The sequence below is a fragment of the Manis javanica genome, chromosome 1 (genome assembly GCF_040802235.1).
Source record: "Manis javanica isolate MJ-LG chromosome 1, MJ_LKY, whole genome shotgun sequence".
NCBI classification, from domain to species: Eukaryota; Metazoa; Chordata; class Mammalia; order Pholidota; family Manidae; genus Manis; species Manis javanica.
Genome location: NC_133156.1, coordinates 56,141,907 through 56,193,379, shown reverse-complemented (window position 1 = coordinate 56,193,379; position 51,473 = coordinate 56,141,907). Strand labels below are relative to the sequence as shown.

Below are 51,473 nucleotides of genomic sequence, written 5' to 3'. Positions count from 1 at the left end.
GGCACATCTGTGTCCAATTTCTACTCTGGAAACAACAAAGCCATGAATTACAGGCTGTCCGGAGCATTGTAGTGGAGTCAGGGAGTCTGGTGTTAATGTTGGTAGCCTGGGAGAGGTCTTCAGGAGGCCCCTCAGACTAAGCCATTTGGAGCAGAATGGGCTAGGAGGGATCCCCATGCTTTCCAGAGTCACAGCAGCACCCTTGGGCTCCTTGTCCACTAGTCCCAGATACTGTGGACCGATGTCTTGGCTTGCGAGGATGGGGTGGGGATGGAGCTTGAGGGCTTTCAGGGTTTGCCAGACGCAGCTCTTTGTAGACTTGGGCCTACAAACCTAATTTCCACTGGGTCTTGGCATGGACATTTGTTTGGAGGAGAGAGGGCCAGGCCAGCTGCGAAGTGGCAAAGGCTGGGCAGGAAAGACTAGAGGGTTGGTGGTGTGAAGGGAATCAGGAAACAAAATGCAGAGGGGCCCTTACCCTTTTCCACCATGCCTGTTGCCCATCTGGACCATGCAGGATTTTGAGCACAAGTAACAGAAAACCTAAATGATAAGGGCTTAAACCAAACAGGGGTTTAGTCATCTGTTACTTAGTCCCAGTTTTGGAGATGAGTAAAGGTGGGTCTGAAGTCACATTTGGGATCTATCAATTCTCTAGACTTTTCCCTCATGGTTGCAAAATGGTGATTTCAGCTCCTGCCATCACACTAGTGGTCAGGCAGGAGGAAGAGAAAAGCCACAAAGTACTGAATCTGTACTAAGCACCCTTTGATTTTATCTCCTTGACCAGACTAATACATGGCCACCCCTCACTTCAAAGGAGGCTGGGACACATATTTATCCTGTGGAATACATTTTCTCCCCTAACAAAACCAGGGTCTGTTAAAAAGAAGGGGTGACTGAGCATTGGGCAGGCACCTAATAGTGTCTGCATCACCAATCTCCCCATCAGCTCCCAGATGGCTTCTTAAAAACACAGATCTAATCAACTCATTCCTCAGCTTTTAACTACTTTCTCCCCTCCATCCACTGGTATCCCTAGCTCCTAACACTGGCAATTAAGGCTTTGTAAGACAGCCTCTGCTGCTCTTCCCTGTCCTATCTGTCCCCTCCCCAGACACCCATTCTGAGTTCCAGCCGCTCTGAGTTCCAGTGGCACTGAGCTGCAGCACCTCCTGAATGGGCCTGGTTGGTTCACATGGGGTCTTTGCACTTGCCGCTCTTATGCTGGGAAGTCCTTCCTCAGTCCTGCTGGCCTCCCCTTTCCTCCCTCCAGCCATCCTACCAGATGCCTGCCATTCAGATTTCTGACTTCCTCTCAGGTATTCCCCCTTCTCTGAGACCTTTCCAACCACTCTGAACTGGACATCTAGACCCTTTTCCTCTCTCTGGAAATAGCCCTTTAATTTTCTTTGAGGTTCTAGCCCTTCTCTATTTCCAGTCCATGGGTTTGGGTGGATCCAACACTTCCCCAGGTTCCTGTGATGGACATGTGCCCCTGGACCTGGAAGAGGTCTTTGGGAGGCCCCTTATTCTAATGAGAATATTCCATCCCCAAGGCTATTGTGATAAGGTCAGGGATGAGCATGTGACCCAAGTTTGTTAATGAAGACAGTTTGGATCTTTTATTGGAACTAATGAGAAACTAAACACTCTTAGAGGTCCCTGAGGTATGTTAATGGAAGCCTAGACCTGTGTAAAAGAGGCTACCTGTGAATGAAGCCAACACAGGAAATGAGAGGACCAAGAGATGAAGTGTGCCTAGATACAGCCATGTCTGAAGTCAACTACTTTTTTGAACATTTCATTTACGTGAGCCAAGTATTTTTTTCTTAAGCTCATTTGCCTTTTTTTCTTTCTATTCTATATTTACCAAAAAAGGTTCCTAATAAATGTCCTCCCCAGTAGAAATTACTCCTTTATCTTTATGTCTCCACTACCACCTGTTGGCTTCTAGGCCACAGTAATCATCTGTTCACATGTCAACAAATTCATCATGGCTTCTATTTGTTTAAAAGCTTTCAAAGTCTTCCCATTGCTTTTAGGATAAAGACCTATATTAGTTATCTATTGCATTTGGGGTAGCAAATTACCCCCAAATGTAATGGCTTAAAATAGCAAACATTGGTTTGCTGTTGGAAGGAGACTTCCATTTCTCTCCACGTGAGCCTCTCTACAGGGCTGCTTGAGTGTCCACAGGACATGTCAGCTGTTTTTCAACAGAGCTGGTGAGCCAAGACAGAAAGACTGAAACTGCAAAAGACCGACATTGTTTTTTATGACTTGAAGGGCCCCCACCAGTAAGATGGCGAACTTCCAGCTTCTCTTCGGGGTCCTCGGTTCCCGCCGGCGCCACCTGAAGCCCAATCACCTCTCGCCCCCCTCCCAATCCCAGCACCTAGCCAATAGTCACCAGCCCTGTAGAAGTAACACCACAATCACCCCATGCTCCTTCCTATATAACCCAGCACCTTTCCCTAATACAGCGGAATTCTCCAGTGAATTGCTGCTGTGTGTCGCTCCTTTCCTTTCATGACTTATCCTCAGAAGTCTCACTTAATCATTTCTGCTTTAACCTATTTGTCAAAAGTGAATCTCTAATTATATCCCTCAAGGTGGGGTAAAGGGGGAGGAGATTAAACGTGACCACTTGAGAAGAGGAATATAAAAAGGTCTGTGGACTTTAGAACCACCACAAGACCAAATCATCTTATTTATTTGTCATCTGAATCTTTTTTTAGGTTTGAGGAATACCTAGGAAATGGGGGCATACCCCCATTTTATGTGACAGAGTTCAACTCTCAAGAAGGAAGCTGAAAATGCTAGGTACCTTAGTTTCTCTTTCAGCTAAAGCCCAGCTTCTGCCAATTCATGGTGTCTCCTCCAGAGAACCAGTGATGCCCAGGAGTGGGGCCTGGGAGGCCCAGGAGGAGTGTTCCCTGATGGGGGCTGTGGAAAGAGGACTGAGTTCCTGGGCCGGGAGCAGTGCGATCCAGGGTCCAGGATGGCTGGCGAGTGACAAAGTCAGCAGTGTTTAGTGCTTAATGTTGGTGGAGATAGTGGTGACCTTCCTGCCCTTCATGTGATACAGGCAGAATGCTTGTCATGTAATATCTTTTGTGTGCTTGGTAGTTCCATGACCTTAAACTAGGTGAACTTTATTTCTGTTGCTTTCTGGTTAAAATTTTGATATGCCCTGAGGGACCTGGCTCCTGGGAGTTACGCTCCTCATATGGGGACACACTCTTCTCCTTCAAGGTGACAAACAGCATCTTGCCCCAGGACCTGGGCACTGGTGCTGTTCGCCTAGCCTTGAACATTCCTGTCACCCACAGGCTAATTCCTATTCAGCCTTCAAGTCTCAGCTTGAATGTCACTTCCTCCAGAGACCTTCTTGCCCTACCCCGGCCTAGGCTCAGTCCTATTTCATGTTCTGGCTGCACTGGCATTTTCCTTTGCAGCACTTCATTGCAATTGTTATGAGTCATTTGCACCCATGAGATCCTCTAGGACAGAGACTGTATCTCATCCCATGGTCCTACAGTAGGGGTGGAGGAAAATAAATTCCTTTTCTCACACTAGGGGCCTCTATTCTATTCTAACAGTTTTCTGTCAGAACTGCTCAGCCCCTGTCAAACTTCCTGACTCTCAGGGAACATTTTCATTTAGGTGCAAGTAACAGATATTCCAACTTGAATGGGCTTAAGCAAAATAGTGAATTTATTAGTTTATGCAAATTTAAAGTCCAGGAGTAGATCGGGCTTTAAGAATAGCTGGATCTACCAAAGAAGACATACAGATGGTCAAGAGATACATGAAAAGATGCTTCACCATCACGAATCATCAGGGAAATGCAAACCAAAACCACAATGAGATATCACCTCATATCAGTCAGAGTGGCTAATATGGACAAGATAAGAAATGACAAATGTTGGAGAGGATGTAGAGGAAAGGGAACCCTCCTACACTGCTGGTGGGATTGTAAATGGTGCAGCCACTATGTAAAGCAGTATGGAGGTTTCTCAAAGAACTAAAAATAGAAATACCATGACCTAGCAATTCCAATTCTGGTAATTTACCTGAAGAAATAAAATCACCAATTCAAAAAGATATACTCATTCCTATGTTTATCACAGCATTATTTACAATAGCCAAGATATAGAAGCAAATTAAGTATCCATCAATAGATGAATGGATAAGGAAGATGTGGTACATATACACAATGGAATGTTACTCAGCCATAAAAAAAGAATGAGATCCTGCCATTTGTGACAACATGGATGGACCTAAGAGGGTATTATGCTAAGTGAAATTAAGTCAAACAGAAGGACAAATACTATATGGTTTCACTTATATGTGGAATCTGGAATCTAAAAAAAACAAAAAAACAAGAAATAGAAATAGTAAAAATAGAATAGAAAAGAAATAGACTCAGACACAAAGAACAGACTGGTGGTTGCCATAGGGGAAAACAGTGGGAGTATGAGTGAGATCGGTGAAAGGGGAAAATCAGTGAGACTGTTTGATGTTTTGATCTGGGTGATGGTTACATGAGTGTATATACATATGTCATAACTCATTGAGCTATACACTAAGATTTGTGCATTTTATTGTGTATACCTCAATAAAAATAAACAAATAAAAAGTAAATACAAGTAGTGAAATAAAATAGTAATAATTTTTTTTTGAGAGGGCGTCTCTCATTTATTGATCAAATGGTTGTTAACAACAATAAAATTCTGTATAGGGGAGTCAATGCTCAATGCACAATCATTAATCCACCCCCAGCCTAATTCTCATCAGTCTCCAATCTTCTGAAGCATAACGAACAAGTTCTTACATGGTGAACAGGTTCGTACATAGTGAATAAGTTCTTACATGGTGAACAGTACAAGGGCAGTCATCACAGGAACTTTCGGTTTTGATCACGCATTATGAACTATAAACAATCAGGTCAAATATGAATATTCGTTTGATTTTTATACTTGATTTATATGTGAATCCCACATTTTAAAATAGTAATAATTTTAAAAAATTCCATAAAAATAAAGTCCAGGGGTGGGTCAAGCTTCAGGAATAGCTAGATCAAGACTCACTTTCTCTTCTACTTTCTTCCCTATGGCTTCATTCTTGGCAGATGCTCCCCAAGAGGTAACAAAGAAGGTTACCAACACCTGTATGCTGAAGACCTTCCCATTTAGCAATTTTTTCCCAATCATTCTAGCAAAAGCCAAGAAGGTGGTGGTTATCCCCACCCAGAGCACATAGCTGAGGGTGGGGTTCCTCAAGGAAAATTCTATTATAGGAAGAAGGTAAATAGATACCAGGAGGCCAAAATAAGATATAATTAGTATACTTGGTGATTCTGTGAGCCTTCACTACATAAGACACCATCCCCAAATGTAGTGACTTAAAACAATTTATTATTCCTCATGATTCTGTGGATTAGCTAGGCTCACCTTGGCAGCTCTTCTGGTCTTGCTTAAGATTGCTTATGCTGGTGGCTCTGCTGTGTGAAGGTCTAAGATGGCCTCCTTCACATGTGTGGAGCTGGCTGCTGGCCTCTCTCCACATGGTCTCTCATCTCCACACAGTAGCCCAGACTTCTTTTCACAGTGACAGGAGTAGAAGCTTCAAGGTCTCAGTCCTAGCCTTGGAAGTTACACAATGTCACATCATTGCATTCTCTGATCAAAGCAAGTCTCAAGGCCAGCCAAGATTCAAGGGGTTGGGAAGTGGACTCCCCATCTTGATGGTCGGAATGACAAAGCTACATTGCAAAAGGGCATGGACACAGAGGGAAGGCAAACATTCATGAGACGCCACTATTGAAATACCTATTATACCCCACACCCTCTGCTAGGTCCTTTCACTAACTCTCCTCCCACCCCAGCAACCTGATTCCCTTGGTCTTGATAACCACTAGAGGCTCAGCTACCTCAAAAAAGTCTTTCTGTGACATCTCAGCAATGGTCCCAAACCTACTTTTATTCATTATCCATGGATTTACTCAATCATCAAGCAGTTATTAAAACAATCATAGTCTTATGATGGGCTCCAGGTACCCTGTATGATAAATAAGTTCCAGTTCCTGCCCTCAAATAGTTTCTAATTTAAAAGAGATGGGGAATTAAACAGATCATAACATAGTACATTAAGGGCAATGCTAGAGGGGGCACAGAGCATACGGGAGCACAGAAGGGAAGCTAATCAGCCTTGGGGATCAATGATCTCAGGATTAGTGGAGGTCTCCAGGTTGACAGGGGAGCTGGAACATGTATTAGGCCACACTGTTGGTTGTAACAGAGACTTGACTTAAACTGACCTAAAGAAAAAGGGAATTTATTGACACATAATTAAAAAAGTCCTGAGAGTATTAGATTCAGGTGTGGTTGGATCCAGGTGTTCATCAGAAATCAGTCTCTTCTTATCTCTAAGCTCTGTTTTCCTCTGGTGGTGTTGGCTTAATTCTCAGACGGATTGTCCTTCTGAGTGGCAAAGATAGCTACTAACAGCTACAGACTTAGGATTCTGATTTCCCAAGCCTGCGTCACCCTCAACCCAGGGAGTGGGGCCAGTCTCTCAGAACCACAGGTCTAAGAGTGGAGCCAGAGATGTCCAAGGGAAAAGTGAAAAAGAAAGGCTGATGAGCAGGCCAGACATCAGATATTCTCCCAGGAAGGTGACTGAATTAAAAGCCTCAAACAGGGATGTCCTCCCTCCCAAGGTCCTCCCTCCCAAGAGAAATGACCCGAGGGAAAGGCAAGGCGGCCTTAGTAAGTAGAAAGAGCTGGCTGCTAACAAAGGTTTGGCAGCACGGAGGCAGGGTGGAGGGGGCATCAAATCTCTTTGTAGCTACTGCTTGGATTCATTCAACAGACTGCAAAACTTTGCTTCTGAGTTTCTTTCAGAAATCGAGTCTTTTCAAGTTGTCTTGAGGACTGTATGAAATATCAAATAAAGGGGCTCAAGAAAAGACATTCTATTCTCTTAGGCATGCAAACAATAAGGTTCTTGGGCTGGTCTACTTTGCTGAGCAGAAATGGAGGGGCCTAGTGGCCATTGGGGTCACTGCCCTGTAGCACGGACCCATTTACAGAGCCATACGTTTCTTCTGCATATTGGAACTCCTGGACAGGTGAAGCAGCATTTATGGAGGACAGTGAGACCGGGATTGCCAAAACAGGACCATATCTGCCCTTTCTGTAATGCAGGCTTGGCTCAGGGCAGAGTAGGGGAGGTTGTTAGGTGGACAGTTGGTCAAAGGGAAGAATTGTTTTTCCTTCTGTATTGACACTAGTGATCACTCATCAGAAGGTCTGGTTAGGCAGTGTGAACAGTTCATCTGGCGGAGGCTGCTGTGAGGGAAGGGCTTTCTTCCTAACCTACTGAGAACCCCTAACTGCCCATTATTACCTCTTCAGGACTTGGGCCGGGAACTATGATTTCTTCCAACCTTCACAGAAAACTGCAAAGCCTCAGGTTACATGAAGATGACGATAAAGCTCAGACCAAGACCAGGGACTCTGAATACCAGACCAGTGTCTCCCATGACATGGCCTCATGGTTGCTGTACAGTTACATACACAGCTCTGTGTCTGCACTAAGGGGTTGTTACATTCCAACACTTACTTTGCATCTAGCTCTGGGCTAAGAGTTTTACAAGCATGAGTCCATTTTGTCTTCACCTGAGCTGTCATTGGCTGTAGAGCCTGGGGTACTTGGGATAAACTGAAGTTCCCTATTAATGGAAGGTGACTTATTGCTGGAGCTCAGGGAGGAATCACCTCTGGCTAGCATACTGCCTGCACCCTGCCACCCAGCCCCATCAGTCTGAATTAGCTTTCTGGCATTTCATAAGTCACTGAGTCTTTAATACAGGGGGCTTTGCCACACCCATCTGCCCGTGGCCTCATCTCACCAGGGAGACCCTGAGATTACTTCAGGTCAATAATAGAAACAGCAGCAGTCATCATTTACATAGCATCTATCATGTGCCAGGTACTATAATTGTTTCATATATATCTATTCTTTTAATTCCCACAATAACCCTACAAGGTAGGTACTAGTATTTCACTTTGAGGTACAAGTCAATTAACCAAGATCACACAGTCCTGCTGTGGCAGAGCTGAGATCTGAACCCTGGTTGCCAATTCCAGAGCCCGAGTTCTTTGCTACATCACTAGACTGCCACTCCAGGGCTGATGCCTCTGCCACTGTGAGAGCTTCCCTGGGCCCCAGAGCCATGGGCAGGAGCTCCCTCTGGTGTTTACCTGCTGGATTGTGTATTGTGGGTCCTGAGTATTGACATTGGAGATCTTTCTAGACTAGAGAAATTCAAACCTGATCTCAGGGGTGCTGAGAGTAAAAGGGGCCCTGATATGAAGTCAGGACTTGGGTTCAAATTCCTGGGTGCTACAGAAACAGCCAAAATTAGAAAAACTTACATTACCAAGTGCTGACAAGTTGGTAAATTGGTAGAACCACTTTGGAAAATCATTTGGCACTATCTAGACAAGTTAAATATACACCTACCCTGTAATGCAGTAATTCCACTTGTGTGCATACACATACAAAAAATTTCATGATAGCTTTATTTATGATAGTTCAAACCTAGAAACAACCCAACTGTCTATCAATAGAATGGCTAACTTGTGGTGTATTCATATAATGGACTACTACACAGCATGGGAAAAAAACTTCTGACACAATAACATGGTTGAATTTCACAGACATAATACTGAGCTAAAGAGGATGTGATTCTATTTTTATAAAATTTAAGAGCAAGCAAACGAATCTATGGTGATAGAGGTCAAAATAGTGCTTATTTCTGGGGGATACTGACTAGGAAGTGTAACAAGGGAAATTTCTGGGGAGCTGGCAATTTCTGTATCTTGATCTGGAGGGTCACTGCTCTCCCAGATATTTAAGTACTTTAAAAATTGGTTCACAATACTAAGCGTATGCTGTAACTCAAAAAGGGAAAAAATGGTTAAAGTGTTTCTAGGTATGGCTGACAACAGTTATTTTTGTCTGCACACATCTGTTCTTCTCCCTTAATCTGGAAGGAGCCCCACACTTACTTTTAAGGATACATCTTTCAGTTAATGTGTTTTAGGTGGAGCTCCCTCTTTCTCAGGCCCCAAATCAGAGTACCATTTTCCTTTACTGCAGTGATTACTTTAGGGATGGGAATAGGACCAAGTTGGCTAATGAGTCAATTCGAATTTTTTTGTTGGAACTAGTAGACAAAGATGTTCTTTCCACTGTAGTTGTCAATCTATTAGGATATGAATAGCCAGTGGCTATCCTGCCACCTTCTGAATAGAGTCTGTATGAGGCCATACACAGGAAAGCAGAGTGAGATTAAGTTCTTCCTGATGACACAGTAAGAACCCGACCTAGCCATCTTTGTATCAGGATTTTTAATCGAATGAATCAATTAATTTCCTTTTCTGGCTAGCCAGTTATAGGTAAGTTCCTTATAGTTATAACTAGTCTAATACAATGGGAATCTTGGGTAAAATTATGAGAGGTAAGGGGGGGCTTGGAATATAAATAACCATTGAGCCTTGTCTGGTGTCTTGCCATCCTACCCCCAGTGGCTCTCACTCTGAGACCATGGCCCTGCCAGGAGATGGGTCAGGCAGGCCCAGGGGGCATGTGGTGAGGACTCTGGTCCTTGTTGGAAAGAGTTCTGGATTAGGAAGCTACAGAATCAAATTCTACAATCCATTTTGCTGCTTCTTAGTGGCAAGACTTTGGGCAAATTGCTGCACCTCTTCAAGCCTTGTTCCTTTTCTGTAAAATGGAATACCATCACTTAGCTCAAAAGGTTGTAATGCAGGTCAAATGCTAGTTTCCCAGCTTCTCCAGCTTTTTCAGTTAGTGCCTGAATCCTGGGCATTCCATTGTGCCTGTACAACCTCTAACCATGGCCATAATGATGTTTGTGTGTGAGTTCCCCAAGGGCAAGAAGTGTTCATCCCTGTGTCCCGATGCCAAAGGGCACACAGGTTGGCAGGGACTTCTGAGTCCAGACTATGAGGTCTTGCAGGCCAAGGGCACATGCATGATATGGCAGCCCTCCCACCCTCCGTCCTTCAATTCCTTGCTAAGATGCGGTGAATGCAGTTGACTCTGACATCCAGGGTGAGGTAGGACTCTGGGGAAATTGATGAGGTAGCCTGGATTTTGGAAGCTGAGAACCCACCTTGAGGACCAGGTAGGGCCTTTTCCAGCTGGCCAAGAGCAGGCGCCCAAGAAGTTTGCTGAGTGAAGAATGGGAACTGAGGCTGCCTGGGTATCTTCCTCAGAACTGGCTATATGAAACAAAGGTTGGACAAAGGGCTTCTGAGGCTGTCATACACACTCCTTTCCCAGATTATTTCTGGGTCATGGAAAAGGTTTTTTTTAAGAATCACCAGGCCTACAATAGGTTTCATGGAACAACTCTATCACTATGAAGGAGCTGTGCAGGAAAAGGCCATCTCTCCCTATGCACTCTCACTCTTATTCAACAAATAGTTCATGACACCCCACACTGTACATTAGGTAAGTAGTGATTAACAAAACTATGTCTCTGCCTTGAAGGGGAGAGCTGTATTGGACACAGCCTCTATTTTGGCCCCCTGTCTCCTTTCCTGTGTTCATTATTTTTTCACATAGCAGCCAGAATGGTCCTCTCAAACAAAGTAGATTCCCAGCTTTAGCCTTCTAAAGTACCTCCATGAGGCCATCTATGACAGGGGGAGGTGGAAGAGTGGATGACATTGTATTGAGTTTAGGGCTCCTAGGAAGACTTCCACATGGTTGCCAAGCAATTAGGATATCTGTCTCCATCCCAACTCCTATTAGTATTTGGGCCCTGGGAATCTGAGTAGGGAGAAGGGTCAGGACACACATACTAGAACCAATGGCAGTATGGCCCCAAATCCCAGGTCTGTTAAGTTGCAGTCTGGCTCGTGGGAGAAATTCTTTATTTAGATGCTTCAGTGATCAAGAGACAAGAGCATAAGCACACACACATATACCTACACACAATGCAAAAAGGCATTTCACAGGCAAAGGGATAGAGAGTGGGGAGAAGAGGCCACAAGAGCAGCTAGGGGCTTCTTTGAACCAATGAAGAGGGGCCTCTAGTAGTGACACTCCCTGGAATTCCTGCTCAAAAGCTATGAGGAAAAGTACATTCCAAGCAAGTTCTGTGCCACAGAACAATAGAGTTGGAGAAATACAGGTTTGGGGCCTGAAATTTGTTTCCTCACTGCAGAAAACTGCACCCACTCTCTTTTCTTTCCTTGGGGGCCCCATCCTGTTGCCTGGCACCCAGGAATCTCCTGATGGATGATGGAGGAGGGCTAGCACCATAGCAACCTCGGCAGGTCATCAGATGCACAAGGAGTAGAGGACTAGTAGGGCTGAAGGGCAACAGTGAACCTCTGAGCTGGCTGGCACCAGATGGTTTGCCTTTAAGGATACAAAACCATCAGTGAAACTTGTATGTGGGGAGTTTTCCATGTGATCCTGGGTCAGAGCACTTCTGATGGAGGAGGGAAAGGCCCTCAGTGGAGCTTTCCATGACCCCACTGGGTGGGTACTGGGGCCTCCTCCAAACTCTAGCTTGTCCCCTGCTGCAGATCCTTAGCACCATTCAGGAACTGAGGAGAAGGGGCAGGAGGAACAGCAATGCTCTGCCCGAACCGTGTCATTGTTCCAGGAGACTTCACAGTGGGCAAAAACCTGTATAACTGACCAGAATCTGGTCCAAGGCTCAGGAAAGCCTGCGCTCTTTGGGGGAAGGGGAGTATCACATTAGCTCCAAGCTTCCATGCAGCAGCCACTTCCATCTGTCCTTTCCATCTAGGCCAAGGTCTGGTATTAAAGCTCTAGGTTTCACTGGAGGTGCCTAGAACTCAGGGAAAGCTCAGTTCTTTAGCTGCAGTGACTGGTTCAAAACTTACCTGCAGAAGAAAGGCAGGCATGGGGCCTCATGATATATGGCCCTGGGGCTGGGGAAGGGGAAAGGCCATTCTCCCAAGTATCACCCTGTAAGACCCAAAGTCCTCTCAGTATCCCTGCTTCCCTTGTCTTGACCAACAGGGCCCATTCCAAAGGGGAGGAGTAGGAGTGGATTTGCCTGGACCAATCAGAGGCTGTCTGTGGCCTACTCCTGACTCAGGCCTAGGTATTCTCCAGGTGTAAGAAAGAAGGAAGAGGGAGCCAAGGGCGACCACAGTCACAGGAAGCTGGCTCATGGCTGGTTCAACCTGGGGTGCTAAACAGAAACACCTCTAGTCTTCCAAGGCAGCTGAGTCTTTCTGAATGGACTGCCTTTGCACTGGAATCTGGCCCAGGGGTGATGCCGTTGTTTTTGGTGACCTGTAATTTGGGAAGGAATGAAGGCACATGGTCAGTCTGTGGTGGTTGTGATGATGTTCCAGGTAGTTTATTCTAATGATAGCATAGCTCTTCCATGGCATTGGAGTAGTAAGTAGGGAGTATTTCCTTTACTGAGGGCCACTGCATGCAGGCACAATGCTGGGTGCTTTGTTTCCAGCATCTAATCTCATCCTCATGGCAATTCTGCAAGGGGGGGAATAGCACTCCCATTTTACGTACAAGGAAACTAAAGTTCAGGAAGTCTAAGTGATCTGACCACAGTAAGTTTTTTAAAAGCGTGGTAGATTCAGGACTGCAGCCGTGTCTTTCCACTGCACAAAACCATTTATTCTGCCTGTGGGGCCCTACATGACCCTGGTGGTACAAAATGACTATTCCCTTCCCTTTACACCAAATCTAAAGTGGCTCTCCTGTCACTCTATATCCCACTCTCTGGGCACCTGGCACGGCCTGATGTTGTCTTGTTTGTTATGGATTTGTTTAGGGTCTGTTTCTTTGGATTAGGGTACAGCACTGGTCTGGGTTTCCATTGTAGCCCAGTGCCCAAAACAGGGTTGGCATGTGATAGGTGCTCAATAAACATTTGTTATATGAATGAAAGCTTCTATAATAGCTCCCCTTATTGGTCCTAGCACTTAACATATATTATCTCTAATTCTTACATCATCCCATTTGGAAGTAGCAGAACAAAATAAATAGACTTTGGAGTCAAAGAAGTTTGAGTTCTGGGTCTAACTCCAAGTAACTATGTGATTTTGAGTAAATCACTTAACCTGTTATTAGATTTACTTGAGTTGTAAATTAAATGAGACTGAATTAGGAGTTAAATTGTAGCAATAATCTTTCAGAAGAAGAACTAGGCACAGAGAGGTTGACTGACCCCAGGTCAGTCACAGGGCTGGAAAGTGTAGAAGAAAACAGTAAGTAATGCTAGCATTTTAGGTCTGGGTAGCCCCAGGGCAGGGCCCTGGCTGGCTCCAGGGTGTCTGCTGAAACTGTCACCAGTCAAACTGCTAGGGAGGTATGCTGTATCTGCAGTGAGACTCTGGCTGGGCTGCTGGGCTTGTGGCAAGTCCTTGTCTAGAAGAAGCCTCAAGATTCTCCCAATTAAAGACACATCTACAAATAAAGAAGATGACCTCCTGCAGTGTGGGAGAAGAGACTTCCAGCAGAGAAGAGAACCAAGGACATCTTCTACTTTATACCCTGTTTCCAACACCTTTATTTCATTCATCTCTGAGAGTAACACAGAATGAACCACCATAGTCTAAGCAAGCATTTCACCAGACTTGCCTGCCTGAAACTCAGTTTCCTCATCTATGAAAAAGGGATGATAATTCCTATCTCAGAAGGTGATGTGGCATACTGTCCATACTACACAGTTCCCTTTAGAGAGGAAGGGACAGAACTATATGGTCCTTCCCCTGCTGAGGCCTCAGCTTTTTCATATCACATGGTGCTATAGCCTCCCAGTCAGTATGATACCCTGGAGGAGCATGCTGTGGGCCAGACAAGCCTGTTTGGATTATGGCTCTGACTCATAGTATCACTTTGAGAGGTGGTTGCCTGTATCTATAAAATCAGAATAATAACTCCTTCTTTGTAGGATATTGTTGGGATTACCCAAGAGAATATGTTTGGCAATGGCCTAAAAGAGAACAGGGCTCAAAAAATGTTAATCTTTTCAAGATGACTCTCTATTTACCTCTTCCCTACAGAGCACTTCTTGCAGTTTGTAACTACTGGTTATTTACTGGCTTATTCAGAATGTAAGGTCACGACAGTAGGGACTGGCCATCTCTCAGAGGGTGTTCAATAAGTATTTGATCAATGAATGAAAAGAACATCCTCATATTTGATAATGACCTGTAGAGGGAGCACTTGCCACAAAATTGATGGTGAACGATAGGGATTTCAGGTCAGTGGTGGAAAAAAAAAAAAGGGGCTTCCCTAGTCAGACTGCTAAAGGCCAAGAAATTCAAGTACTTTCAGGAGACCTCCATGGAAATTGTCTATGTTTCTATACTAAAACCTTCAGCCCAGCAAGTCCAAAGACTGAGGAGAAGCTGGTGGGAGAGAAACTTACAGAGGAAACACTTCTTTTTCTTAAATCATTCATCTTTTGTTGACTGAAAAAAGGTTGCCAGGATTCCATTTAGCCAAGGAGTATCTGGCTTTGTTGTGATTTAGAAGTCCTGAGCTCCTGCTGCATGCCCTTGAATTTCAAAGGATGATTACTCACTGGTTCTTGTGTTTGAAGCCGCTGACATGAGCTTGGTACTGTTCTATGGAGTTCAGCACTATCTTACATGTCTTGCAGGGGTAGCCCTTCCCGGCTGAAACACATATAAAAAGTCAAGAAGCTTAGTTATCCAGTAAGAAGGGAACTGGGGGATGCTGCTTTTGACAGTATGTGCAAATGTCCTTCTGAGGATGGATGGATGGGGTGAGGTTAGGTGGCTGGCTCTGATGAGAATCCCAGAGGCCTCAATGCTCAGGGGGTACATGGTGTGTGCCTGTGTGTTCCCTGGGGTTGAGAATATCTTCATTCTCCTCTGTGCCCCCAGTCCCAGCATTGAGCCTGGTCAGAGTAGCTGTCTGTTGAGTAAATAAAAGACTCACAGAACAAAGAGGTGACATTTGGTATAACTGTCTTTCCACCTTGATGCGGTAAGTCGCCTCATTAAAGATGCCCTTCACTGAGAGATCTCTGGGAAGGTGTCACTCTCTTCCAGCTTGCGATAACAGTAATTAATGAGAACACCTATTATACATATCAATCTTTCTTTCTACCTTGGGGCTCACAGACACTCTGTCTCACTACCAGGACTACTCCAAAGACAAAGTGGTCTTTTTTCCACATGGTCTAGCAGAGTGAGCATAGGTCAGATGCCAAGGTAAGGGGCTATACTCTTGGCTCTGCCTTCATGTGACCTTGGCTAAATCCTTTCCCCTTTTCGATCCTCAGCTTTCCTCAACTATAAACCAATTATACAACTTATAACCATAGCACAGTAAAAAGCAGCTATTATTTACTAAATGCTTGATATAGGTCATGCACTTCACATAATTTTGTCTGGCCCTCACAATGATCCTGAGGATCATTATTACCATTATTCTACAGATGAAGAAAGTAAGGCATAGTCACAAAGACAAGGACACAGAGTTAGTAGGTGGCAGTTTGAGGTCTGGCTGACTACAACGCCTGTACTTACTCTAGCATGCCAGGTGCGAGCTGTACAAGAAAAGCAGCCATCACCTGACTTCAAAGTCTTCCTGGGCTGACATCTTTAGAATCATCTGCCATCCTAAAGTCTCACAGCTTTGGAGCTGAATCGCCTAAGCTCAAATTCCAGCTCTATCATTTCTTACCTGTAGGACCACTGGCCAGGTACTTAACCTCTCTGAGATTTGGTTTCCTCATTTGTAAAAGTGGGGCTTCACTGAGACTCAGGGTCCTTACCTATAAAATGAGGTTAATATTACTATCAACCTCATAAAGTTATTATTGTAATGATTCAGATAAAAGCATTTGGTACATAATAAGTGCTCAACAAATGTGAGCTTTTATCACTATTATTATTTTACTCTTATGGATTCCATGTGCCATGCTGGCAAAGAGGTAGAGAGCAACTTTAACCAACCTTCCATGGCAGCTGCAGCTACTGAGAACAACAACAATCTCCTGTACTCCAATAAGCTAGCTATTGTTCCCAGCTATGTTTGTTTCCCTCGTATCTAGGGAAGACACAACCATTTAAAGCATTTAAGGGGAAAATTATTGCTATCAGAATTCAGGTCCTACATTTAAGGCCAGATTTTGTGGTTCAGCACTAACATGGAAAGGAAGCATAATGGACTAGCAGAACCACCCTCCCCCCAAGGTCAAGAGTGGGACCTGGGCTGTGTGGGGGTGAAAACCACAAATGATTAAGTCATTGATGTCCAAATTACAAGAGCCCACTCTTAGTATCTGTTAAGCACCAGGTACCATACCAAGATTTTGGATATTTATGTCCTTCACTTCTTACAACAATCCTGCAAGAGAGGTAGTTATCTCCATTTTTCAGAGCAGGAAACAAGCTCAGAGAGGTTAAGTGGTTGACCTGGGGTCAGATCTGGGATTGGCTCTGTGGTGCGTGAAGCCTTTGTTCTTCCCTCTGTATCACAGGTCTCTGGACATGTCCCCTCTGAGGAACAAGATCTCAGCATACTATTTGCTGATCTGTAAGTCAGATTCAAGTTGTCATTTGGGGCACCTGTAGAATTCACTGGAGCTTCTAAAAGAACAGGTTTGTCCAGTACCCACACACATGAATTTTCATCTGTTTTTGTTTTACATGTTTGATATTCTCATTTACCCACGTGATTTTATGAAGCATAAGTCATTAGAGCTGATTTTTACACATCTGGCTTATTTGGAAGAAGACCTGAATCTCTTTTTACTGCCAAGCCTTTTGAAAAACCTAACACAGGCTTCTCCATTTCCTTGCCTCTCAATTACTTTGCAACCTATCCCACTATACTATACACACACACACACACACACACTCTGTCTCTCTCTCTTTCTGAGGCCATTAATGGCTTCCCTGTATCTAAATTTAATGGACAAAATGGATGCTTATGAGGTCTCATCATATTTGACCACTCAACAGCACCTGACGGAACTGGTAACTCTTCCCTCCTTCGGTCTTCCTGCCCTTGGCTTTCAGCAGGCCACACTTGAGTTTTCTCCTCTGGTGGCTCCTTCTCTATCTCTTTTGCTGTCTCCTATTTGGCCTCCACTGTTTAATAAAGGCATTCCAGAGGCTCAAGTTTTTTTTTTTACTTTCTTTTTCTTATTTTATTTTTAATTGTGGCCAAATACATGTAACAGAAAATTTACCACCATTTTAAGTATACATTTCAGTAATATCAAAGGAAAGATCTGGGTTAGAGAAACTGTGTTTCCATCATTTAAATATATTCACATTGTTGGGCAAGCAATCTCCAGAAATTTTTTATCTTCTAAAACTGAAAATCTACACCCATTAAACAATTCCCCATTCCCCTCTTCCCATAACCCTTGGCAATCACCATTCTACTCTGCTTTTATGAGTTTGATTATTCTAGATCTCTCATTTGAGTGGAATCATACAAGATTTGTCTTTTGTGACTGGCTTAGTTCACTTAGCATAATTCAAGCTTCATTCATGTTGTAGTGTGTGACAGAATTTCTATAAGGCTCAATTTCAGACCCTCAGCTCTTCCCTCTCTTAACTCTGTAAGGGATTTCATTCACATATCTGACTTCAATTACCACTTATTAGGTTAAAGCATAAGAAACTACCAATATGTAACAGTTTCTGACCTGCCAAAATGGCAATATCTCTAACACAGACCTCTATTTTGAAATCTAGACCTACATATCTAACTGCCTCTTTAACATCTCTATTTGAGTATCTCATGGGCATCTTAAACTGTAGCTGACAAAATCTGGTTATCTACCTAATTGCTTAAGATTACATTTGGGTACCATCCTTGACTGTTCCCTTTCCTTCATCTCCCACATCTGATGGCCAAGTACTGATAATTCTACTTCCTACATACCTCTTGAATCCATTTACTTCTGTTTACCTGCTCCACTTCTACTTTAATCCAGGCTCCCATCTTCTCCAGCATGAATTACTATAATAGTCCCATTGCTAGTCTCTCTCCACAACCTTTCCTCCCGATTCCAAGCCATTCTTTATTTGTCACCAGAATGATCTGATAATGCTTCAGCTGTCAATAACTTACTAATGATCTTAGGAGAAAGGCCCAAATCCTTAACATGACCTACAATGCTGTGACTGGATGCTTGTTCATCACTCCAGCATTATTTTGCCCCACACTATCCCCTTGCCTTTGGAAAGCCTTCCTTAATCCCTGCTCCTCCATCCTGTTATCTCCATAATATCTCATTTCCTTTCCTAAAGCTTGTAACACTTTTAGTTCTTTACTCAATACCTGTCTTTTCTACTAGACTCTAAGCTCCATGAGAACATGGATAATACTTTTTTTATTTACTATCATATCTACAATCCCTAGCATATATTAGGAAAGAAATCAACAAATATTTCTTGATTATATATGAATTCAACAAGATCTGAAAACCTACCCTATGTACAGGGGTTGAAGAAATTGGGGATCAATTGGGGCAGAGAAAGCAGACCTATCCTGCATAGGAGGGAAGTCCCTAAGTAGGGAGAGAACATGATAGGGTGAAGCAGAGGAAGATTCCGGTAACCTGAGGGGATGCTAAGTGCTCTGATGTCTGGAAGGATTTGGCTACCTGAATGATATGCAGGATTTAAGTTTGGCATTCTTGGATAAATAAGAGAAATGTGAGCCTCGAGTATAAAGAAGTAATGAGGGAATGACCAGGGCAGGGCTGAGTAAAGGATGGACATGCTAGCTGGAAGCTATGTTGTTTCTATTAGTCACAGGTCAAAATAGGAGGGCTTCATGAGGTAGGATTGTGAGGAGCTTGGTTCTGAAATTTCTAGATTTCTTAGCATATGAAATTGATCCTGTTAAAGGGGAAGGCATTGCCTTCTAAAGGGATCTCCCCCTTGCTTCAAAGCCACTGCTTTGCATGGGTCCTATCTGTGTCAGTCTTGCCCAAGGACTGCTTGTCTTGTATGGCTGCTTTAGGGTTTGGGGGCTGTTGGAGAGGTATGATCCCTCCCCTTGCCCACGTGTGGTCTGGAACATCTATGGCATCTGGGTTCACCTGTCTAGGATTGTGGAAAAAGCAGAGATAACTGAGCAGCAGGTTCCCTGAGGCCAAGTTGTTTACACCTGGATTCCACAGGGGCTTCAAATATTGACTGGTGCTACATATCCAGAGAATGGGGAGGAAGCCCTAAGGACCAACACCAATGCTCACATGGGGCCCATGAGATAGGAACTGTGTCAGTCTTGGTCACTACTACACCTTGATGAGGTATATATAGTATTTACTGACTGAAAGAGAAAACAATAATCTCCCCCTCTCCCACCATTATCACAGGCAATGAGTAACTTCTGTGATGGGACGGGCTCCTAACTTTTTGTGACTCATGAGATGCTGACTGGCATCTTGAGGTCAGGGAAGTACCTAATATTAGGAGTCAGAGCGGTCTCCTTCACTGTGCTCTCCCAGATACATAGGCAGGCCTCAGCTGCGGAGAGAGGAGGGGTCCTGAGGACTCTAAAACCCGGCAGAGGCTGCTAAGGCCTTCATACAAGGAATGTGGATGATGGGCAGTTTAAATTGGAGGTTGCAAACTGGTGGCCCATAGCCCAAATGTGGCTTGTAAACATGGTTGACTCACACAGGGTTTAAAAATTTTTTAATTTAGTTACAATTAAAAATTAGGGGAATTCTTATACAAATTCTGCTTTTCTTTTGAAAAACTGGAAGATATAGTAGCAACTACCTAGAGCTGCCTAGGTGAGGCATGCACTCTACAGCTGACCATATCCTCCCTGTTTTTCTTCCTGTCTGGTTTCTGCAGGCATTTGAGTTTGCAAAGCCTGTTTTAGAAGACAGAAGGAACAATAAGCACAACCTTGGTGGCCTGGGAGCCCTAGTAATCCAGCCCTGACTCAGCTGTGAGCAGGTCCCCTTACCTGATGAGTCAGTGACAGCAGGGTCTGCAAGCCGGCCATAGTGTGCCATGAGTTTGAGCTTGGTCTCCTGTTTTCTGTGTTTCTTGCCCACATAATGCTGTTGAGCCATGGCAGGATCGTTGAAAGTTGCATGGCAGAGGCTGCAGAACTTGTCTGGGTCTATCATCTCTCTGTTCTGGTGCAAGGCTAAGGTGGAGGCCACAAGGAAAGGGTTTGTAAGGCGTTTCGACAGAGCTGCGGTGAGAGAGTTCAAACAGAAACAATGAAAAAACCCAGAAGGTGACAGGTTTTCAAGTATGCTGACTGGAAAGAAAGACTGGGTCACTAATCACACTTGCAGATATGGCACTACCTGTGAAAGCATTCTCTAGTTGGGAAAACTGGGAAGAGTTGGGGGATCCCAAAGACCTGATACTTTTTGCTCAGCACCTTTAACATTAGGTACATGAATCCTGATTTTCTCACCTTCTGAGGAGGCTCTGCACTTCTGCTATCAAGTTGCCAAATTATTACAAACTAGAAATGTACACGCTTGCAGTTTTTTTATCCCTCAGAATTCCCTGCAACTTTTCGACAAGTGGGACAAAAAGTTTGGGTGTTTCATTTCCACCCTCAAAGTATCCAGTTGCAGAGCTGGGAGCCAATGCACAGATGTAGAAATTGAGGGTCTGAGGACCTGGAGGGTCATTTAGAAAAGGCTACACTGCCTTCTAGGCTGAGTAAGGGAGAGAAGAGGATGACACTGACATTTTGTTATATGCGGGCCTCAGAGCTACTCCAATAGGTAGGTATTTTGTTACATTATAGAGAGAAACTGAGGCTCAGATGGGTGAAGTGACTTGTGCAAGATCACCCAGCTAGGGTCTGGTGACCCTAAGTAGCATGCCCTCTTTGCTATGCCAGGCTGCCAAAGTGTGACAAGGCGATTTGAAGGCTACAGCTCATGCTTTCACTTTCAGAAAATATCCCTGGCTCTGGGCAATGTACTGAGTTAATCAGAGTCTAGTATGGGCATATGTGTAAGCCTATGTGTAAACAAATGTACTGATGCTGACTGCAGGCCACACAGCTGCCTTGTAAAGTGGATGACATAACTCACAAGTCCCTGTGGCTGCAATGGTGTTAACCTCATAACCACTGCATTAAAAAAGTGGCCCAGAACCCCCACAGATGGTGGAGGAGGGCGAGGCTTAGCAGCACTCAGACAGATGGCTCAGATGCTTTTTCATCCCTGCAGGACTTCAATGGGGGAAGTTTTGACAATTTTTAGCAAGCCAGAAGGAACTTACTGGCTTTCCTACAGTGGTTTTCCAGCATAGGAATCTTAATTTCCCTGGCCATTGTTTTATCAAGTTACCTGAAAAATAATGTACATATTGTAGAATGTTTAATAATATGAGAAAATATTCAGTATGTAGTAAAAAAAAAAAAAAGCAGGTTATACAGCAGTCTGTTCCTCACGTCCTCAATTCTGCAAAACAAAAACATACTGGTGATGCATGGAAAAGAGACCAAAAACAGAATAAATGTGTGCTTTTCAGTATTTTCAACTTTTCTACAATGAAAGTAGATTTCTGACATCAGAAAGGAGATTATAATGGCCTTTAACATAAACGTTATCTTTAAAAGATACTGAAAAGAAGTATGAGAGGTGAATGGTTATGTAAAGTTGGAGGAACTGCTTAATGGACAGTTTCAAAAACAATAACATCTATGGGAGCCTTCTCTCAGGAAACAGGTTGAAATATGGAAGGAGTATTCTACAGGGCTGTTCATTCTAGTGTTATTTATAAATACCAAAAAGGGGAGGAAAACTAGAATCATTAGAGGAATGGTTAAATGTGATACGATAGGATAGTACACAGTTATTAAAAATGTTTATGAAAAAAAGGTTTTTAATAACATGGAGAAATACAAATCTGATATTAAATGAAAAGTACATAAAAGAAAAGTACACATACAATATGATCACATCATTGTTAAAAATACATACACAATCTATATGTGTGTATTGGTATTTTGAAATGTCACCAATACAGTAACAGAGTTCCTCCCTTTGTGGGAGGACTTAGGTGATATTTCACTTTATTCTTTGTACCTTTTGCATTGTTTGAACTAAATTTATTCTTAATTTTATGCATTGCTTTTATAAAAACAATTAAGGTTAAAGTATTCTATGTTAATATGCACATACACATGAGTTTAATCTAGATATACAAAAAACAAATATACACACAGATATACACACATGCACTTAACAACAGATTATAGGAGAAACAGTATTCCAAAATGTTAACAGTGGTTATCTCTGAATGGTAAAATTATGGGTACTTTATCTTTCCATTTATCTATATTTTCTATATTTTCTACAACATGCTTGGATTACTTTTACATTAGAAAAATGTTTAATTTCAGAAAGTTCTAAACTCATAATAACATGGAAATGTGCTTAAACTTCAAAATTAAACGTTAAAGTGTGATACAAATGGTACATGAGCTATGATTAAAACTATATAAAACATATCTGCACATGGCAAGGATTTAAAGTGAATATGGAAAAAACTTTTAAATATGGAACCGTTAGGACCTGGCATATTCCAGGGAGTTTTCTCACTTATAGAAAGGTTAAGTCCATAAAAAGATAAATGACCTTATAAAGCTCTGTTCTTAAGTTAGTTTCCTTTGGTCTAACATTTTTCCTTTTGGTATCATGAATGGTACCAACACTGACTTGAAACAGAAGCAGTTAGTACTAGTATAACTTAATTATCAAGAAACCATATGCAAGGCCAATAACATGCTTCAGGTGGTAGATGCCTGACCAACTACTGAATTTTATAAGGGGATTCTACTCAATGGCTATGATAATGATAATACTAACAATAGCAGCAGAGATTGGTAATACTAACAATAGGTATTTACTGAGCATCTATTATGTCCTAGGTTTCTTATATACACTATTTCATCCTCACAATTTATAAAGTAGATAGTATTATCAGCATTTTACAGGTGAGGAAGCTCAGGCATGAAGAAATCATATCATCTAGATGGTAAAGGCAGCACCAGGATTTAAACCTGGGCATCTTGACTTCAAAGTCCATATTTTGTTGTTTTGTAGCATTAATAACAAGATTTGGGTGTGTTAAAAGGGTATAATTATGAGTAATTATAATTATGATTTTTTACCCTATCTGCAAAGCCTTCTAAAACACTGTTTTTGTTTTCATAATACAGTAACACAAACAGGGATAAGTATTATATATAGTGTAGTCTACTTCTTGGTCCAAAATAAAGAGAGAAGCAAAAATTATCAAGAGAAAATGAAATAGAGATCAAAGAACTTCCATTCTTTCATTCTTGACAAGCCGCAGTCAGCAGAGGTTAAAAATCTCAGACAGTCAGGAGTTAATGAGATGAAACTGAGGGCTGAGCAGCAGTGGTGACAAGATACAGGGGGCTATTTTAGAAGTCACTGCACTGGGAATGAGTTCATGGCAGCTGCAAACACAGCTTGCTGGGTAGTAGTGGCAGCACTGCTGTATTCAGCTTTGAAAGGCAAGTCCCTTCTTGTGGAAAACAGGCAGCTTTGGGGATTAAAGGAAGCAGGGTATAACCTAAGCACATGAAAAAGGTGAGAATTTAGCTTTTAATTTGGAACACATCGTAGTAAGTGCAGGTGGATGCTGAGAGGGAAAAATCTAAGTGGAAGAGGTTGTAGATAGAATGCTCTCACAGTGTGCATGGCCTGGAGGATCTCAGCACTCCTAAGTTATAATTATTCATCAGAACAAAAGCTAGGGTTAAGAAGCTTCTATAGAGAGAAATTGATGTAACTAAAGAAAGGAAGGTTAGGTGAGCACTACTCTAAGGCTGCATTTCAATGAAGCTGGGTCTACTTTGGTATTTTTAAGGGTTCTCAAAATCAGTTCAACCTCTCCAAGTCTGCAGCCCCAGTGAGCATTTCTGGGAGCACCTGGCTTTGGTGCCCTGAGGATGGGAGGGTTCCCAATATAGCACTACTCAGGAAAACCAGTACCTTCCACCTTAGTGGATTGCTGCTTCAGCTTTAAGTTCTTTGCGTGGGTCTTCCCCAGGTAGTGCGACTGGGCCACGACAGGGGAGGAAAAGGTCATGTTACAGATGGGGCAGCACTGGTTCTTGTCTTTGCTTCTGCTGCTCTTCTGGTTGGGAGAAAGAACACAGGTCTGATCATGCCACTGCCCAGCCAGAAAATCTTCAATGGTTCCCCACTGCCCATAGAACGGGTTTTCAAGGTCCACTTCACACACTAACCCCAACCTACCTTTCTGGATTCTTCTCCAGCTACTTTGTCCCAGGCTCTACTCAAAATTCCTCACTTTATTCTCTATTGCTTCCTTGCTTTACTTGGGCCCTTCCTGCTGCCTAAAATGATCTTCCTTTCTTTCCTGCCTGACATGTCTGCTTAGCTTTCAAGGACCAGTTTACATACCACCTCTTCTGGGAAATGTTTACTCAAGAAAATAATTCAGTGAGTAATTATCAAGGCACTTTGTGTGAGTATCCAGGAAAACTTAATCTTGTTCCTCCTCTGTACTCCTCCAATGCATTAAATAGATGTCTATCATACCACTTGTCACCCTAAACTGACAGTGTTATAGCGAAGGAGGCTTTTCTGTGAACTAAAGTGCAACATTTGGTCATGGACTGTTGGACTCATCTTTGTTTCCTATTCTTTGTACCCTGCTGGAAGCTAGCACACAGCAGATGCTCAGGTCTGTTGAATAAGCAGATCACTGGGTCTTACTTGTTGATTGCAATTAGCTAGAAAACAATGCATTTCAAGCCTATATTAAGGGCTCCAGCCTTTCTATGATGCCTGATCTATGAAATCTGAATAAAGTATTCATTCTAAGACAGCATTTTTCAGCTTTGGCTCTATCAACATTTTTGGGCAGGAAAATCTTTGTTGTTGGTGGTGGTCGGGGGTGGGGAAGAGGGGCCTGTGATTTCATTTGAACTACTAGGCCAACCTGAGAGCTGAAGGAACAAAGATACAAAGAGGTGAAGTGACTTGCCCAGAGTCACAGCTGATCCTGTCTTTCTGAATTCTAAATCATAAGAAGAAGGGTGGTCATAAGAAGTCTGGTGAATTTGGAGAAGGAATGAGTAAGCCCCTTCCAAACATCTGACCAATACAAATAGGAGACAGTTTGTAAATTCTTATTCATTGAGCATCTAGTAGGAATTGGAATTTTACCTCAAAATACCCTTGAGGTAGGAATTATCATCTCCATTTTATGGGTGAAATACAGAGAGGTTAAGTGATTTGCCCAAAGTCACCTAACCAGTAAGCTTCAGAGTTAGTACTGGGCCCTGATCTGCTAACTTCTCATCCCATGACTTTTGATCAGCTTCCCATGGAACAAAAATAATGGTACCCCTGATGGACTGAGATTGTTTCAGCACAATTTTCATATATTTCTAAGCCAAAAAGCACATGCATTTACATCTTAATCAGAGCAGGCATTTGGAGAGGTGTTTGTTCCACTTGTTTATTCAAAACATTCAAGTGCTGAACTCAGCCCTTTTCACCAGATTTCAAGAAATCAAGCAATCTGGCCTCCTTCCACTTCCTCTCCTTGAGTAGCAAATGGAGGACTTCTTGTCTGGCTCCAACAAACCACCTGTGGGTGGTAATGCATAACAATGGTTCTATTTCCTGAGCCCCTACTAGATGCCAGGTTCTGTGTTGGGTGCTTTTTTATAAACCTTCTCTCTTTTTAGTTTGGAAAAATCCTAAAAGGTAGTTGGTATTTGCATGTTCATTTATTTATGGAAGAAGAAATCAAGGCTCAGAGAAGTAGTAAGACTTGCTGAGGTAGAAAACAGGCCCTGGATTTGAAGGCAAGTCAGTCTGACTCGAAGCCCACACCCTTTCCACCACACCAACCTGCCTGCTGGCTTCATCAGGAAGCGAGCGGTCTCAGTGTGGCAGCTGGATTACCTGATCTGAGTCTAGCTTCTTCGTTTCCCCCTTTAATGTCTCCATTCCATGGATTGCTAGGTATCTCTTCACTTTGTTGGCATGTTTTTTGCTCTGCAAGAACCCAGGAAAAAGATCAAAGATAGCCAAATGCCATTTCATATCTAAGGCACTAAAAAACACTAGATTTTCATCTGATTCATCCTCACAGAAACTTCTGAGGAGGAAGGGTGTGAGAAGAAACCTATTTTACTGAATTCCTACTTTGTTCAAGGCACTTTGCATGCTGTCAAATCTAGACTTTATAATTTATGGGAAAATTATTATCATCTTTATCTTCTAGACAAGGAAACTGAGGCTGAAGATGGTGAAGTTTCTTGCCCAAGATGAGTAGCAGAGTTGTTTTTTTTGAACTCAGGTCTTTTTAAAGCTAAAGTGCAAACTTTCTCCTATCCTAAAATGCAAGGGAAGATAACATGATCCTGATTTGGATGGGAAAGATGAAACTCAGAAAAACTAAGTCAATCTTCAAGTCACAGTCAACACACATGGAGGAACGTTTGGGTGTGAGGAAGAAATTACACTTTACTGTGCAAGCCAGGGAGAAGTGGTGGCTTGGCACTAAGTCTGGAAAGTAAAGCAGTTCTAAAGGTACAATGGCATACCTGGTAGTGTGCCAGCTTCTGGGATTCAGAAATGAGCAAGGCGCAGCAAACCTTACACTGGGTATTGGTAAAGAGACACTGGTTCTTCTGGATCATGTGCTCCACTACAGAAAGGAAAATAAAAAATATCTGAGTTAAAAACCTGCCTTAGCAGCACTGTCTCTGAACCCTTGTAGTAGGCACAGACTAGTGGCCATACTATTATATCTTGGCAAACCTCTGTCACTCCTCCCCTATGACTTCCATGACTCACACTATGTCCTCACACTGCCTATACTATTACTTACTTTATAATTTTATGTAAGCCAACTTTATTATGGAAAATAAAATCTTTTTTCTGAGATATAATTGACATTTAACATTATATTACTTTCAGGTGTACAACAATGATTTGATATTTGTGTAAATTGTGAAATGATCACCACAAGAAGTCTAGGTAACATCCTTCGCCACAGTTGCAAATATTTTTTCTTGTGGTGAGAACTTTTCAGATTTACTCTCTTAGCAACTTTCAAATATACAATATAACATTATTAACTACAGCCATCATGCTGTACAAGTAAATTCTATTAAAAAGGAATCTTTAGACCATAAACTTAAGCAGATACCAAAAAAAATAAACATAATAAAAATGAAACAATTCTCGCTGGACACTTGTGCCAGAAGCTTAGAGCTCTCCCTTAAAAGAACAATAAGAGAGCAGCAACTGCGGGGACCAGTGTTAAGACATGGTAGCATCCGAATGAGACTTCTTCCCATAGAGAATCAGAAGGATTGAAAGACTTGAAAAAGGAATCCGTTTTTTACTTTTTGTTTGTAATAATAAATTCTGTATCTTTTTATTATTTGTGCAACATTTTCTGCGGAATTAAAAATAACTTCCAAATTTACTCCGCTAAAAGATCAAGAGCACTTCCTAATTATTTAAATTTATACTGGTACAACTATATACACAGAATTGGCTAGAAAATTCTATTTGGGTTTAGTTATTAAAAGACTAGAACAGTCTTTTTGTATGGAAAGAATGTGAGCTTCTGTTTATTAACGGAACCCTGAAAATTGGTTTTTGTTTGAATGAAAAGATTTGAAAATTTGGAGGATAAGTATCAATTAGACAATTTGAAGACGCTGCTAGATGATCTTTTATTTTCATGAAGAAAGGTAAATGAATCGTATCCTTACACAGTAAACATAAATTATCTATTACCAGTTAAACATGTGTGGTACCATTCATGGTTAGAAACTTGGATTCAAGTCCTGCTGCTGTTACTAGCTGTGTGATTTTACAGAAATTACTTAATCTCCATCCTGCAGTTTTCCTTTGTATAAAATGTGGGCACACCAGTCCCCCACTTATCTATGGTTTTGTTTTCTGCAGTTTCAGTTACCTGCAGTCAACTGTGTCTGAAAGCAGATGATCTTCCTTCTGACATATTGTCAGAAGGTAAATAGTAACCTGATGTTACATCACAGTGCCTACATCATTCACCTCACTTTATCTCATCACCAAGGTGATTTATCACCTCATATCATCACAAGAAGGGTGAGTACAGTAAATTAATATATTTTAAGAAAGATCATATTCACATACCCTTTATTACAGTACATTGTTATAACTGTTCCATATTATTATTGTTGTTAATCTCTTACTATGCCTGATTTATAAATTAAATTTTATCATAGTTATGTATGTATAGGAAAAAAGAGTATATTTAGAGTTTGGTACTATCCATCATTTTGGGCATTCACTGGGGGTCTTGGAACGTATTCCCCATGGATAAGGAAGGACTACTGTACTTGTAACATATACTCACAGAATGGATTCTCCTTGTGGTCTTCCACATAAAGTAACTTAGCACAGTGCCTGGCCTAGTACATGCTCAATCGCAATGTCATACATCAAATTTTTTTCTGGGCCCTGTGGTTCTGAGCAAATTAATTATTTTCTGTATTGTACCTATGGTGCTATTTCTTATTCTAGAACTTGGTAACTGTTAAATTTCCTCTCCCTGTCCTTGATCTGACTTTGAAACATCTAAAATCACATAACACATACAAGTTCCACATTGTAGGAAACCATGGTATTGACCTGTTCTTAATTACTGGACCCAGAGAACAAAACCTTGTCATTGGGGAAGGAGTAAAATCTTACCACAGCATGAGTTCTATAATGACACCAGTAATCTGAGGCAGGTCTAGAGTCCAGAAAACTGTGAGGGAATAGCAAGCCCATGTTTTTTATCTTGTACTCCGGACCAATAAGTGGTCAAGATTCCTTGGAGGAAGGTTCTTGGTGGGAAACTTTTAAGGTGCTTCTCTCTACTCCACAACATTCAAAGCTTATCTATGCCAGCTACTTTGGGCCAAGGCTATCTGGCTACATGTTTGCCCCTTAGGGTCTCTTTTATTTCCCTATTTTTCTCCTACAGTGCTTGGTAAATTTTTGTGAAAGCCCTTGTCTGCCTCAGCTGTGCTCAGAGAAACCAAGGGTAGGTGGTCTATGAACACATTTGAGCCAGAGCTATTTAAAGAGAGAATGAGAGGCTCCTCAGAAGGAGAAGCCCACAAGGGGAAGATGGTACCCAGGTGTCAGAGTCTGGCCATTTTCTCCACACCCAGAGGTGCTAGATTTTGTTTTATTAAAGGAGATGGAGTTCCTTTTCAAGGATATTCAGAATCTGACTCCCAAAGACCAAGCAGGGCAGGGACCATGTTATTTATGCCTTTGCATCCCAACTATCTAGTACAATACCTGACCCACAGCTGGGGGTTGGTAAATACTTGCTGAATGAATGAAATACACCTCTCTTACCTCAGAGAGTACACTCACACAGTTCATAAACATAAACATATATTCAGAATGCCTTCTATGTGCCAGCACTGGGCTTAGTGCTAGGGCCATATCAACAAGTAAGACAGAATAAGAAGTAAATAAAAAAGTAGGATAGTGACAGGGAGTGAGAAATGCTATGAAAACAAAGTAAGTGGCAGGGAATGATGGGAGCATTACAGTCAATGAAGACCATCTTAGGAGGCATCAACCATAAGAAGGTCTGTGGGAGAGTATTCCAGCCTGAAGACAGTGCCAAGTCTCTGAGGCAGGGATGAGTTTGACATGTTCAAGGAATGAAGGGAAGGCCAGTATGGCTAAGAATATGGTGAATGAGGGCAACGTGGTAGGGCAAAGTTGGAGAGACAGCATGAGGCCTACCAGATCATGTTGAATGAATATAATGCCTCATAAGCCATGATACGAACTATGGATTTTATTCTTAGTGCAATGAGAGGCAACAGGAACTGGCGTATGTTTTGAAAAGATTACTCTGATCATTGTGTCAGCAGACTCTATGGGGATAGAATGAAAGTAGGGAGAAAAGGGAGGAGGCTGTTGAAGTCTTCTAGACAATAGATGATGCCTAAGCATCATCTTTGGATTAGGCAGGTGGCAATGTAGGCAAAGAAAAGTGGATGAGGTTGGAATTATATTTTGGAAGTAGATCTGACATCCAATTTCTTAGACTGGATGTGGGGGAGTGAAGAAAATATTCTAAGATAACTGCTAGGTTTTGAACTTGAGCAACTCAACAGATGAGATGAGAACTGGAGGAAGACAGCCTTGGAGAATTTAAGACTTTTCTTTTTTTTTTTTTCCTTTAATTTTGTTTTGTTTTCTACTTTTTTTTTTTTGAGACAGCATCTCTCATATTTATTGATCAAATGGTTGTTAACAACAATAAAATTCTGTATAGGGGAGTCAATGCTCAATGCACAATCATTAATCCATCTCAAGCCTAATTCTTGTCAGTCTCCAATCTTCTGAAGTATAACGAACAAGTTCTTACATGGTGAACAAATTCTTACATAGTGAATAAGTTCTTACATGGTGAACAGTACAAGGGCAGTCATCACAGAAACTTTTGGTTTTGATCACGCATTATGAACTATAAACAATCAGGTCAAATATGAATATTTGTTTGATTTTTATACTTGATTTATATGTGGATCCCACATTTCTCCCTTTATTATTATTATTATTTTTATTTTTAATAAAATGCTGAAGTGGTAGGTAGATGCAAGATAAAGGTAGAAAACATAGTTTAGTGTTGTAAGAGAGCAATTGTAGATGATCAGGTGTGTGCCTGTAGACTATATGTTAATCCAAGCTAGACAAGGGCATTAAAACATCCACGGATGCAGAAGATTTCTCTCTAAACAGGGGGGGGGATGTTCTAAGCTTCACCACTGTTGATCCCCAATTTCTCACCTGATGGCCCCCCTGCGACTGTGCCTGTCTTAGGTTGTTCCTCCCTTGAGGAATCTTACCCGTCTCTGGCTAACCAGTCATCTTCTGGGGCCATACAGGGAGATGTAAAGTTGGTAAGTGAGAGAAAAGCCATATTGTTTGAAAAGGTTAGCTTTTTACTTCTTTGCAGATTTATGCCCTGTGGCTTCTATGCCCAGCATTTGTCTTGAGGTATCTTTACCACTTGGAGGAATTATGATACTTGGTAAATTCGATATGAGGCATGAATTCTATTTAAGGGTTGTAATTAGGAAGGAAGAAAAAAAGCTATAGAGGTAGCAGACAGAAGAAAACATGGGAGGATTGATTATTTCTTTGACATATCTTCTTGTAGAGTAACTTAAGCATGTATAGGTTTTAAACTACTAATTAAATTGTGCACACGCATTAACATAATAGGAATACAGTTACATAACCAAAGCAGATCTATAATTACCAGCCATCCCCGGTGAAGCCAAGAAAACCAGTTAGGCACCCTAGGCATTTGTGAAAATTTGTCTATGATATGATTATTGTCCAACTGCACCTGAACAGTCTGAGAGAAATCAGACAAATTAAAGTAACCCATTCCTGGGAACTGTTCACATCCCATGTTCTTTTAACAGTAGATAGTCTGTAGTTGTAAGATTTTGGAGCGCTACAACTTGCACTTCTCCTAATTCTTGGTTGAGTTCCAACAGTATAGATCCAGTCAAATTTGTTGTTTTACTGAAAGCACAGGCCAGCTTAGATATCTCCTTCATTCCAATGGCAAGTCCAGGAACTGGTGGGATGGATGCAGCTACAACTGCAGCATCGCCTGGATCTTTGTGGAGGCTTTTTGATGATCATCTTCTGGTATGACTCTTCCAGAGAGTGCTGATGTTGGAAGTTCTTCTTCATATCATATCTTAGTTCATTTTCTGGGTAGCCAAATTAGGCTTTGATCCTCTGTATAAACACAAACAGACCCTTTGCCACACTTTGATATGCCCTTTATGCCATTGTGTAGAACTCATTGGAAGTCACCACACAGGAAGTGAATTTTTTTTTTTTAAAGAGAAAGGAATATTATCAGTTAAGTGTACCTCCATAGCCAATCATCTGACACCCTTTAAGTGATCAAAATTAAGGATATTTAAAGCATGCATTAATCGTTGATTTACAGTTAGTTTTATCCTATCAAGGAGTAATCCCCCTTTTCTTTCTTTCTTTCTTTTTTTTTATCTTTAATCTACACTTACATGAAGAATATTATGTTTACTAGGCTCTCTCCTATACCAGGTCCCCCCTATAAACCACTTTACAGTCACTGTCCATCAGCATAGCAAAATGTTGTAGAATCACTACTTGTCTTCTCTGTATTGTACAGCCCTCCCCTTTCTCCATCCCCCCCATGCATGCTAATCTTAATACCCCCTTTTTTCTTCCCCCCCTTATCCCTCCCTACCCACCCATCCTCCCCAGTCCCTTTCCCTTTGGTACCTGTTAGTCTATTTTTGGGTTCTGTAATTCCGCTGCTGTTTTGTTCCTTCAGTTTTTCCTTTGTTCTTATACTCCACAGATGAGTGAAATCATTTAGTATTTCTCTTTCTCCTCTTGGCTTATTTCACTGAGCATAATACCCTCCAGCTCCATCCATGTTGCTGCAAATGGTAGGATTTGCCCTCTTCTTATGGCTGAGTAGTATTCCATTGTGTATATGTACCACATCTTCTTTATCCATTCATCTACCGATGGACATTTAGGTTGCTTCCAATTCTTGGCTATTGTAAATAGTGCTGCGATAAACATAGGGGTGCATCTGTCTTTCTCAAACTTGATTGCTGTGTTCTTAGGGTAAATTCCTAGGAGTGGAATTCCTGGGTCAAATGGTAGGTCTGTTTTGAGCATTTTGATGCACCTCCATACTGCTTTCCACAATGGTTGAACTAATTTACATTCCCACCAGCAGTGTAGGAGGGTTCCCCTTTCTCCACAGCCTCGCCAACATTTGTTGTTGTTTGTCTTTTGGATGGCAGCCATCCTTACTGGTGAGGTGATATCTTATTGTAGTTTTAATTTGCACTTCTCTGCTAACTAGCGATGTGGAGCATCTTTTCATGTGTCTGTTGGCCATCTGTATTTCTTTTTTGGAGAACTGTCTGTTCAGTTCCTCTGCCCATTTTTTAACTGGATTATTTGTTTTTTGTTTGTTGAGGCATGTGAGCTCTTTATATATTTTGGACGTCAAAGACTTTTCTTTTGGCTACATTAAATGTGAGTGGTCTATCAGACATATGTTTAAAGATGGCAAGTATAGCAGTCAAAGATTCAGGTCTGAGCTCAAGGGAGAGGTCACAGCTGGAATTATAAATTGGGAATCATCAGTGTATATCAATCATACTTAAAGCTGTGGATGGAAAGAGAATGCCTAGTGTAGATGGAAAAGGAAAGAAGTCCTGTGAATAAGTCTTAGGACCCTCCAAATTCCGAAGTGAAGTTGAATATAAAACAAGGTGAACACAGGATGGAACTTCTAACTCTGACAGAGTGAGGAGATTCTCTGCCCAAAAACCAATGATAAAACTGGACAAAACTGACAACAACTCAGCACTCTGGAAATAGACCAAAGGCACTTAACATTCTGGATAGTATTTGTATTTGCACACCTACTCTATTCTGGGTAAGAACAGTGGGAACCTGGGGCTGCTCTCATCCCTTCCCACATTCAGTGCACAGGTTCTGCTAGGAAGTGGCAGCATGTAAGGACTGACAGCTTCCCTTTGGAAGGAGAAATGGTGGCCCACTTAATTTGGAGTAGTGGGCAAAGCCCATACTTAGTGATATTACTAGTGGAAGTGATGAATCTTAGAGGCAGGTAAGCAGGAAGGGCCAAAGGGTTTTCTAGCCTGAAGATGTAGTCATGGTTGGGGAAAGACATACCTGGCTGAGACCATGTGGCAGTGGAGACCTGAGAGGGCCCAAGTTAGCCACATAGTCCTAGCTACCTCTGAGGCTGTGCACATGTGCAGAAGAGATGCAAAAGCACCCTATAGAAAGTAAAAGCTGGGGTAGACTTTAAACTGGCCTGAACTTTGAATGTGCTTCCCTACCTACACACAGATCTGAAAGCAGAGGACTGAGGCCTTACTGGCTCCAGGTATTTGAGAACAAGCTCTGTTGAATCACTGGCTAACCACTAAACAACCTAGATAGATATATGGAAATAGAAGTTATAAAAAAGAACAACATTGGGAATATATTTGCTCTTAAAATCTTCAGCACCCAGGTAAGCAGTTTTCATCCAAAGTATGAGGGAGCTCAAACTATTCCATGTATGAAACCACATGGAGAGACCCTCAAACCAACTGAAAAGAGAGATGCCTGGCTAGCTTCCAGAAGCTCCATCCCACTGCCCTTTTAGTTCTAGTCACCATCTGACTACAATTATATAGAACTGGGCAGCCAAGCCTTTCCTGAATTCCTGCTACAAAAACTGAGAGAGGTTCATGAGGGTGGAGGAAGATACGGTCCACAGAGGGTAAAAGAACATAGATGAATTATCAGAATTTTGAGAATGTGGCCTAAATGTAAATCTCTATTGCCCTGACATTCACATATAACTCTAACTCAACTACTATCTCTCTAGAGTGGGACACCTAATAAGAAATTAGTTACTTAGAAAGTAATTGGAAAGGTTGGTGTCATTAAGCCTGTATCTCAACTTATGAAGCTGGAGAATGGATGCTAAAACACTAATGTAGGAAGGTCTCATAGTTCCATGGCCTTTCTTGACAGCAACAATTAGTCAATAACCATAGGAATATGGTCTTCACTGCATTTCTACCTTCCAAATCTAATGAGAAGACATCTGATTGGCAGATTTAATTTGTATCTAAATTGTAGCCAACCAGAAGATATATGGAGAAAAGGTGGAGAGATCAAGATTATGAAGCACATGGGCTGATATTCACAGGTCAATGAAGTAAAGACAGAGAGAGCTAGTGTGGAAAAGCAAGATAATTCATAAATTAAAGTAATTTACTGGTAGTATCTGGAGACAAAATGTTCATAACACTTCAATCCAAGTTAAAACCGTCTTTGGGTGAATAACATGACTTAAGTTTTCTTAGGATGACTTAGAGCCAGGATGGCTGGTCACAGAATGCCTAAACCACCTCCTATGTTCAACTAATGGTGAATACTGGTATCTATAATAATTTGCTATTCCTTGGGCCTAGATGTTATTAGAATATTCAACTCAGTTCTATAAAAATTCATCAGTTGACTAGAGTTGGTCCTTAGAAAGATATTTATTTCTATTTATCACCCTGCTTATTATGACTTATTAGGAGGTGGTGAGTTTCTAGTTATAGCTATAGTTAAAAAGATCCTAGGAAAGGGAGGTTGGCTATAATCTGCCAGTGGATCAACTGGTTAGACAGTGTAGCCTAACAGGCAGGGTGGCCTATGAGAATGAACTGGACAGTTAACATCTTTAAGATCATTAGCCTCAGTATCTCTATTTTGTGAACTCATTATTGTTTATGGTCTACAGAAGCTCAACTTTTTATCATATGAAAGAGGCATGAAGAAAGCAAATAATAATGTGCCCAAAAGTTTAATACTTAAAATACGTATAAGACAGAATTACACTGAAAGTACAATAAATGCAACAAGAAATTTACTAGAGGAAATCAATATCATATTCTAAATAGCACAAAGAATCAGTGTGAAGACAGATCATAGACATATTCAATCTGAAGAACAGAGAAAAAGAAAATAGAAGAATAATGAACACAGCCTTAGAGACCTGTGGGATACATCAAGCATACCAACATATATATAAGGGGAATCTAAGGAGAGAAGAGGGAGAAAAGGACAGAAAAAATATTTAAAGAAATAATGTCTGAAAACTCCCTACATTTGATCAAAGAAAACATTAACCTTGTTTTCCAAAATTTCAAGACACCCAGGCTTAAACAAGATGGTGGCATGAGAAGTGAGGCAGATACCTCGTCCCCAAATCACATATAACATGAAAATACAACAAATACAATTAATCCTGAAAGAGCGACCAGAAAGAAGACTGCAATAGACAGCCTACATCTGGGGAAAAGAGAAGATCTCGTGGAAAAGGGTAAAGTAGCAAAACCATGATCCAGTGGGACACAGCCCTCTGCCCACCACAGCTCACAGGAGGAAGTGAAATGGAGTGGGGAGGAAATAGAAGCCTAGGACTGCTAAACACCTACCCCTGGAGATCTGCTCTGGGAGCATGAACCCACACTAAATAGTGCTCTGGAGATTAGAGGGGTTGGAAAGCAAAGACAGGCAGAATACTCAGAGAGACTGAGATTCCAGCCACTTGTGCAGAACAGGTAGGTACCCACAACTGGCCACTCTGGAACAAAAGAAAGGTGGGCACTTTGAAAGACTTCCCAACAGTGAGAGGGCTGCTAAAGGGGCAAAGATGACACACCGCTTGCTGCTCAGGAGAAAGGACAGGTAGACAAAATTGTCCCAGCATATTCAGCCCAGCAGGTTGAAAACTTAAAGGAGCTTCACATGCTCCATACCCCTGGCTAGTAATGCAGCGTTGGGCACCCTCCTGTGATACTCAGTCTGCTGCTCCATCCTCCTGGTAGGCACCAGGTCTGCACACCTGCTGTCCCTGCCATTATGCCAGGCCAGATGGAGGGTAGACCTGCATATGGCAGCTACAGGGGTGTAGCATAGAAGCTCCTCCCTGCATGCTTGGCCTACTGGGCCTGGCAGTGGAGGCAGGCACTGCAGCCAGGAAGTTGGAAAGAGCTCTTTCCTCCTGGCAGGCACTGGGCTGTATGCCTGCAACCCCCACCATTGCTCCAGGGGCTGGGGAGCTCCAGAGAGTACTGTTTCTGAGCACTAGAGGGTGTGGCCTACACAAATATTCCATAGAAATCATTAGAAATATGGAACAGCAAAAGAATCTGGTACAAACCAAAATTCCTCAAATACCAGAAAGAGGGCTAAGGGAAACTGAAATCACCAATCCTCTTGATAAAGATTTCAAAATAAAAATCATAAACATGCTCACAGAGCTACAGAAAAATATTCAAGACCTCAGAGAGGAATTCAAGAAAGAGACATAAATTTTGAAAAGTACAGTATCTGAAATGAAACATGCAATGGAGGGATATAAAAGTGGATTAGATGAGGTAGAGGAGGTGGTTAGTGAAAGAGAAATTAGAGAATAAGAATACAAAGAAGCTGAGGCACAAAGAGGAAAAAGGATCTCTATGAATGAAAGAATAGTAAGAGAATTATGCGACCAATACAAATGGAAAAATACTCACGATTTAGGGTATCAGAAGGAGAAGAGAAAGAAAAAGGGATAGAAAGTCTCTTTGAGGAAATAATTGCTGAAAAATTCCCCAATCTGAGAAAGGAAATAGTCTCTCAGGCTATAGAAGGGTACAGATCTCCCATCACAAGGAGCCCAAGGAAGACAACACCAAGACATATGGTAATTAAAATGGCAAAGATCAAGGTCAAGGACAGAGTATTAAAGACAGCCAGAGAAAAAAGATCACATACAAAGGAAAACCCCTCAGGCTATCATCAGACTTCTCAACAGAAATGTTACAGGACAGAAAGGAGTATGGCATGATATATTTAATGCAATGAATAGAACCAGGAAAACTCTACCCGGCAAGATTATCATTTAAATTTAAGGCAGGGATTAAACAATTTCCAGGTAAGCAAGAGTTGAGATAATTTACCTCCCACAAACCATCTCTACAGTGTATTTTGGAGGGATTGCTATAGATGGAAGTGTTCTTAAGAATAAATAGTTGTCACCTGAGAAAATAAAACCATAGTAAAGGAAGTAGATCAATTAATTACTAAGCAGATTAGTAAAGGGGTACAAGAAGAGTAGAGAATATGACACCTAATATATAAAGAGTGGAAGAGGAAGAAAAAAAAAGAACCTTTAGATTGTGTTTGAAATAGCACAATAAGTGAATTAAGTTAGACTGCTGGATAGTAAAGAAGCTGCTCTTAAACCTTTGGTATTCATGAATCTAAAGACAGCAATGGCAGTAAGTACATATCTATTGATAATCAACCTAAATATAAATGGAATTAATGCACCTATCAAAAGATAGAGGTCCAGAATGGATAAAAAAACAAGACCCATTATATGCTACCTACAAGAGATTCACTTCAAACCCAAGACATACACAGACTAAAAGTGAAGGGATGGAAAAAGATATTTCATGCAAATAATAGGGAGAAAAAGTAGGAGTTGTAGTACTTGTATCAGACAAAATAGACTTCAAAACAAAGAAAGTCACAAGAGACAAAGAAGGACATTACATAATGATAAAGGGATCAGTCCAACAAGAGGATACAATGATTATACATATCTATGCACCCAACATAGGAGCACCCAAGTATGTGAAACAAATACTAACAGAATCAAAGGGGAAAACAGAATGCAATGCATTCATTCTAGACAACTTCAACACAACACTCACTCCAAAGGACAGCTCAACCAGACAGAAAATAAATAAACAGAAAGAAGTAATGAACAATGCATTAGAACAGATGAACCTAATAGCATCAACAGAACTCCACCCAAAAGCATCAGGATACACATTCTTCTCAAGTGCATGTGGAACATTTTCAAGAATAGATCATAACTAGGCCACAAACAGTGCCTCAGTAAATTAAAAAAGATTGAAGTTTTGCTAACCAGCTTCCCAGACCACAAAGGTATGAAACTAGAAATAAGTTATGCAAAGAAAACACAAAAGCTCACAAGCACATGGATGTTTAACAACATGCTCCTAAATTATTAATGGACCAATTACCTAATTAAAATAGAGATCAAGCTATATATGGAGACAAATGAAAACAACAACTCAATATCCCAAAATCTGTGGGATGCAGCAAAGGCAGTTCTAAGAGGAAAGTATATAGCAATACAGGCTTACCTCAAGAAAGAAGAACAATCCCAAATGAACAGTCTAAACTCACAATTAATGAAACTAGAAAAAGAACAACAAATGAGGCCCAAAGTCAGTAGAAGGAGGGACATAATAAAGATCAGAACAGAAATAAATAAGATTGAGAAGAATAAAGCAATAGAAAGAATCAATGAAAGGAGCTGGTTCTTTGAAAAAATAAACAAAACAGATAAACCCCTACACAGACTTATCAAGAAAAAAAAGAGATTCTACACACATAAACAAAATCAGAAATGAGAAAGAAAAAAACACTATGGACACCACAGAAATACAAAGAATTATTAGAGAATACTATGAAAAATTATATGCTAACAAATTGGATAACCTAGAAGAAATGGACAACTTTCTAGAGAACTACAACCTTCCAAGGTTGACCCAGGAAGAAACAGAAAATCTGAATAGATAATTACCAGCAATGAAATTGAATTGGTAATCAAAAAGCTAGTTAAGTACCAAAGCTCTGGACCAGATGGCTTCACTGCTGAGTTTCAGCAAACATTTAGTTTAGAGCTAATACCCATCCTCCTTAAAGTTTTCCAAAATGTAGAAGAGAAGGGACTACTTCCAAACTCATTCTATGAGGCCTGCATCACTCTAATACCAAAACCAGGCAAAGAGACGACAAAAAAAGAAAATTAAAGACTAATATCTCTGATGAACATACATGCAAAAATACTCAACAAAATATTAGGACACTGAATTAAAAAACATATCAAAAAGATCATTCATCACAATCAAGTGGGATTTATTCCAGGTATGAAAGGATGGTACAATATCCATCCATCAACATGATGCACCAGATCAACAAAAACAAGGACAAAAATCACATGATCATCTCAATAGATGCTGAAAAAGCATTTGACAAAATTCAACATCCATACATAATAAAAACTCTCAACAAAATGGATATAGAGGTCAAGTACCTCAACATAATACAGGACATATACATGCCAAACCCACAGCCAACATCATACTTAACAGCAAAAAGCTGAAAGCTTTTCCTCTAAGATTGGGCACGAGACAAGGATGCCCACTCTCCCAACTTTTATTCAACATAGTACTATAAGTCCTAGCCAGGGCAATTAGACAACACAAAGAAATAAAAGGCATCCAGAATGGCAAGAAGGGAGTTAAACTGTCACTGTTTGTAGATGACATGATATTGTACATAAAAAACCCTAAAGGAAAATAGAAATACCACTGGACCCAGGAATTCCACTTCTAGGAATTTACCCTAAGAATGCAGCACTCCAGTTTGAAAAAGACAGATGCACCCCTATGTTTATCACAGCACTATTTACAGAAGCCAAGAATTGGAAGCCACCTAAGTGTCCATGAGTAGATGAATGGATAAAGAAGATGTGGTACATATACATAATGGAATATTACGCAGCCATAAGAAAAAAACAGATCCTACCATTTGCAACATGGATGGAGCTAGAGGGTATTATGCTCAGTGAAATAAGCCAGGCGGAGAAAGACAAGTACCAAATGATTTCACTCATATGTGGAGTATAAGAACAAAGGAAAACTGAAGGAACAAAACAGCAGCAGAATCACAGAACCCAAGAATAGACTAACAGTTACCAAAGGGAAAGGGACTGAGGAGGATGGGTGGAAAGGGAGGGATAAGGGCGGGGAAAAAGAAAGGGGACATTACAATCAGCATGTGTAATGTGGTGGTGGGGTGCACGGGGAGGGCTGTGTAACACAGAGAAGACAAGTAGTGATTCTACAGCATCTTATTACACTGATGGACAGTGACTGTAATGGGGTTTGTGGGGGGGACTTGCTTAAGGGGGAGGCCCTAGTAAACATAATGTTCTTCATTTAATTGTAGATTAATATTAACAACAACAAAAACCCTAAAGGATCCACCCCAAAACTACTAGAACTAAAAACTCAATTCAGCAAAGTTGTCGGATATAAAATTAATACACAGAAACCTGTTGCATTCCTATATATTAATGATGAAGTAGCAGAAAGAGAAATCAGGAAAACAATTCCACTCACAATTATATCAAAAAGAATAAAATACCTAGGAATAAACCTAACCAAGGAAGTGAAAGACCTATACTTGAAAACTATAAGACATTCATGAGAAAAATTAAAGAAGACACCAATAACTGGAAATCTATCCTGTGCTCATGGATATGAAGAATTAATACTGTCAAAATGGCTATTCTGCCTAAAGCAATCTATAGAGTCAATGCAATCCTCAGCATTGTTCAACAAACTGGAACAAATAGTTCTAAAATTCATACAGAACCACAAAAGACTGTGAATAGCCAAAGCAATCCTGTGAAGGAAGAATAAAGCTGGGGGGATCACGCTCCCCAACTTCAAGTTCTACAACAAAGCCACAGTAATCAAGACAATTTGGTACTGGCACAAGAATAGACCCATAGATCAATAGAACAGAATGGGGAGCCCAAATATAAATTCAAGCATATACGGTCAATTAATATACAATAAAGGAGCCTTGGATATACAATGGGGAAATGGCAGCCTGTTCAACTGGTGTTGGAGAAGCTGGACAGCTACATGCAAGAGAACGGAACTGGATTACTCTCTAACTCCACACACAAAAGTAAACTTGAAATGAATCAAAGACCTGAACATAAATCACAAAACCATAAAACTCTTAGAAGAAAACTAAGGCAAAAATCTCTTCAATATAAACTTTTTCCTGAACACATCTCCTCTGGCAAGGGAAACAAAAGCAAAAATGAACAAATGGGACTTCATAAAACTAGAAAGCTTCTGTACAGCAAAGGATACCATCAATAGAACAAAAAGGCATCCTACAGTATGGGAAAATATATTTGTAAATGATATATCCAATAAGGGGTTAACATCCAAAATGTATCAAGAACTCATACACTTCAACAGCCAAAAAACAAATAACCTGATTAAAAAATGGGTGGAGAATCTGAACAGACAGTTCTCCAAAGAAGAAATTCATATGGTCAACAGGCACATGAAAAGATGTCTCACATTGCTAATTAGCAGGGAAATGCAAATTAAAACCACAATGAGATATCGCCTCACACTAGGTAGGATGGCCAACATCCAAAAGACAAGGAACAACAAATGCTGGCGAGGATGCAGAGAAAGGGGAACCTTCCTACACTGCTGGTGGGAATGTAAACTAGTTCAACCCTTGTGGAAAGCAATATGGAAGTTCCTCAAAAAACTAAAAATAGGGGGGGGGGTAAAAAAAAAAAAAAAAAAAAAAAAAAAAAAAAAAACTAAAAATAGAAATAATATCTGACCCAGGAATTCCACTTCTAGTAATTTACCCAAAGAAAACAACTTCTCAGATTCAAAAAGACATATGCTCCCCTCAAAGCACTATTTACATTAGCCAAGATATGGAAGCAACCTAAATGTCCATCAGTAGACGAATGGATAAAGAAGATGTGGTACATATACACAATGGAATATTATTCAGCCATAAGAAGGAAACAAATCCTACCATTTGCAACAACATGGATGTAGCTGGAGGACATTATGCTCAGTGAAATAAGCCAGGCAGATAAAGACAAATGCCAAATTATGTCCCTCATTTGTGGAGTATAACAGTGAAGCAAAACTGAAGGAACAAAATGGCAGCAGACTCAGAGACTCCAAGAAGGAAGTAGTGGTTTTCAAAGGGGAGGGGTGTGGGAGGGCGGGTGGTGAGGGAGGGAGAAGGCGATTGAGCAGTATAGTGTTTAGTACACAGGTGTGGGGGATCACGGGGAGAACAGTGTAGCACACAGAAGGTACATAGTGAATTTGTGGCATCTTGCTGCACTGATGGACAGTGACTGCATTGGGGTATGGGTGGGGACTTGATAATATCAGTAAATGTAGTAACTACATTGTTTTTTCATGTGAAACCTTCATAAGAGTGTATATCAATCATACCTTAATAAAAAAAAAGATATGGAAGCAACCTAAGTGTCCATCAGTAGATGAATGGATAAAGAATATGTGGTACATATACACAATGGAATATTATTCGGCCATAAGAAGAAAACAAATCCTACCATTTGCAACAACGTGGATGGAGCTAGAGGGTATTATGTTCAGTGAAATAAGCCAGGTGGAGAAAGACAAGTTCCAAATGATTTCACTCATTTGTGGAGTATAACAAAGCAAAACTGAAGGAACAAAACAGCAGAAGACTCAAAGACTCCAAGAATGGACTAGTGGTTACCAAAGGGAAGGGGTAGGGGAGGGTTGTTAGGGAGGGAGAAGTGGATTATGGGGCAGTATGATTAGCACATAATGTAGGAGGGCCACAGGGAAGGCAGTATAGCGTAGAGAAGACCAGTAGTGGCTCTATAGCATCTTACTATACTGTTGGACTGTGACTACAATGGGGTGTGTGTGTGGGACCTGATAATGTAGGTAAATTTAATAACCACAATGTTGCTCATGTGGAACCTTCATAAGATTGTATATCAATGATACCTTAATAAAAAAAGATTTCAAGACACCCAAAGTAGGACAAATGCCAAGAAATCTTCAGGTAGACATATCACAATCAAACTACTGAAAGATAAAGACAGGAAATCTTGAAAGCAGCATGAGAAAAATGACTCCTCATGTACAATGGAATAGTTCAATTAATGACTCAACTTCTCGTCTGAAGCAATAAAGGCTGGAGGACAGTGGAATGACATATTCAAAAGAGTGAAAAAGAACAAAACTGTTTACCAGTAACTCCATGTCCATTAAAACTATCCTTCAAATATTATGCTGATTAATTAGAAGAAGGTAGTAACAAAAGGCCACATATTATACAATTCCATTTATATGAAACGTTCAGAAAAGGCAGATTCATCGAAACAGGTGATAAAAATATTGCTCAATTCTGTATTGATGGTTGTATGACTCTGTGACTATATTAAAAACCACTTAACTGTACATTATTTTAAAAGGGTGAATTTTATGGTATATGAATTATGTATCAATAAAGCTGTTACTAAAACAACCACAGCTATATTTTAAGAATGAAGGTAAAATAAAGACATTCCCAGATAGAGACCAAGAGAATTCACTGATAGCAGGTCTGCCTTGCAAGAAATACTAAAGGAAGCCCTTCAAGCTGAAAAGGAAGTGATACCATATGGTAATCTGAATCCAGAGGAAGAAAAAGACAATACCAGAAACAGTAAATATGTGGGTTAATATAGAAGATGTTAATTTGTTTTTCTAATTTCTTAACTTCTTTAAGATATATATCGTATAAAGCAGTCATTATGACACTGTATAATTAGGTTTATATGTAGATGTGTTATATATATATGTAACATATAACATAAATATGACAATAACAGCACACAGGAGGGGAAGGAATGGAGCTATATTAGAGGAATTATTTTTTGCCAGAATTAAGTTAATATTAATTTGAAGTAGACTGTGATGAGTTAAGGTGCATCTGTAGTCCCTAGAGAACCATTAAGAAAATAATTCAAGAAGAAAAAAAAAATCAGCAGAGAAATTTATATGGTCCACTAAAAATTCTTAACATATAAGAAGCCATTAAAGGAGGAAGAAAAGAATGAAAAAAGAGATAAATAGCAAAATGGAGAATGTAAGCCATATCAAAAATTAAATGTGAATAGTGTAAACAGCCCACTCAAACGGCAGAGGCTGTCAGGATAAAAAAGCATACAACTGAATTCTATTTAGCACTAAAAAGGAATGAAACGCTAATATGAAATGACATATTATAACTTGGCTGAAACTCAAAAACATGCTGAGTGACAAAAGCCAAATACAAGACTGCATATTGTATGACTCCATTTATATGAAATGTTCTAGAAAGGCAAATTTAGAAAGAGAGTGGTTGCCTAGGACAGGAGGTGGGAGTAGGGATTTAATGTAAAGGAACATAAAGGAACTAACTGGAATGATGGAAATATTCTAAAACTGGATTGTGGTTATACAACTCTGTATTTTTACTAAAAAAATCATTGAATTGTCCAGTTACAATTGGTGAATTTTATGGTACATAAATCAAAACCCAATGAAGCACTTGGAGGAAAAAAAAAAACCCAAAGTGAGTTAACTTCTTGTTAAATCTATTTACCTAGACTTCATATAAATATTGGAGAAATGAGGAGTAGGGAAATGAACTGGGTCATAAGTGACACTATACATTTATACACACATAACCAGTTCACTTTTTAGAGCACAACTGCAGTGTTTTCTGCTTCAAGGTCCAGGGCATGTCTTCCCTGTCACTTGAGGACAAAGGTTACTTCCTCTTCGTGCACCTCCAATTCTTAGACAGTCCTCTTCACTGCACCCAGCACATTATAGTGAAATAGTTTCTGCTTCTTGGACTAGATTACAAGAAATGGTGTCTGCTTCTTGGACTAGATTACAAAATTCTTCAGAGCAAGGACAGTATCTTTCTCATTTCTGTAGCTCTGATGCCCAGCCTGGGACTAGAGCAGGCTTCAGGGAATGTTTGTCAAATTAATGAAAGGGAAATTGGGTGTGAAGAGGCAAATTTGGATCAAACTCGTCTGAAAGTATAAGGGACACAGGGGGCCCATGTTAACTCAGGAGTCAGATGAATTTTTAAATTAAAAAAGTATGCCTTCTGATATATAGGTCTGTGCACTACCTGAAAATTTAATTTATCTTCCTTGAATGTGGTCAAAAGTTCCATTTTATGGCAGGGCAATGAGTTCACAAGCAATGTAACAAACTTTCCAAGATTAGTGTGCTCACCAAGCAAACAAACCATTAGAGAAACCTGATTTCCCTGCAGATGGCCTGACAGGATTAGGACAGAAGCCCAGACAGTTCGTGTACTTCTGGGTGAGTTTAGCAGCTAGCTCGGCTAAGAACTGTGAAGGGGATCACAAAACCAGGTCAGGCCAGCTCTTTCCATCCTTCTCTATCTCCGTCTTATTAGCCAGCGCGAGGTCAAATGCCGAGCAGGTTGGAAAACTTCAGCCCAGAAGTGCCTTCCCCTCCTCCCCCAGGTGGCTTTGTGTATCCTATACTTCACAACTTGGGGGCGGGGCCGGTCAAGCATGTAATACAAAGAAGCTGGAGTCAAAACACACGCTGGCCAGTTTCTCAGGATCCTGGCTCATCTCAAAAAAGGGATCCATCTAGTAAAGACCAGGCACCTATAAATGGGTAAAACAGGGCTCAATTACCAAGCCCGGGGCAACACGGGGTAAGGAGTAGGCCTTCTATAGCTGCAAGTCCGGGGAGAGGAAATCCTGGGGCAAAATACCTCTAAAAACTGAAATCAGTCAAAGGGAGAAATAAAGTTTAAAACCCGTTTATTGCTTACAAACTGCAGTCCAACACCGTCTCTCTCCCCCCGCTCCGGAAGAAGCAAGCAAGCAAGCAAGCAACCCCCCCCCCCCATTAACCTCTCAGGTTCAGAAACGCCCTCGGTAGCCCAGGTAATTACCCATTGACATGGAGATAAACTTCTTTCCATCCCCTGAGGATATGCAAATGCACCAAAGCCAGGCGAGATATTCTGGAAATACTACAATTTTACCCACAAGAGTCCTCGTAGGTTAAGTGTGGGGCATGAGAGAAGGGAGGCAAGAGACTTTAGAGGTGGGGGAACCCGGAGGCTGGGATAATACAGAGTCTGGGAGAAATGGTGAGGGGGTTATGAGTCCGACTGGTAAGGTTCTGGGAACCTCCCAAGAAGGCGAGGATTACAGTCCTCTAGTTTTGGAAAAGCTGCACTCTGCTGAGTGAGGAAGGCGGGAGGAAAAAAACTCTGCAGCCTGAGCGTGAGAAAGCCCTACATCTTTTGCGCTCGGGACCCTGATTCTTGGAGGGCCGGGGCTTTAATTTTCTGGATAGCTAGCTAGCTCACGTTGCCTGGGCCTTAACAGGGTGCATGAGCTAGTAAGTCCCTGGGAGCTTGAGGCAAGGGGGCGGGACGGGCGCCAGGGGGTGTGACCGTGGGTCCGGGGGCGGGTCTGCGTTCCTGCCCCGCTCTTCTGTCACTCCCAGCGAAACCACGGTTTACTGCTTTTTGAGGCCCCCCCAGACTCACCTTCCTCCCTCCCCACTGGTTGGGCCCCGGACACCGCTTCCCACAGGCGGCGCGCCCTCTCGCGGTCGAAGCGCAGCCCGTCCGGTTCCCGGCCCTTCCGCTCCTCAGAGCAGTTGTACGGCCGTGTCCCTCCGCTGTCCGCGGCTTCCACGGTGCCCAATGCGGGATACTCCATCCTCCCCGCAAGCCCTAACCCGCCGAGAGTCGTTTGTGAACCTTGGTCTCGCGAGATGTGGGTGGTAGAGTGACTTTTCCCGGCCAACAACTCTCGCGAGGTTTGGGCGCCCTCAGACGGCGCTGCGGTGTCGTCTCTGCATCTCCACTTGCCTAGCTGCTGCCAGGACTTTGAAGATTGTGCTGTGGATCACAGAGGCGATCTCGGGTTCCACGTCATACCTCTCTCTCCGGTCCGGGCTCGTGCCGTCCTTGGCTCAGGGTTCTCACCTTGCTCACGGTCAGCCTTTAACACTTCTCATTTCTTTCTGATGAAGGCCCTGTTATGAGGGATTATTTTCACCATATTACTGGTAGGGAAAGTGAGGCCCAGAACCCAGAAATGGTTTACTTTAAGAGTTTACTACTAGTAAGATTGAGCCAGGAGTCCATCTCCATTATTCAGTTACTGCTTATAATAAATACCATTTGATTTCCAAGTGCCATTCCCTAGCCCAGACCTCCCCGTAATTTATTCTGCAATGTAACTGTCAAGCCTGACGTGTTATCTTCGAAGTCCACATCTGCCCCTTCAGTCTTTTGGAGCCACAGTTTGTTGCCAAGGTTATTGTAGTAGCATCCTCAATGATCCCTTTCCCTTCTCCTTCAGGTATTGTCAGCACAGCAGTCCAGCCATCCTTTTATAACAAGCTGTAACATGCTACCCCGATGTTCATATTCTCCAACACCTTCCCACCTCACTCTGTAAAAAGCCAAAGCCTTTAGTTTAACCAATAGGGCCCTATACAATCTGACTTCCCTTAACACCCCTACCCTCATCTCCTATTGTGTTCACCTCCAACCCCTTCATTCCTGCCCCATTTACCCTGGCCTCCTCACATTTCCCCCATATATCCTCATGGCTCAGTCTCATTTCCTTATTGGCTACCCTATCTAAAATTTTACCCATCCACACACACTTCATATCCTCCTTTCCTGCTTAATTTTTTTCCCTCAATACTTACCGTTATCAGACATAGTATGTATTTACTTTTTCTTTCTTTCTTTTTTTTTTTTTTTTGCATTTTTTACCTCCCTGACCATCTCTGACCATTACTTTTTTTTTTTTTTGAGAGGGCATCTTTCATATTTATTGATCAAATGCTTGTTAACAACAATAAAATTCTGTATAGGGGACTCAATGCATAGTCGTTAATCAACCCCAAGCCTATATCTCAACAATCTCCAATCTTCTGAAGCATAACAAACAAGTTCTTACATGGTGAACAAGTTCTAACATAGTGAGTAAGTTCTTACATGGTGAACAGTGCAAGGGCAGTCATATCACAGAAACTTTCTGTTTTGATCACGCATCATGAACTATAAACAATCAAGTCAGATATAATTATTCATTTGATTTTTATACTTGATTTATATGTGAATCCCACATTTCTCCCTTATTATTATTATTATTATTATTTTTATTTTTAATAAAATGCGGAAGTGGTAGGTAGATGCAAGATAAAGGTAGAAAACATAATTTAGTGCTGTAAGAGGGCAAATGTAGATGATCAGGTCTGTGCCTATAGCCTATTAATCCAAGCTAGACAAGGGCAACAAAACATCCACAGATGCAGAATATTTCTCTCAAAACAGGGGGGGTGAGGTTCTAAGCCTCCCCTCTGTTGGTCCCCAATTTCTCTCCTGATGGCCCCCTGCGACTGTACCTGTCTTAGGTTGTTCCTCCCTTGAGGCATCTTACCCGTCTCTGGCTAACCAGTCATCTTCCGGGGCCATACAGGGAGATGTAAAGTTGGTAAGTGAGAGAAAAGCCATATTGTTTGAAAAGGTTAGCTTTTTACTTCTTTGCAGATTTATGCCCTGTGGCTTCTATGCCCAGCGTTTGTCTTGAGGTATCTTTACCACTTGGAAGAATTATGATACTCGGTAATTTTTGATACGAGGCACTAATTCTACTAAAGGGTTGTAATTAGGAAGGAAGAAGAAAAGCTATAGAAGTAGCAGACGGAAGAAAACATGGGAAGATTGATTATTTCTTTGACATATCTTCTTGTAGAGTAACATAACATGTATATGTTTTAAACTACTAATTAAATTGCACACATACATTAACAATAGGAATACAGCTACGTAACAAAAGCAGACCTACAATTACCAGCCATATCCAGTGAAACCAAGAAAACCAGTTAGGTACCCTAGGTGTATTTACTTTTTATCTCCTTTGTTGTTTCTCCAGTATAAGGCAAGCCCTAAGAAAGCAGGCATTTTTGTCTGCTTTGTTCTCAATTGAATCCTTAGCATCTTGGAATAGAGCCTGGATGCTCATAGGTACATGCAAAATATCCGTTGAATGAATGAAACTTGGTATAATTACCTTATTTCAAACTCATTTATTCAAATGCTTATTGAGGTTTACTATGAACTAGATGTTGTTTTTGGCATTGGAATACAGTGATGAACAAGACAGACAGGGAAGCTCTCACAGGCTATTTATGCTAGTGGAGGAGAGTGTAATAAGCAAATCAACAGATAGTAATAAGTGTTCTAAGGAGAAAATAATACAGGAGTATATATTGGGTGAATAGTGTGGAAGGAACATTAGTCAGGGTGATTGGAGAAAGTCCCTGAAGAAATGACACTTGACCTGAGACCTGATTGATGAGAAGGGGAAGGTCATGCAAAGAGCTGGGAAGAGTGTTCCAGGCAGAGGAAATAGCAGGTGCAAATGTTCTGAGGCAGGAGTGAGCTTGCTGTGTTGGAGAAACAGGAAAAGGACCCTATGGCTGGAGTGAATGAGCCAGAAAGTGGTATCAGAGGAGGCCAAAGAGAAAGAGATTTTTCTTGTCTGAGATCACATTTTTTCTTGCCTAAGATCACACAGCTCATCAGTGGGATTTACTCATTTATACTGTAAATACACCAGTTCTGTGTCAGGTCTATGCGAGGTTCTGTAGCTTCCAGTGCAATAGATGACTGATGTTTGTGCATTTTTTTACTGTTTATGAAGCACCTTTACCATATAACATTTAATCCTCAGAGAGGTTCTCCTATAAAGGATTCTTTCTTTTTTTTGAGCTGAAATACTTTTTTTTTTCTTTTGGTATCATTAATCTACAATTACAGAAAGAACATTATGTTTACTAGGTTCCCCCCTTCACCAAGTAGCCCCCACATACCCCTTCACAGTCCCTGTCCATCTGCTTAGTAAGATGCTGTAAAATCACTACTTGTCTTCTCTGTGTTGCGCAGCCCTCCCCGTGCCCTCCCCCCAATATACATGCTAATTGTAATGCCCTCTTTCTTTTTCCCTGCCCTTATCCCTCCCTTCCCACCCATCGTCCCCAGTCCCTTTCCCTTGGGTAACTATTAGTCCATTCTTGGGTTCTGTGATTCTGCTGCTGTTTTATTCCTTCAGTTTTCCTTTGTTGTTATACTCCACGTATGAGTGAAATCATTTGGTACTTGTCCTTCTCCACTTGGCTTATTTCACTGAGCATAATACCCTCTAGCTCCATCCATGTTGTTGTGAATGGTAGGATCTGTTTTTTTCTTACGGCTGCGTAATATTCCATTGTGTATATGTACCACATCTTCTTTATCCATTCATCTACTGATGGACATTTAGGTTGCTTCCATATCTTGGCTATTGTAAACAGTGCAGCGATAAACATAGGGGTGCATCTGTCTTTTTCAAACTGGAGTACTGCATTCTTACGGTAAATTCCTAGAAGTGGAATTCCTGGGTCCAATGGTATTTCTATTTTGAGCATTCTGAGGAACCTCCATACTGCTTTGGTTGAGCTAGTTTACATTCCCACCAGCAGTGTAGGAGGGTTCCCCTTTCTCCACAACCTTGCCAACATTTGTTGTTGTTTGTCTTTTCGATGATGGTGATCCTTACTGGTGTGAGGTGATGTCCCATTGTGGTTTTAATTTACATTTCTCTGATGATTAGCGATGTGGAGCATATTTTCATGTGCCTGTTGGCCATCTGAATTTCTTCTTTAGAGAACTGTCTATTCAGCTCCTCTGCCCATTTTTTAATTGGATTATTTGCTTTTTGTTTGTTGAGGCATGTGAGCTCTTTATATATTTTGGATGTCAATCCTTTATAGGATCTGTCATTTATGAATATGTTCTACCATACTGTAGGATACCTTTTTGTTCTATTGATGGTGTCCTTTGCTGTACAGAAGCTTTTTAGCTTGATATAGTCCCGCTTGTTCATTTTTGGTTTTGTTTCCCTTGCCCGGGGAGATATGTTCATGAAGAAGTCACTCATGTTTATGTCCATGAGATTTTTGCCTATGTT

General features: G+C 41.3%; 1 protein-coding gene across 6 annotated transcripts; it reads right to left on the bottom strand.

The window, feature by feature from the left end:
* Positions 1–10,962: 10,962 nt before the first annotated feature.
* ZNF346 (zinc finger protein 346) lies at positions 10,963–47,223 on the bottom strand. Of its 6 annotated transcripts, none has more exons than XM_017662451.3 (7): positions 46,988–47,222; positions 26,668–26,771; positions 26,024–26,116; positions 24,074–24,218; positions 20,038–20,271; positions 14,645–14,738; positions 10,963–12,381 (listed from the first exon to the last, which is right to left on the bottom strand). In XM_017662451.3, exons 1-7 carry the CDS (start codon positions 47,160–47,162, stop codon positions 12,294–12,296), a joined length of 933 nt encoding a protein of 310 aa, XP_017517940.1. In that variant the 5' UTR covers positions 47,163–47,222; the 3' UTR covers positions 10,963–12,293. The 6 variants fall into 6 exon arrangements, with proteins under 6 accessions (XP_017517940.1, XP_017517941.1, XP_017517942.1 ...); XM_017662452.3 differs by having other exon boundaries at positions 20,038–20,223; positions 46,988–47,221; XM_017662453.3 differs by lacking the exon at positions 14,645–14,738 and having other exon boundaries at positions 46,988–47,223.
* Between the last annotated feature and the right edge of the window lie 4,250 nt (positions 47,224–51,473).

Excerpts from the sequence above, each read along its gene's own strand:
- ZNF346 (XM_017662451.3), bottom strand. The coding sequence starts at position 47,162 with ATGGAGTATCCCGCATTGGGCACCGTGGAAGCCGCGGACAGCGGAGGG. Across the intron at positions 26,117-26,667 it reads AGAAGCTGGCACACTACCAG|AGCAAAAAACATGCCAACAA; the intron begins GTATGCCATTGT and ends GGGTTCTTGCAG. Across the intron at positions 24,219-26,023 it reads AGAAGCTAGACTCAGATCAG|AAGAGCAGCAGAAGCAAAGA; the intron begins GTAATCCAGCTG and ends TCTCCCAACCAG.